Genomic DNA, 60,948 nt, shown 5'->3' on the forward strand with positions numbered 1-60,948 from the left:
TAAGTTACAACAAGCATTTTACCAAAGAATTTTAAAATTTTACCTATACAGATTCAAGCAGAGTCATGTACAAGATAGTAAGTATATTTAAAGTAATTCAAAGCAGTGTTGGTTGAATAGAATCAGAAAAAAAAAAAGTATTTGCCAAAAACTAAATTAGACTGAAGGGATGAGGTACATATGTGCTTCAAGTTAGACCATGGTTCCTTATAGATCTTGCCAAATTAGAAGCTTTAAATTTTGTTTGGACTGCTTAAATAAAAATAAAACCACATATACACCTGCCAGTTGTAACAGGATCAATCCCATCTCTCAATGCATTAGTGTCATGAGACAACAAGGAGTGGGCAATATGCCATGCTATTACCAGGCTATGTTTGTTAGTGTAAATTGCAATACCTGTCTAAGTGTTACACTGCTTTAAAATTTACATTTGTGAAGAGCAGTTAAGTGCTGCCTAGCATCAGAAGCATGTGAAGCTTCCCTTAAATAGAAAATGGTTCCTTGAAATATATAGAAGGATTAAGATATCCAGGTTGTAGCTGTATTGGTCTAGAGGATAAAAGGAATTAACAAGATACAATATCTGGAGAAAACAAACATGCATCACTTTTTTCTTGTCAATTTGACTTCAGAAGTTAAAATCCAGCAGACTCAACAATTAACACTTAACAAGTGATTAAAATATTAAACCATTATTTTAATCTTAAGAGCATACAAGTGGTTTAGTAGTTAATTCAGCTTTAAAAAAAACAAACAAACAAAAAAACAAAATCAGGGAGAGAGAGATAACTGGTGCTAACAAAATCATGCTGCTTATTTGCTTGTGTTGAGATAGCAGATAGAGCTTTTCACAAATAAAGAAAATAATTACAGGCTTGTTACAAAATATTCAGTAGCACTGTGGAGATGGCTTATGGTCACTGCCTGTATTTCCCTACATTGGGAACTGCAGGTCAAGGGCTTTGAGAGACAGATAAAGTAGATATTTCTAAAACTAAAAAGCAGATTCTGTGAACATCAATAGTTAGTAGTTCACTCTTAAGACTTTCAGACACAGGCTAAGCCTTCCATAAATACAGATCTTTGTTACTAGCCCCTTCATTATTGGGAGGCCTATATGCTAGAAATGCAGCTTTAGATGCAAATCCCGCAACTAGATCTGTACAAGTTCAGAGAAAGCTTGCTCCACCTGTGGACGCCAGCTGAGGCAGGGAGAAAGTAAGCCAGGCACATGAACATTTATAAACACCATTGGCAATGTGTAGGGAGTGCACATGCACCCCCTGAGATTGGCCATGCCCCCACTGAGACAAGCGCTGGCAGTACTTCTGGGTTTGCTGCTGGCAATTGGCCACTAGGGACACACCCAGTATTTAGGAGGCACCAGTCACCCATGATAAACACTATATCCTATGTTCTCAGTTCTCTTCCTGCCCCACCATTCCTCCCTCAAGTCTGATAAGCTCCTATAGAAAGCTGGCCTCTTATCCAAATCAGGGGAAGGACTGATTTTTATTAGAATTAAGATGGAGGAGGAAGTAATATAGCCTTTTGCCTCTTAATCTTGGGTTCCAAGGCTGTCTGACAAGGTAACAAGCAGGTATTTTGCCACAAAGAAATTAAGATATTGAGTGACTTCACATGGGGTCTGGGATCAAAACAACTCAGCAGCCTAGGTTCTCAGTTCTTGTGCCCTAGCGGCTCAGGCTCACGGCCACCTTCTTGCTCAGTTTCTGGGCTACTGTCCCCGATCTGCAATTTCTGAGCTGCTGACCTCCCTGTCCTCAAGGCTGGGCCAGAGAAGTCATACTCCAGGGTATCATCCAAATTATCCTCACCAAGACGGAAGTGCAGCTCTTTCTTAGTGGAGATCTGGAGACAGAGAGATAAACAGAAGAATTGAACTCATCCAATCCCTGTGGCCACAAGAAGGCTCCACAACATGTTAGCCTTTTAGGTGAAAGGAACTAGGAAAACTAAGAAGCTGTAAGTGCTGTACAAAGTAAACTCTTTAGAAGTCTGTGGCATTATCCCTTATTGAGGGAGGGAAGAAAAAGCCAGAAAGAATTTAGGAAGTAGCAGTTTTGACACCCCGAACTACCATGTTCACTGCATGAAGTATAGGGAGCACTAGCTCCAGCTCTCATCAAGGCAAGCAAAAACAGACCAGGTTTGCCTACCATAGGAGACAGAGCAGTAATTTAAAACACATTAAAATAAATTGGCTCCCTCCACCTTGTTAAGGGTATAATTGTATATTTAATAGTATGCCCAACATAAGTTGAACTAGTCTTAACGTTCCTCTGGGAAGTGAACTTTTTTAGGCATCTTACTATGCAACCTTGGACAAAGTTTGGGTCAGAAGAACCAAGAGGAAATCTCTGGCAGGTCAGCTGTTGAGCATCAAGTACTACAGATACCATAGTAACACAAGATGATCTAAATTGGTTTTTAACATGCAATTTCTCTTTCACACCTTGATTTAAAAAACAAAACACCATCTCCTCACAGATCTAGGAATTGAAGAGTGTGTGGTGGGGGCAGGGGGAAGAGGGCTGTTATCCATGGACAAAATGGTGTTTTTACCTCATCATCAGATGAGTAGTCAGAATCCCACATTTCAACACCAGCAGGTGGCATATCCTGAGGAAGAAGGGAGACTCAGTAATAGATTTGTTGGGTGGAAAAATAAGAGATTTTTTGAGTATAGGGGTAAGGAATTTAGACAGAAGACAAAACATACCCAGATCAGATCTGAATGATACTGATGATAATACCAACATGCCAATGCTAGAACCCAGCATTGCAACAAGTAGCAAGAGATGAGAGTCAGAACTGAGACAGGAGAAGAAGTCCAGAATTGGGGTACTGATAGGAAGCTGTAGATCATGACTGAGGACCATCAATCAAGCTGGATGAGATGAAGAGACCCTTGGGGCAGGACAGAGAGACACTAGCAGAACTGTTGTATAAGCTTATGAACCTAAAAATAGCAGAAAAGTTAGTGCAGGGTCAGACTCAGAGACATCAGTAGAATTATATAGGTAATGAGGAAAACTTGTGAGCAGAAGAACCAGAAGATACAAAACAAGGAAGAGACATTCACAGAGCTGTATGAGACAAGGAATCTTCAAAGATAATTAAGCACACTCACCTCTTCCATTTCTTCTTAGCTTAAGGGCTAGACCAGGAAAATCTCCAACTCTTTACTCCCACATAAAAAAAAAACCCAAAAATAAGAATCTAGCAGCAATAAGCATAAACAAGCAATGGCTAGCTAACACCTCTTTATTACTGAGCATGCCTGAAGGTTACTAGCTCCTATTGGCTATCATCCTGACTTACTGAATATAAGTTCCCTCCTTTCCTCAAATTCCCTAAGGCTAATATAGGGAAAAAAAGATGGTGTGTTTTTCTGTTTTAAACTTGGAAGTTTTTTGGTTCCTGTTGTTGTTATAGAACAATAATGCTAAACTCAAAACTATCAAAATCAGAGGCCATTAATCATACTTCATAGATGCACACTCTGATACAAAAACCCATCTGTTAACTACCTGTCCTATTCAACCATTGTTGTCATGGTTTTTAAGTGTAGGTATTACAGAAAAGAGAACCTCAGTCTGAAAATCTGAAGAAGTGTGGGGTTTTTTTTTTTTACAGTACTGTAGCTTAATTTCATAATCTGGCAACCCAAGGGGCTCTAGAAAATGGAAATATGCTGAAACTTAAAATGTGTATACAGAATGATAGAAGATACTAGAGGATTCTAAAAGGCACATTAAAAAGGAAAAGCCTGATGAAGCCATCACTTGGTACTGCTAAGACCCATATAATTTTAAATCAGAATGCAGTAGTGTCTCAGGAAGTAGACCTGAAACAGAACCAAGGGTCTATAATGTAAAATGCTGAACCACAAAGTAAAAAAATGGTTATGTACTGAGTGGATTCATTAATGCGCCATAATTATGGTACATTAAGTTTAGTATCTGTAATAACAGGTACTAGCTTAATGCGCTGTAATATGCACTACTGCACATTAGTACAGATGAATGCTTTTTTGTGACACTTAATGCACATTAGACTAAGTCTACTGTGTATTAGTATGCTGTTTTGCATGATGTGCTAATGCCAGTAGAATTAGTCTAATTCACATTTAACATCTTGTGTAAATGCACCGAGTGTGATGTATATGTGTTGTTCATTCCTGTCAATGGGTGGCATTATTCCACATTGTTTTTATCTCCTGTTAATGCCCGCTGTTTTGTTTGAAAAGCATTCATTTGAGCCAGGGTGGTCCAGCTGGTGGCCTGCAGGCGGTGCGGCCCCTGGGCTCCTATCCTGTTTCTCTGTAGTAGCAACAACTGAGATTTCTGGGCCAGGACAGCATGGCAAGGCCTGGTGAGCTCACTGCCCATGTGCCAGCACCAGCCAATGGGATTTAGGTGGGTGTCTTGAAGTACTCATAAGGCAGTGGCAGAGGGAGAGGGGAAAATTGCTTATGTGATGGTGGTGTGGTGTGACAGGCTTGCATGGCAAGGGGTGGTGGGGAGTGAGAAAGGGGGCCTGATCAGCAGTGGCAGTGGGGGGCTTACAGTAGAGGCTGCATGTGGTGGGGGACCTGGGGTGTCCACATAGCCCCCATGACATGCAGCCCTAAGTTGGGCCCTTTTCTTTGTACAATAAAGGTGGTTGCTCTTCCCCTATACCCCTATGTGGGCTATCCAGAGGCACACCTAGGCAGTTCTGTGCCCTGGATAGCGCAATGTAAAGAGCAGCATCAATGGTGGTGGTTCTGGAAGTGGCAGCAGCTGGGCCAACATCAAGGTGCAGCAGCTGCTGGCTTTAAATCCTCCCTAACTTGGCACCCAGAGCTGGTACCGTCTCTTTAGCTACCCTGCTGGTGCTACATTGACCTTGAGTGTACATATACATGCAGGTTTCAGTAGGTGCTATGCACTTGCCTGCCAGCAGTATCCTGCCCAGGAAAAGAACATGGTACTTGCACCTAATCCCTCCGTGCTTCCTTCACTTGCTTATTGTAACTCTGGCATTGACTTCTGGTGTGCCCTGACTTCAACACTGACTCCTTGTGTTCCCCAAATTTGTCACTGGCTCTGGCTTCTTCTGAACCCAATTCCTGGACTTCACCTGAATATCACTTAATCCTGATTCCTAACAGTATGAGGACTTGTTACAGGGCTTGACCAGGGATACAAGTCAGTGAACAATGTCAAAAGCCTTTGAGGCAATGACTCTCAGTAGCACAGTGCATTTCTTGTTAGACTCAGTCATCTATTATCTTCCAGGTAGTTAGAAGTTCTGGTTGCTGTAGAAATCCCAGAACAATGGCTTGGCCATGTCATATGTGTCCTGAAATTGCCATCATGGAAAGCAGCTGCAAAGAATACTCCATTGGAAAGAAGGAACCTTTTGGACTGGGCTCTGAGCAACCTTGTAGCACTCGGTACATATTCAGGATGGGACTCTGGAAGCATCCTGCTCACTGGGATCCCATCCCATTAGCCAGTTTTGTGTATTGCAGGGATTGTTTGTCCCACTGAGATCAGACAGGGCCACCATCTTTATTGTGGGCCACCATCTTAATTGTACAAAACAAAAGGTTTATCTGAATGCTCTTCAAGCATAACAGCAGGCAGAAACAGGAGACTAAAACAATGATGAATAACCCACCTATACTGGGAGTGCCAACACACACACACACAAACTCCCGAGTTTATTCTTGTGCATTAATTACAAGTGTAGACGTGCCCACTAAGAATAACTCTGATTTGGATGAAAAACCCTTAACTTTTAATGAATTAGAATTACTGGTGTTTTAAGCACTGGCTTCTTGAAATATATATTGGCTTTTTTTATCTGAGTGTAAATCTCACCACCTAGCAAATTTCTGGGCTACTGAGAGATTTGACAGCAATACTGCTCGATAGGTTCTTAATCATTCAGAGATAGGATCAGGTTAGGCACAAAATTACAACAACACAGAGCAAGTATTCTGTGAAGCAATAACCATGACTCTTGGGGAAAAAAAATCAGCTGTTCATCATCATTTGCCTGTTCATCATCATCATCATCCAGTTGCCTTAGCTGGATATTTACTAACCTATAAAGTTGCTAGATTTGAAAAGATCCTAATGGATAACAATTTTCTTTCACTGGTACTGGAATCACTGATCCCTAGAAACAGGGATGTGCCTGTATGATGAAAAAGGTAGATGTATTAATAATTGGTAGATCCTCAGATCGCAGTATCAAAGTGCTGTCTGCTCCCTTTTTTGCAGAGTGCAGAAGAGCTAGACAGTTTGTGCAGAAGGGAAATAAAGAAACATAAGTGTCTCATACTATAGCCACCAACAGTTTTCCTCCCAAAATGGTTGTGAGAAGCTTTTCACTATAAAAAAGTGTGTGGCCAGCCAGATTGAGGAAGTCAAGGAGCAACATTATAGATGGCAGATTCACCTAATTTACAAGTGGGAAGCCTATCAAATAATCAATATGTTCTGTGTTAGTTAATAGTGACAATGTCTCCTTTAAACTTTGCTCTGCACCCTGTGAACCCAGTTGAAAGGGTCATAGTGGGAACTTAGGGGACAGGTTGAGGGACAGTGATAATGATATTATCCAGGCTGTCAATGCTGGGAGAGATCCCTGAGCAGTACAAATGAAGCATACACAATTCCAGTTCAGTGCATTGGGCCTTCAGTGCATTGACTTGGTAAACTATGTAAGTGTTGCCACAGCATAAGAAAAAATAAATTAAATTCTTCTGGTATCTGTGGCTAGTACAACCTAACCTGGATGTAATCTCACCCAGCCTCACTCATCCCTTTCCTTTTTTGAGCCAATTCTCTGATGACAGAAACAGGATTGGGAAATATCCTTCTGACACCATCATATTTGGTACATTGGGGTAGAAGGTTACACATATATGAGACATCTCCAAAGCCACAGGATACTGACTCCCACTGTAACACATATAGGCAAAATACAGCCATAATTTTTTGACTGTGCCCATTCTTTCCAAAATAGACCGAGTTTCAGAAAAGGAAATTGTGGCATTTCAGGCCCCATGGACATTTCTCAGTAAGTTCTCCCCTTCTGTGTTTGCACTGTAAAAAAGATGCATTACCCAATGTAAATGTTTTGAGTCTGATACTCTGTGGAATGCACATCTTGACTATAAACCAAGAAAGGATTAATGATTGATCTGGCAACTTGAGATACACATGTAAAAAAGCCCACATAATTCAAATGGACAAAGAACTCCACCATTAATGAATGAGAAGTTAGGGAGCATACTACTACTACAGTATTTCAAATAATTTTCCATTACAACTTACAGCCTAACACAGCATTTTTCAGTATGAAGCTAGTGTAATATCTCTGAAGTAGCTAGGAAATCCATCAAATTTTTGAAAAGCCATTTTAATCTGCAACTTACTATCCATAAAATTGGTTGTAACCAGTATAGAAAAAAAATGAGTTAAAATGTGTCATGTAGCCAATACCCAGAATTATTTTTTTTTTTAAAGGATGGCTGGCACATCCTCAAAGAACTTCCATAGACAATATTGATAAAACATGGTGATCTATAATGTTCTTTCATTATAAAATAATAGACCACTTACAAATATATAAAATAGCAGATCATTTTAAGGAGAACAAAAATATTGTTTAAGATGCCACGAGCAAACACAGCACTCATTTCACTCAGAGAACATTATTCCAAAAAACAAAGCATTTGTGACATTTCTTTAAACTGTGTGTGTATATTGTAAAATAATAGTGTGTGTGTTATATATCTAATAAAACACACACTCACAGACATGGCCTTGTTACACAGTGATTTTTGTCAGCTCCTGAAGCTCTTAACCCCTGAACTGTTTGCATATTAACACCTGAAACTGGTTTTAAGCACTCATTAAGTGGTTCAAAGTTACATCACTCCAGGGAAAGATTATCTCTGATTCATTCTACCAAGCTCCTGTTATATGAAGGTGCAGCCACTCTAAACTACACTTTAGTGTAAACACCCCACCCTCCCCTCTCCCCTGCTGGCCAGGATTGGGACCACTGCCCCCCCGCCCCAGCATTCTTGGTCCCCACTCACTCCCTCCCACGCCACCCCTTGCTTACTTATGGCTGCCAGTGCCATCTGCCCTACCGAGCAAGCAAGGAAGGGGTAAACTGCTTGCCTAGCTGTTGCTCTCAGGGCTAGTGGTGCAGGGCAGGAAGCTTAACCCTTCCCTCCTGCTCCTCTGGGACCAACAGCACAGGTAGCCACAAGTAAGAAATGCCCGGAGGAAGCCAAGAGACAGGGGGCAGAGGAAAAGCTGGAAGTGGGGTGGGGGGAAGGGGGATGGAGGAGGAGATTCTTATCTTTCAGTCCTCCAAGCCCCTGCTGGCCTGAAGTATGACTACTCCAAACTTGAGCTAGTAGTATCATCAACATCTGTACAGCTTACAGTGTAAGGTGTAACAAGGCCCGCACAAGTGTATAAATATACATATATACACACATTCATACACACACATGCACATATACATATGTGTACATATATGTCTATGTATGTATATATATGTGTGTCTATATATATAGAGAGAGAGAGACACACACACACACACACACATATTTACATATATATGCATACATATATATATGCAGGCACATACACTGTAGCTTCAATAGGCTATTATAACCTTCCATGGGGGAGGAAGGGATGGGGGGAGAGAGAGAGAGAGAGAGAAATGTGCTTTACAAAAAAATAAGTGGGAAAGATACATTTACCTTAATTTTTGTAAAAAAACAATGTATAGCCTTTAATAGGGATAAAAACCACAGGGTGATCCTGCACAGGGAGAAGACAGTAGCAATAATCATTGACAAGAACAGTGCAAGATCAGATTCCCAGGTCTTCCTAGAAATGAGTCTAAATGTGCCTAGACTTTGGACATGCCTGGTGTCCAATCTGGTAGCACGGACTTGTTCCTCCTGGATATTTTCCATGGGGATAAAGTGTGTAGGCTGACGGAAGCTGGTGCTTGGAGAATGGCCTGGCTGAAACACCTGCTATCTGAAGCCACTCTTTGAATCTGGAGGGCTGTGCAGCATTGGGGGCTTGTAGCACTCCCTTAGCACCGTGGAGAGTGCTCCTAGGGAGAGCTCCATGTGAGCGCAGGTTGGGGAGCATCTTTACGTAGGAAGAAAACAGAAAGCCCACCCTGCCACACTAGAGTACCCCTGCAGCCTGTTCCCTCATCTTAGAGTCATAGAGGGTTGGAAGGGACCTCAGAAGGTCTAGTCCAGTGTTTCTCAACCCATGGGTTGGAACCCAAAAGCGGGTCACAAGAATATATGAAAGGGTCACGAACAAAGGTTTCAAATGGATTCTCTTTTAAAGGAAAGGAAAACAACGTGGGCTTTTCCCTGGCTGCTTGGACCCCCCGCCCCACACACCAGAGGGTTGGATATTAGGGGCAGTGGGTTGGGAGTGGGGGGCACTAGGTCGGGACTGGCCTTCGATGTTTACAAATGGGTCCTGGTACAAAAAACGTTGAAAACCACTGGTGTAGTCCAACCCCTGCTCCAAGCAGGACCATGCCAACTAAACCACCCCATACAAGGCTTGGCCTACCTCCGTGGATGGAGAGTCCACCGCCTCACCCAGGAGCCTCCGCGGGTGCTTTACTACCCTCCTAGTGACAGTCTGTCCTAATATCTACGCCCACCCCCCAAATAGGTTGCAAGCCCGTTGCAGTGCTGGAGGCATCCTCACACTGGAAAGCACCCAAGGGTGTGAAGCCCCAGTTAGGTGATGCTGTGTGTGGGGGGGGGGGGGGGATGCCCCTCCACAGCTGCCTCATGCGGTGGTGGCAGGGCTGGAGGGGCGGCTGGCGCAGGGAAGGAGCTGCGGAGAGGCGGGGGTGCGAGGGGAGGGGGCTGCGCTCCGCGCCAGCACGAAGCGATAGGCTGGGGCTGCTCCTGGCCGAGCACAGCCGCCCGGGCGGGCTATATAAGCAGCCGTCGCCGCCGCAGCCTCTCTGTGGCAGAGTGGAGCCGAGCCGAGGCGCAGCGGGACTGGACGGGACGGGCCGGGCCGGGCCAGGAGGGGGTGCGGGCCAGCGAGTCGCCGTCCCCGGTAGCAGCACCGGGACATGTGCGCGGGCCAGGGCGCGGCGCGGCTGCTGTGAGGGGGCGCCGCCGCCATGGGCGCGGGACCGCTGCCGCTCGTGCTGGGCGCCGCGCTGCTCTGCGCGCCCGCCGGCCTCTGCCTCCGCGTGCTCAGCGGTGAGTGTGGCGCGGGGGGCTGCGGGGGCCCCGGCAGGGAGCTGGAGGGGGTCCTCATGGCATGCGAGGGGGGCACCATAGCGGGCTGGAGGGGAGGGGCCCATGAGGGGCTGGAGGGGTGTCCCCATGGGTAGCTCGTGGGGATCTCCACGAGGGACTGGAGGGGGCTCCTCATGGGAAGCTCAGGGGGGGATCCCCATGAGGGGCTGGGGGGGTCCTCATGTGGAGCAAGAGGAGGTCCCCATGGCATACTAGGGGATGCTCATGGGGAGCTGGAGGGGGTCCCCATGGCATGCTAAGAGGGTCCCCATGAGGGGCTGGGGGGGATGGGAATCCCCCTTCCAGCTCCCCATGGGGACCCCATGAGGGGCTCCTCCCCATGGGGAGCTGGAGGGGGAGGGTCCCCATGGGGGGATCCGCCCTACAGCTTCCCAAGAGCCCCTCATGGGGTCCCTATAGGGAGCTGGAGGAGGGGATCCCCCAGCCCCTCATGGGGACCCCTCCTCCAGCTCCCTGTGGGAAGGAGCCCCTCATGGGGGTCCCATGAGGGGGCTGGTGGGGCCGAGCCCTCCAGTGCACTTGAGAAGCGACCACCTTCCCCTGCATAGTAGGGATGTGGGGGGCAGGATGGGCACTCAGTGCCTCTTCCTGGGGAGAGGAGGTGCCCTTAGCTGGCTCCTGGCACCCATCCTGACCCTTGCTTGTCCCCATTGCCTTATGCAGGGTTTAGTTGATGGTTTGGATAGGGATGGAGCTGCCTTGGGTGCAGGGCCTGGATTAGATGGCCTGTGGAGGTTCCTCTTTTTTGTAACTGTGCAGTGAGGGAAGTTTAGGTTGGATGTTAGGAAAAACTTTCTCACTAGCAAAGTGCCAGAACAGGCTGCCCGGTCAGGCTGTGGCATCTCCATCCTTGGAGGTTTTTAAGACCCAGCTAGCCAAATGGGATGATCTAGTTGGGGATGGTCCTGCTTGGAGCAGGGGGATAGACTAGATGCTCTCCTGAGGTCCTTTCCAACCCTCGTTGCTAGGAGTTTATGACTCTTGCTAAAGCACCGTGATGGCCAAGTGAGAGGACCTGGCTGCTTGGGTCAATTCCCACCCAGTGCCTTGTAACTAGAACCCACCCCTCCACCCCCTTTTCAGGGGGCAAAGAGACCTATATTTGGCCGTCCATGCTTCTGTGCTTTGGCCTATCTAACAGCAGCTCTAGGGAACGGTGGGACAGGCTGAGAGGTTAGGGAATGGGCAATGGGAAATTTAACCCCAACCCCTGTGGTGGGTCACTGTTCGCACTTGGCTACAGCTGGAGGAATGCTGGCACCCAAACAATTTGTTGTGGCTTACAGCTGCCTCATTCTCTTTTTTTGGTTGGGTCCCCCGCCTTTTGACCTATGGCAGTCAGTTCCTCCTCCTCCTTGAGGTTTATTTGCCCCTCTCATTTGCTGAGTTTCAAGTGCAGAGAGAGAGAGAGTTGGCAGTGTTGGTCTGAGTGTTGGTCTGAAGTCAGGCAGAAGGCATGGTAGAGTGTACCTTATAGATCAAGAGCACCTTTATAGTTTAAGATTTAAGACCCAGGTAGACAGAGCCTTGGTGGGGCTGATCCAGTTGCTTTGAGCAAGGGTTTGGATTAGATGACCTCCTGAGATCCCTTCGAACCCTCATGATTCTATACACAGAGAAAGAAGAAGCTTTTGGGAATCTGAGTTCGCTTTATCAGATACTGTGAAAAGACACAATCCGATGAAGTGAACTCAAATCAGCAAAAGCTTTTGCGTGCTCTCTCTCTCTTTCACTAGTCTGTAAGGTGCATCGCTTCCTTGCTTTTTGAGTGGCAAGTTACCCAGTAAGACTTTTTTTTTTTTTTAAGTCCTATTGTTTTAAGTGAAATAGTCACCTTTAAAATGTAAATCTCTAAAACTGAGACAATGGCATAACAGCAGAAAAACTTATTTTTTAAGTGAAAAGTGTGCTAATATGTCTGTTACCTGGTATTCTACTGGCAGAACTGCTAAAAGATGGACCGTTTTTGTTAAAGGAAAAACAGGAGAAGTTAATCAGTGATAAGACCGGCTACAGAAACAGAATAATATCTCTTGAAGTTTTTTATTTAGTTAGTCTGGAAGATTTTGTGATAATTGTGTCTGTTTTTACTATGGAGGAAGAGAATGGAAGTGTGCATTTAAGGATTAGTTTTCATTTGCCCAAAAACATGAGACTGTTAGAACTACTACAGTTGGATGTATTGTATGGAATGTGTACAATTTTCTCCTCTGTCTGAAATTCACCTCTTATATCTGCTGTGTATCTTCTGATCAAAAAAATATTGTTTATTTTAACTATATTTTCCTCATGTGTATAATGGTCAGGTAGCACTAAATCTAAACTGGCAAACTCATTACAATTACAGTCACAAAAATTCAATTTCTTATCTTCAGAAATGAAAACTTAGATCACCAAACCACTATCATGTCTTAACTTGGCATTTCTTAAGACTTCTTTCAGTGCAACATGAGGACAAGCTATTTCTTTCGAGTTGAGGCTAACCTACAGAACATTTCTAAGTTTGTATGTTAGAGTAAATGATTTTAAAAGGATAATAAGTACCTGTCGCCACACTTTTTATGACTAATATTTAAGCACTGTTAACTATGGAGAATTTTTTCTTCTTGTCATAATACAATAAAGTAATACAACTTTAATGTCATATATCTTAATTATACAGGCTATACAGCTCCATTTTCATTTATCTGATATGCTGCTTCATGACAAATATCTAAAAAGCAAGAGGGAGACAGTCCTAATTGAAATGTGGGTTTAGTTTTAGGATCCCCTCTTGCATTCCTCACAGACCCAGTGTCTGATCCAGAAGTCGCTGAATTTGCAGGAAAATATGCCATTAATTCCAGTTGGCTTCAGATTAGGTCCTCAAAGTTGAAGTCAATGGAATACACAAGGAATACAAAACCTAGCTCACAGGTTCCCTTTGCTTCAAAAGTATATGCATACTTGCCTACACTTCTTTGTTACAGTAGTTATATACATAATGCTTTGTGCAAGCAGATAAGATGGTGTGTTTATACAACAATTCCAGAGCATTAAAAATGACTTCCCTCGGCTATTGCAGTGATGGCATATGTATTGAGAACCTTGACTCAAACTGTTCTTTTATGTTATTTGTTTCAAGAAACAAGACATACACTGACATGCTTTGTATATTTGGAAAGACACCTTCATCTAAAGTGCATACTGAACTGCACCATCTAACTTTGTATCTTAGACACAGAGCTGGGCTAAGAACCTCTATGTGTTTTTATAACTAAATGTCTGTGTGCGCTTATTATAGGTGCCATTGGGAAATGAATAACTGTCATTCTGTTTAACGTTTGCAAGTCTCCATTTTGTGTTGAACTTCTAACAGTGAGTTTCTCATACTTGATTTAAGGAGATTTGAACACAGTTTTCACTCATTTAATGATATTTGTGACTTCAGTTTATAAAGGCCTATCTGCATGAATATCAGTTTTTAAGTCAATCTAGGGTACGTATGTATTTGGATTGTGGCTCAAACTTTGTTAGATTCCAAGTAAGACTTTAATTTTTCGAAGCCACAGATGCTAGACATCATTTTTTAAGCACACAATTAGTCTCTTATTGGCCTTATCATGGTACACTAGGGTGTATTTGGCTAACAAGTACAGAACAGTTTTTGAAGCAGAAAAGAAGCTCATTCAGGGATGTTTTGGGGCTTCATTGGCTACAGCTTGGTTGGACTGTTGAATATATAACCAAGAAACTGTACAAAACAGCAGTGATCAGTACAGAGAGGCACAGAGTGCTTCTTTTTTGATGAAAAAGAAGTGTCTTTGGAAGAGGCCGCATTCTTACCATACTGCAAAGACTTGGAAGTGCCTGGTACTACTGGTAATGCCAAAACACCCTCGTCAACAGAACCACTGATAAAGGTGGGTGTAGGGCTCTCTCTGCCATTCTTTGCCTTCTTACCTGGTACATTTATCCATGAACAGCAACAGTTTGGCTTAAAACTTTAGTTAGAGGTGAGAAAAGGAAAGAAGAAAGTTTCTCATTTACATTTTTAATGAACCTGTATTCTTAAAAAATTGTGAATACCTCATCTACCCACCCCTTTCCTAAACTGGCTACATCTTCTTAAAACTAAAATAGAGCATATTCCTCATTATGGACTTGACCCATTATACCCAGAAGACAGTAGGAAGATCCCATTGACTCCTATCATTACACAATTTCAGCAAAGTAGCTGAAATAAATGGCAAAGACAGAAAGATACAGTTACCCTTACCATTTTGGTGCAAGTGATAGAAGATCATAGAAAAGACTGCTCAGCTTTTAAAAATGTCTTGCAAGTTATTTTTTGGGCTAGATATTAGGAAAAACTCTCTCATTAGGAGGGTAGTAAAACACTGGAACAGGTTACCCAGAGAAGCTGTGGAGTCTCCTTCCTTGGAGGTTTTTAAGACCTGGCTAGACAAAGCTTTGGCTGGGTTGATGTAGTTGGGGGTCATCCTGTTTGGAACAGAGGCTTAGACTAGAAGACCTCCTCAGGTCCCTTCCAACCTTAATTTTCTATGATTCTACTTAGTTTAGGCTTTTCAGTTTTGTTTAGCTTTTCCTTTTCCATTTAACTTCCCTTATTTTCTTGCCAACAGATCAATTTGTGAATAAGATCCAGTTAGATAAAGAATATCAATTGGCTTATTTTTAAGCAGATATTTGACACTTTGGTGACATTATCAGCCATCATTATTTTTGATTTCTGAATTATTGAAAAAAAATACTGCAAATGAACCTCACTTTTTAATGCAGATGTATAGAAATTTTTGTGAGCTATGATTACAGGAGCTAATGTCAGAATGTCTAGCATTGACAGAGAAGATATTCTTAAAGAAAATAACGAAGTAGGGCCAGGAAAAAAAAACTGCTGAGTATTACATAGTCTGCATTGCTATCTCATGACATCATAAAGAACATGAAGTGATGATAATGCAGTTTGCAGAGATGCAATTACTTTAAGTATCTATTGGGCAGGAAAGAAACAGGCTAATCTTATTACTAACCATTTAGCAACCTATGTATTAATCATAGCCATTATACCTTAATGACTGCTGTTTGCTGTCATTTTATGTTTGCTTTTTAATAGCGATATTTTTCTTGATTATGGCAGTGTGTGTTTTAGTAGATTTTATACTATTACAGTATTTTAAAGCAATAGATATATCTATTTAGATGGGAAATAATTGGCTATATTAAAGCATTTACTAAGTGAAGAAAAAACTAACATCCAGCAGAGGCTGAAACAACATAGCTGCTCTTAAATTCTAGGGTCATTTAAGTATCTTTATGACTGTGTAGTTTTTATTCGTTTGTGTAGTTTATGACCTGTTCATCTGAAACACAGTATTTTATAGATGGTGCTTAGAGAAGCTAGTTACTTTAAACTGCATATTCTTATACTGAATAATGGAATGAATCGATGTAAGGCTAGTGCTTACAGAGTTCAATCAATTTTACTTATTTCAGTGGCCTAATTATATCAGATTTGAATTTGGTCTGCTTAGGTTTTATGCAAGATATTTATATAAATGCTGATACCCATTGGTTGTTTTGTCAAGATTTCAAGATGAGAGAGAAATTTTGAAACAATATATAGACTCGTTAAAAAGGCTAATATCCTAGCTTAGAAAAGATCTTACATGCCTTTGATGTAAATATCTATGATACATAAGTGAAACTATGGTAGCTTCAGGCTACCATAATACTAGCAATACTAAAATCTCCTGTTTTGGATAGTTGAGTGTCAGATCTAGTGGAAGTACCCATTATACCTTATAATACAGTGCCTTGGCTGTTGCCAGGGGAACTTTAGTCCATCTGTACTTTGCAAATTCATTAACTAAATTGTCTTTTCATTCCATCCAGGAAGAGCACACACCAACTGCTGAAGCTTCCTTAGCCTGACGAAGGGTTTTTGAACCCGAAAGCTTGCTTAATGACTATTCTCCAACCATTTGGGTTGGTCTAATAAAAGATATCAAATTCACCCAAGGAACCTTGTCTGCCTATGTCCTTAGACCAACACGGCTACAACCCAAACCCCTTAACTAAATTGTAGCTTTCTTGCTATATATCTGTATTTAGTTTATCACGGAAGCTGGAATTTTCTAAAAGGTGTGGAGGAAGCTGGGTATCTTACTACCTTAGCAAATCTTAGCATTATAACTTATTTTAAATGTTGAGTTTAGGGACAGTGGCAGCAAAGGGCAGGTTCTTCCTCTGTACCCAGTCCTCACAACTTGAGAGCAGGCATGGGAGAATGGAACCTCTGGTGCTGCTGTTATTTCTAGCTACCTCTGTGTGTGGCTGGAGTGGGGCAGGTGTGGCTCTGGACCCCCGCTCTTTCTCCAGGTCAGCCATGAAGGAGAGAGAAAGGGAGGAAACCTACAACAGAGCACAGGGTGGAGGGAGAGGGAAGGAAGGTTCTTACCTGCTCGAAGGACTTTAAAAAAGTCCCCCATGGCATGCCTGCCCTGGTATGTGAGGGGTGGGGTAGAGGACACAAAAGTGGGTGAAGCAGCTACCCCTGCAGCACACAGGTCACTGCTCCCACACCTGGTTTATGAAATCCTTGATTTGGCCATGCTTATTCTCTTTTTTATCTGAGTTACTCAGAGTTTCAGATTCATATTTTCTTCTGTATGCTTTCTGGATGAACCAAACATGACTCTGATTACATGCACATGCAGTGGGGAGTTGACAGGCATTTGAATTTTACACAGCATTCAGATTACACAAAGATACAAAAGCAAGTACTAGGGAATTCATGCCAGTTTATGTTATGCCCTGGAGAATTTTAGGTCCATAAACCAGTATAAAATGATTATAACAGTCTATACTATTTTGATTTGAATCCATGACAGAGAAAAATAATCTTCATTTACTAAGTACCAATTACTAAGAGTCTAAGTAATTCAGAAGTCATTCAGTACAAGTTGCCACTAAGTGGAAAGAATCAATGTAAAACTGTCAAGTAATGCAAAAGAACGGATGGGTGGGTCTCGTGAAATATGAGATATATTGAAGAATGATTGATCACTCTCAATAAGTTTATTGACTGAAGAGTTACATACAATTTGCTTAAAAGATCAGAAATAAGGAATGAGAAATTGTCCTTGATATTGGACAATATAGTTATGTTTATGTAGGTGAGAAGTCCCAGTGAGGAAGACTACAGTACTTCTGTCTATAAAATTAAGTCTGTGTGTCTCTCTGCAGGAGAGGGGCACTAGTATATTCCCTTTTCCTTCTGCCTGTCACATATTATTTAAACTATATGGATTCTGAAGTTTCTGTCAAAGGTTTCCCACATAATAACAAACACAACTTATTATACAGGCATATTATGTCTGATTGAAAGCATCTAGAATGTCTGTTCCATAATTAAGTCACACTAAGGTAGATAGATGGGAAAAGACCTGTTTTGTCAGTCTCCCCGCTATAACAAGAAATTCCTATCCTAATATGTGCAGGTGTTTTCTTGTTAACCAGCTCAGATAATGAGATTTGTATCCTTTGTTATAGGAATTTATATCATGACTTGAGTCAGCACTTCCCAAATTTTGACAACCAAAATCCTTTCATAAAAAATAAGTCACATCTCTGTGAAGATATGCCATGAGCCACCATTCAGAGCAGATTGAGTGGATGTTTGTATCATATTATACTTCCTCTTATTTCTTACATGCTTTAATAAACAGTGTTGACATTTAATGTATTACCACTGACATCTACACTGAGAACCACTGAAATAACAGTTCATGTATCAGAGGCAGTGTCAAGCTTTCTGCAGACTTAGACATCTTTCCATTGGGTACATTTGGGTCATGCTTTTCAAGAGTTTATTCACAAATCTTATTTTCCAAGAAAAAAATTGAGATTTTTGAGAATGATTAACATAGTGAGATGTTTCCATTTTACCCTCCCACACCCTGTTTAGTCCTTCACATCACCCTCAATGTAGAACATGACCTATGCTTAGTCAAATACTGGTCTAAATTATCTCATTTTAGGAAGTTATTCCTTCAAATGGAAAAGGACATACATAGGGGACTTTTACTCCCTGAGCATCAACAGAGCATGTGTATCAGTTTGCAAGAGGCTGGTGGTATCAGAACTGTGCTCCCAGGCTTTCAGAAAGTATTTGCCTGTTACTGTATCCCCCTACCATGGAATAGCCACACAACAGCCCTTAAATAGAGCAATGACTATCTGTACAATCAGTCCTGTGATTTATAACCACAAAGTCCAGCTGGTGACTCCAGCTGGTAAGAAATATTCAGTTATTACCGAAAGAGCTGAATGGGTTTCAGTTTCTTAATTTATGGAATATTAAACATATGAAGCATAGCTAATGCCCAAACTAGACATTTTCCACTTAGAAGAAAAACTGCCATGCTTTTAGTAGTTTGGGAGAAAAAAAAACAAGGAGAGAGAAAGAGGAATATTATCTGTATTAGTTTGAAGTCAGGCAGAAGGCAGGGTAGGTATGAACCTTATAGACCAACTAGATCAGAGATGCATAAGCTTTCCTAAGCATCAGATGCTTATACAAGCATACACATCTTTAATTTAGTTTATAAAATACAAATCTACATTGCCTGCTGCAAGAAAAGAAGCAATTAGGAAAAAACCAGATCTATTTCTCTTGATAAAGGCTTAACAGTTTAACCAGTGACTCCAGCTGTTTAATTGGTTCATACAAAATGGATAGCTATTTCCTAGTTAACAAAGCAATGACTTTATACTGATTCAAGCAATCATAATGGTATGTTTTCCAATGGGTGTAATTATGAACATCAAATTGTTGATTAGCCCATCCCTTAATTCAACACTAAGCTACTTATCTCCATCTCCCCTAAATGTTGGTTTAGATTTGTCCCAATCTACAACTCTACTGAGGATCTAATTGTAGCAAACAAAGTGGTCTACTTTTTCATTTATTCTGAGGGCATAGTTTCTGTTATATAGGGTGATCATATGTCCTGTTTTAGCTGGGACAGTCCTGGATTTCAGAGGCTGGTTCCATCTGGCTGTTGAGAATTATAATGGGCATCCCAGAAACACAGGGTCATGAGGTAGAGTTTGGCTGGGAGTCAGAGCAGTGCAGAGCACCTTGGAATTGGGCAGGCAGACACCGCTGCCTGCCTGGCATGCCACCCCATCCCCATTGCCTTGTAAGAGCATGGGGGAGGAAAGGAGGACAGTGTCTTGGATTATGTCCTGATTTCCAGGATTTCCATATGGTCACCCTACTGGTAATGCTTGTGGAAGACTAGTGGCCTTTACAAGATTTACACCTTCTAATATGGGATGTGTGTTCAATGCCCAGAATCTTGGAAAACTAGCTACTTGTGATCATACACAATGGCAGGCCAGTGCTATAATAAGCAACACCCCCAAATTCTAGAAATGTGCTAAGTGGAATCTGAACTGGTCAGTACAAAGGTCCCCTGGCTTGTGTTCTGCAAAAAAAACCCCAGCCCAGTGCAGTTTTGCAAAACCAATAAACCTTTGATAGCTCTTTTCTAAGGTGCCCAGTAAATGGGTTCCAATATCTAGAAGAATACACATTTGAGGAGAGACTTATTTTGGTTGAATACAACACAGAAAATGCATTCTCTTTAGTATTCTTCAATAACATTCAGACTTTCCTTGCTAGATTTATCCTGTTAGCTTGTCATTGCGTGCAATGATTCTATTCAGTCTTTGAGCTGGTTATATGATGCTGTTATGGGGATGGCAAAATCTCTGGAACAGTTGGGTATTGCAGAAAATGGTACTGGTGGTGCAATAGTACAGATTCCAATATGAGTCAGTATAGGCTGAGTGCCATAGGCAGTAAGCACTGGCATTAGAAGATCCCATATAATGAGAACAGCTGTCTTTCAGATTCTTACATTTTTCTTCTTCATTCCTAACATAATATAAAAATGAGTCAAAAAAGCTCGATCTCTCTCTCTCTTTCCAAAAGAGCACTGGACAAAGCAAAGGGATGTTATAGAAATAAAGAGACGGGATAAAGCATTTGGTTGAAGCCTAGATGTGGGAAATCTGTATTATATAAAACTGAAATCTCAGCCAATTGTTGTCATTAAAAATTCTATTTCACATTCCATAAAGGATGTGTTGATGTGAACTCAGAGCCAAATTTAATTCTGTACAACTATATATTTTGCCAATCTGGATTCAGTTCTCCCTGTTGCTTCAACAGGGAACAGCATTGTTTTCCCACTTTTTGTCTTCATCTTTTAAATGATATTGTGTCTTTATACCATGATTACCATACATTACAAGTCAATCTACATGCTGAAGGGCCTTAAGTATGAGCTGCTCAAATGTTGGTTGTTGTTGGTGTTAGCTCAAGTTTAGAGCAGTCACACGTTCAGGCCAACAGGATTCTGGAGGACTGAAAAGTAAGAATCCCTTATCTACTCCCACTCCAGGTTTCTTCCATGCCTCACATGGCTCCATCAGTTTCCGCCCCATGGCTCCTGGGGCTTCCCTCCTGCCCCTCCCTGTTCACTTACTTTGTACCTGCCAGTGCTGTTTGTCTTGGGGAAGCAGGCAGGGAAGAATTAACCTGCCTGCCCAGTCCCTGCTGCTGTTCTCTGGCTGAGCCTGGCCCAGAGAGCAGCAGCAGTCCCAGCAGTGGCTGGTCAGGCAGGTTAACCCTTCCCTGTCTACTGCCCTAGGACAGACAGTGCTGGCAGCCACAAATAAGGCATTGGAAGGAGGGGTGGGGAGCAGTGAGCAGGGATCTGGGGTATGGGGGGGCGGGGCAGTGAACCTGATCCAAGCCAGTGGGGGAGGAGTGGTGGGTGTGCTGTTCACCCTAACATATAGCTGATGTGGCTACGCATCAATGTAAGGGCCTTGGTACACATCAATTTTAGGCAGCTCCTGAGCTCTTGGAGCTCTTAACCCCTGGATTGTTCACACTTTAACACCAGAAACTAGTTTTAAGCATACTTTAGGTGGCTTAAAGTTATATCACTCTAGGGCAGATTTCTCTCTGGTTTATGTTATCCAGCTCATGTTGGGCCCTGTTACACATTGCACTTTGAGCACTCAAATGTTGATCTGTGTTAGTGCTAGCTCAAGTTTGGAGCAGTCACACCTTATGGTTAAAAATCTTCTCTGTCTTCCACTTGTACAGCTGTGACTTACCAGTAGGGCCAGGGACAGAAGTTACACATCAACAGGTATAAGTGATTGGAAACCGGACAGAAATTCAGTGTACATAAACCAATTTCAAAACAGCCAAAACCAATTTAAGATAAACCTGCAGTGAATGTAGTATCAGACCTGACTGATTTTAGGTTAAACCAGTCTATCATACTTTTGTCTTAGTTCCCCTTTCAAGTTAACTCAGTCTCCCAGCATCCCAGGATGCTTTGCACTGCCCCTGCAACGCCCCCTCCCAAGACAGGCAGGCTAGCTTTGGCTGCTGCTGTCTGCTCTAGCTGAGCAGGGCTGGACCCACCCCCAGGCAGTCACTGAGTTGAAACAGCAACGCCTCTTCTCCCTAGCCTGCAGTCCTGCCTGTATCACCAGCCCAATGAGGGGTGGAGGATGAGGCAGGGGAATAGAGTCCCCCACCAGCTCTGGACCCCAAAATGGTCTGTGAGGGTTTCTCCCTCCTGCAGCTGGGCCAGTGCTAGTCACTGATATGCTGAGGGGAGGCAAGGGAAGCACTTGTCCTGGGGCCAGCACCCTGGACCAGGGTCTGCCCATGTGTGGGGAGCCCCATGCCTGTGGGGGATTCCCCTGCCCCACTGCAGCCTGGCCCAGGTCCCTCTTACCCCCATCCCTGCATGGGCCTGGCTAGCTGTGGGAGCACTGGACTGGCTGCCCCCTTGCCAGTCTCTGACCCTCAGGGGGAGGAGGAAGGAGCTTCCATCCCAGTGCTGAGCCAGGGTCTGCCCCCTCTCTTGTTGGACCAGATTGGGCCCTCTACTCCCCTGCTCCACCCTCCCCAGCACCCCTGATTCCCCACTCACTTTCCCCCTACCCCCTGATTACCTGGGGCTGCCTGGCACTGCTCCCAGGGAGCAGGCAGGGAAGAGTTAAACTGCTTGCTCAGCTTGACTGAACATCTTCCCTGCCTGCTCCCTGGGAGAGAGCCCCACAGCTACAAATCATCTTGAGGTGGAGAGGTGAGGAGTGGGGTGTGAGCAGGGATCTGGGGTGCTGGGGAGGGTGGGGGTCAGCCCCCAACTTGGCTCCCAGACTGGGGCTACTTCCCCTCCCTGCAGCAGGGGGAAGCAGGGAGATGGGGACATGCTAACCTCAGCATGGCCTCAGGCCTGGAGGTATGTTTCAGTGCCCTCTATCTTCTGGCCTGGGTCAGTGCAGGCCTCTGCCTGCTTTGAACTGACATCCAGTTTTCAGTTTGGAAATTCCTTATCAATTCAAGATGCACAGTTTAAAAAAAAAACTTGTGCAAATTGTATCGATTCTGCCTCCAGCTTCTTAACTGTCTGTACTTAGTCTACAGAGCTGGCAAGCAGGGGCTAGAGTAGGAGCTATAGCAGTGAGTAGCTACTAAAGGGCTAGAGAGCCAGGACAGGGGTTAAGAGCTTTAGAAGACGTTTAAAATTAACATATAAGAAGGCCCTCAGAGAGGTTGAGTGGTAGCTAGGCTTCCAAATAACTTTGGGAACCAGTGTGTCTCCTTCAGACTCAATGCCTCCCAGTGGTTTTCTTCACTGGGTAAACTTGTCCAGGCCTATGCATAATAGTCAGTCTTTAGTTCCCCAAATACATGGAAAATACCTTTTGATGACATGTAATTACAGATATACCAAGTAATATAACAGTATTATTTTAGAGACACTTTACTGAGATCAACAGGATGACAAATAGTTTTAATTCTTATCACACATGTAAGTTGAGTAGTGTTTAAAAAGAATAATAAAAGAAATATATTTTAAAGCTACAAACCTTGGCCATGAACATGACTTTAATCTCCGTTTGTTTCCTTCACATATGAAGACCAAATGTAATTATGAAATCTTATCACAGTAGTATTTCTTTTTAAAAGGAATAATGTAACATGATTAATCAAAAATACAGATTACATTCAGTAGACTGGACAGACAGGCGTATGATACAGTAAAACATCAACAATAATAATATAATATTTCAAATCATGGCCAACAGCTGAACCCAAGCACAGTTTGACAGGATGATACAAAGATCAGTTAACATATGATGCTTTAAAGTTGAATCAAAATGTGATTAGGAAGATATATTGCCTTTTATCTACTTACTGGCCACATTTTACAATGGATCATTAGAGCTCTGTTTGGAACACTGTGAGACACACCAATAGATAGAAAAAATTGAAAGTCAGATCCTCAACTGGTGTAAATAAATAGGCACACTGTCATTGAAATCAGTTAAGTTCTGCTGATTTGCACAAGCTGTTGGCCTGGCCAAGCAGTAAGGACTGCATATGGTGAGGACAGTGTAGTAAATTGTGCCCTACATAGATTTTTGTTTGTTTCGCCTGATTTATCTTGAGGTCTGCCTCTAGATTTGGTTTTCATTTTGGTCCTTCATAGGTATATCAAGTTGCTCTCTCCCAGGTCCTTATGTATGTCTCTACATTATTTTAAAACATCATGTGCTTCATTCTGCTTCATGTTGTGCTTCATTCTGGCCTTCAAAAAGATGAAGAGAGCGAGAGCTATAGCATGGTTCTTTGTCATGCTCAAAAAGACTAATAAACTGTTCCACAACCCACCAATGAAGGAATATGGGATTAAGTGCAGTATTCACAGCTTGAAGCATTGAAAAATTAAAGTCAAGCCCCAACAAAAATCCAGAACTTATAAAAGAAAATAAAGAAAAGACAGAATTTGGTTTATTTTCTTGGCCATCCAATTGTTTCAACTTTAAATTAAACTCAGGTCACATTTGCCTAGATTTCCTCTAACACCATTAGAAATTTCCTTGAAAAAAAAAATGAAAGTAGAGGTTTTCACAAATCTAGGAACTCTCAGGCTTCATCCAAAACATCAAATATTCTGGTGTTGGAAACACTGAGTGTAGCAGGACAATTTTAAAGTAATTCTGTGTGTGCATGTACATTTGTGCATGTGTGTGAGATTGAGGCCACAGACAGGTGTTTCTCCCAGCACAAGAAGAGAATCAAGGGGTTTATTAAGGAAGAGAACTGGCTCTTTTCCAAGAAAGGTCTCCCTCTTCAAACCAAGAAGATTTTGCCCTTCTCACACTAACTTGAACTGCTGTATACTCCTCTCAGGTGTAAGGATACCCAGTATTTCAGAGTCCTCTGTTTTCACTCCCTCCCTCCTGTGGCGGGCCAATAGGGGGCACTCCTGCGTTGAGCCACCCACCTCACTGCACCCAACCACCTTCCAGGCTAGTGCCCCCCTGGGGGCGCCTCACGTCTGGCCGACCCCCTTCCTGGAGCCCACCCGCTAGCCTGGGGGTTCCACTGCCACCACCCAGGGCTGGGCTTGATTCTGGCTTTGTGCACCCTGGGAAACACAGGTCTAGTAGCCCTCGAGGGTACTTGATTCACTTCAAGAACTTGGGATGCTTCCCTCAGTCAGAAGCACAAGTAGTGGTCTCCCTTAGTCAGCCGAACCAAGGGGACCCCAAGGCATAATCTAGACCCACTCCCAATAAGTCTCCCACAATAGGTACAAAGGAGAACTTTATTGATTACAGAGGGTAGGGTTAGAACAGGGTAGAGCAATATCAGAGAAATCCCATAGAGCAAACTCCTCTGGCTGGGTAGCCTTTTGATCACGCATCTGAGTTACTGCAAGCTATGTATCTAGTTAGATCTCAGGTAGCTTACTCACAAGTATCATCCAGATGCAGTTGGAGATTCCGTCTGGAGGCAGGCAGTTCCTTGATCATGAGTTTTGAGAGAGAGAGCAAGTTTCAGATGGTACAGCTCTTCTCTGTCTCTGAGTCTCCCTCATGGCTGCTGCCCCCTCCTCCTGGGCAGTCCTTAACTTATATAGCCCTTGTGACCTCATTTACCTGGTCCAATGGAGGCAGGTATCTGTTGGCTGTCAGCCAACCAATTTGAAATACATCACTAGTTGCAGGGCAGACTGGCAGTCTCTAGCCCACCAGGGAGGAAGCCCCTCACCCAGGGATGTGATACTAGTCATGTAGGCAGAGGGAGCGGGTTTCCCCCCTCCCTCAGGAATGTACCCAGCTCAGGTTACCTAAAGAGATAGGGTAAAGATGTGTCTCCTCTGCTGGGCCCATCCTAATCAAATTGTCACAGCGCAGAGTTTTTGGGGGAGAGACAAAGGTGGCTTTCTGCCACACTCCCGGGGTGAACCATCCGGCAGTCCTGTGGAGACCCAGGCATGGGTGCCAGTGTCCCCATCTACTGAACAAACTTGGGTCACTGGGTCACCAGCAACCAGTCTATGCAAAGAAGGGACATTTCCTGCAGTTGGATCTGTTGTAGGGTCTAGGCACACTGCTTCCAACTCCTGTCTTGCATACTCCTCCTGGGTGATGTGGAGGGGTGCACAGAGCCAGGGCATTTTCCAGTGGCTGGAAACTACTTGGGTCTCCAGAGGGGCTCCAGTCACAGGCACATCTGCCTCCCACTCCATTCATTCCCTCAGCATTACCTGGAGTGGTCCACAACACTGGGGAGTGGGAGTGCATTCTCCAATGGAGGGAACGCTTCCAGAGCCCTGGGAGAATTCCTCCTTTTCCCCTGCAAAAAACACATACCTCTACCCTACCAATCAGAAGATTGGTGGGGCAGACCGGGGGGAGAGGAACAGGGAGACAGTGTTGGGGGCGAGTTGAGAAGGGGGAATTCTCCCGGGACTGGAACCCACCTGGGGCTCTGGGAGAGCTCTAGCCCCAGGCATATCTGCTTCCCATCCCGTGCACTCCTGTCCATGACCCGGGGGGTGCATGCAGTGGGGCCTGTCCTCCTGGAGCTGGAACCTTCCTAAGGTTCAGGGAGGATTCCCACCATGAGAGAATGGCCCCAGCTCTGTGCATCTATCTAGGTCACCCATAAGTGACCCTGGCCAGGGCAGGGAGTGGAAGGAGTGAGGAGTGCAGTTTTGGTTCTTCTCAGCCCTATAGGCCTAAGGGCTGTCCATGGCATCTTCTGCTTTTCAGCAGCTTCCAACTGCCTATTGATAGCCTGCCCTCTTTCCCAGGGGAGTAGACAGGCTATTAATCAAGGAGATCCCTTAAGAGTGGGGGTAACCCAAAGAATGCCCGCAGGCTAGAGAACTAGCCTGTGCACTTCATGGCATGGCATGCACGGTACCTAGTAACTCTTGTAAGGAAGTAACATTGGTACCAAAAATGAGTTTGGTTCTCAAGAGAGGTGCGAGTCTAACTCCCAAGACAAAGGAATTATACTGCACATGAAGAGACTGAATGGCCAAAGGGGTTTCATAAAGTAAGAGCTGTCCTGATCTCCTGGACAAATTTAATCTTGTGTAACTAAACATTCTTCCCTAAACTACAGTTCTCATGTGATCTCAGCAAAGTAGATTGTTTTTCCACTCCATGCTTTTATCTATTTTACAGATTCTTTGCTAGATTTAACTGGTGGCTAGTAATTTCGACCACATATACATCTCTTCCTAATTCACAGGGATATTATGAAGATTGATTAAAGCCAAATTGTGACTTGCCCTTGTATAAGGGAGAACCACAAGGATACTCCCTCCCCCCAACCTCTGCTTGTTTATGACATTTAATATGGTGGCACCTAGTGACTAATCAGGAATAGGGTCCCACTATCCTAGATACATACAGACAGAGAATAGTAATCCAGTTCTGCTTTGAAGAGCTCACAATCATTACTTTAGGGTCCATCTACCATAGCCTCTGTATTCTCCTATGTTTAGTGATGGCTCCTTCATATTGACTGGTAAGATGCAAACCACTAGAGCCCTTGACCACCAGCATTGATCTAGAGTACCAAGAGAGGGTTCTTTGGTGAGGAGGAAGCAGGCCTTCCTTTCTAAACCATACGCTCTCTGGATGATTTGGGCTCATGTATTTAGGTCATTATAACAGAGAGAATACTTCACATATATTCAGCAGATTTACCTTTTTTTGGTTACAAAATGTCTGGGAACATTTCCCCATACTGCAGTTTCTGCTGGTCTATGGGTTTTTTTCAGCCTCCTTTTAATTAACACTCTTTTCCATTTCACCCTTTTCCTCTTGACTCTTTTCTCCCTTGTTCTTCCAGATAGCTTGTCTCATCTGAGTCTTCACTACCTAGATTCTTTTTCCTGCCCCCTATTCTTTGGGTGCTTTTCTGCTCAGTTTCCTCTCCTTCTTTCACCAGCTACTTTACTGATAGACTGGGCTGCTTTTAAATGGCTTATTATGGGAACAAGAAACAAGAATATAATTGAAGAGACATAGTGGTTGACTGAACTCTGGACTCAAGTATAGAAAAAGTGACTGTGCCACTTCTTTGTTACTCCAGTCCCTTGGGCTGGTTCAGCCCTCAGAAAAAACATTTTTTTGCAATAATATTTGAGTTTTATTCCTTAGAGGCCCAGCCATCTCCTGAAGGCATATTACATGAGAATATCAGCTTCTATTTTTAAAGTAATTTTCCAACCCTTATATTTGGCAGAGAAAAGCTTAAAGATGTGACTCTCTAAAAGTCTCAAAAAACAGAAGGGAAAAAAGGAACATAACAAAATCCCATTATTTTTTAACCAATCCATATTTAAACCATGAAGCTTGACTCATGACTTTTCAATGCTTGAGGTTAACTGTCCTGAGTATCTTATGGACTACTTTAATTTATGCTCAACCATGACAGCTGCAAATGATTTGCGGTGACTGCAGAGCCCAGCAGCAAACAGTGCTCAAGCCATGTTCTTCATCCCCACATTTCCTGCATAAGGTATTTTAGGATAGTACAGTATACAGATTACTCTTCTAGATGCATCCCCCAGGGATTCATTTATACGAAAGCAATTCTCAGCTGTCAACTTTTAGGAACTTTAGAACTGTTTTGCAACACAAGAACGTTGCAAAGCAGTTTTACTTACCAAGGGTGAGGTAAAGTTTGTGCCTTATATGTTAAACTTTTCTTTAGGATACATCATATACTTATGTCTCTATTTTTTAAAATCTTTCATAATTGCTGCTTAGTACAGATATACTTTCAGAAATTCAATTTCATATGTTTACTCATTGCCCAAATTAAATCTTTCCTACTAAAAGCCAAATCTATTAAATGACATGAACTGATGGACTACATAGATAGTATTGCTTATTTTTGTAAGGTGGGGAAAAACTGACCAATTTTAAATTTAGATTTTTGTGCTTAGTTTTGGCCAAGGGGAGCCTTGATGATTATATTATAAATGATTAAGAGGGGAAAAAAAAAAAGCTTGTTACAGAAGCAGTTGCATAATTTCAACTCCATTCACAACAATGGATGCAAGTTTTCTGTTGGGCATGTTGCAACAACTCTTAAAAAAATAATGATTCTAAAGGATCCAGTACTGTGGAACACAGAATGCAATGGGGCCCTTCTACAGCGGCATCTTTGAATTGATAAATCCTTGGATTACAGTCTGATACCACTTCCAGGATCTGTGGCACTGAGGTACATGTCCAGGTGAACCCCCACCCCCCACCAGAACAGGGCTTCCAAAATTCCTGGGGTCTGGGCTGTGGAACACGCTTCTGGGCAGACTGCAGACTTATTCACAGATGGGAACTTGATTCTGGTACAGACTCCACATCTCACCAAGAAAATCCATCAGGTTACCTCAGAGTCAGGGATTCTGGGGTATCAAGGTCATTCGGTTATAACTAAACCTAAATTTCAGAATTTCTGCTATGGAGCTGGAAGCTGTTAGCCATGGCTCCAACTAGAACCATAGATCCTTGGATGCCAGGCAGCTGCTCAGAAAAACTGACATTCTTGCAAACCCAAACCAATAAATATATTCCAAATATATACACTTGAAATATATTAAATATACAATATATACATTTATGCACTTAAAGTCGGGACTGCACAAGTATTTATTCTGTTTTGACAAATTTGTTTTAACTTTGAAATTAAAACCTACTGCTTATATATTTTAGTGGAATCTGTTAAAGTTCATATATTTATTTGTATTAGCAGTCAATTTGTGGACAAAGCAGAAGTACTTGTTGGAGTTGATTATGTATAATTGAAACAGATTTTGTGAAAGTTGCCTTTACAAAGCTCTGAATTATTTTTAAAAACCTGTATTACCCATAAGTTAGCAATAAAGGCTAGTGCGTTAATCCACTGTAGCAGTAGAATCAGCACTTTAGTTGATACCACACCTAGAATTCTTCAATTCTTCTTAAGATTATATTGCATTAAACTGTAATATCTTAGATATAAATAGTACTTCTGTTTGTTGGGTACCTAGCATAGATGAGGCTACAATGATATAGATATTATATATTCAGGCTAACGAGGATTTTTTGTCTAAACTGTTCTTGGTGGAAAATGCCTGACACAGAGTGGTCTGTTCCTTTAAGAGGGAACAGTCATCCCTGTTGAAGGAGCTCAGTTGCATGGTATTTGGATAGGCAGGAAGTATCCCATTAGGAGCTTTAAAGGGTCCCAGAAGAGTAAGCAAGGGAAGTGGAAGCAAGCTGTGAGCAGAACAACTTGATACAAGGAAGGTCCATACTGCTGTACTGAAGCCAGAGCCAAAGACCTCCCCTCTACTGCCTTGACAGCACAGAAGTGTTTGGTTTGGTTTGTTTGTTTGTTGATTAAAGACTGGTTTTGTATTTAGTAAGACTGGCTGACGAGCGTCTCAGGGAGCAAACCCCACTTGTAGAAGTGCCTGCTTACAATGCTGATTTCTCAAAATTAAAATGTCCCATTTGAATATTTTAAAAGGTTTCAGTAGTTTTAGAATGCAGTGGTTTGACATATCCAAAGTGAATATTTCCAATATTTTTTGGTTCCAATTGATATTTCCTTTAAAAAAATTAAGCTACTTTATCATAAATAAAAAGGTTTTTTTAAAGCATGATAAAATTGTAATATTTTGATTTCTTTTAAAATTTGATTGAGTCAGTCTTGCTCCTCCTCCCCCGGTTCATGAGACTGTTCAAGATTTTAACTTTTCCTTTGATTCAGAGGGGGAAATATTTTGGTAGCTCAGAAAATTCTAACAGAATGGGCAGGGTAGGGGGAAAGAAGAAGGGGAAATCCTCACCATCTCTAGGGACTAACAAATGTCTGTGTTTCCAGGAAAAGACTTTTTCTTTGTACCTTCTATATACATTGCCGTATGTTTAAAAGTCAGCTCCTAGATTTCTTGTGAAGTGTAGCTTTACTAGTAAGTTTAGAAAACATTTTCCTTTGTTATTGGCAGGTTTTGATATTATTAATGAAGTCATCTAATCAGTGTTGATCAGAGACTAATCATGTTATAAAGACAGTGGCCTCCTTGATTAGTCATAGGTTAACACTTGACATCCTTAATAGAATGGTACTATGCCATGTATTTTTAAAATGTGTGAAAAAAGAGGTCCTGCATATGAGAGAGAAAAAAAATCCACCATTCCTAATAGATTCTAGTTCTAAAGAGTAAGATACATACAACATTCAAATAGTTTATGAAAAAGGCACAAATGTGGGTACATTGTTTTCAAGAATCTCAGATATTTTGTGACATGGGACTGAATTAAGGGGGAAAAAAGTCAAAAGGTCCACCTGAGTCTTAGCAGCCTATTATCTCAGTTTGCTAAAGCAGGGAAAGTAGGTAAAACCAATGGCATACAAGAGAGTAATATGGCTTTCACATTTGGCTACTATTAACTCCCCAGCCCAAATAACTTAGTCCCCAGTGATAGCTGGATTGACTGGGGCAGCCTTTTGCATGAGCCCAGAACCATATTCAAGCTCATACCTTTGGAATCATAGCAGGTAACCTGAACTTCTCTGCCACCACTTCTCTCTGGGACTGAGTGGGCTATTCATTCAGTATGCATTGGACATCAAGAGACACAATTTACATTAGAATTCAGTGAAATCATATTGTTATTTGTATTGCATTAGAATGTGCAAGTAGCAAACCAAGATGAGAGTTCCATTATCTACAAACATGTATTAAGCCCAGTCCATGCCCCAAAGAGTTTCTAATCAACATAAATGAAATAGAATGGGAGAAGGAAACATTATTTTACAGATGGATTTCTGGGACACAGCAAATTTAAATATCCCATGTCTTATTAGAAGTCTTTGGCAAAAACAGGAACTGAATGCAGAAAAACTGAGATCTGGTCCAGTTCCTTAACCACAGACCACACTGCTTTTTAGCATTTTTTTCCCATGAAAATATTAATTAAAAACAAAGACATTTTGCCAGCTCATTTAAGTGTGAAATATCAGAAAATGCCATTTCCATAGACATGCAATATGAGATGGGGAACAGAGACATGCATGTGTCATACTGTGTTTCTTTTTACTTAATCAAATAGTTTATTAAATTTCAATTTATAAAATGTAACAACACTAAAGTGATAAGATGAATTAATGTGATACTTTCTCATGTAGCTTTCACAGGCTGTTCCTTTTCTACTGACATGTGAAACCTTATTTTAGTGTCGTGTTGTTGAGAAACGTAGAATTACTAATATATTGTGCATCAAACAAAGGCTGTCCACTAGTAGGTATTATGAAACACTAAATAATTTAAAGGGGAATTGTTAATTTAGGAAATAAACATCTTAGGAGGCCAGTAAAGGATTCATCTGGGACGTAAGGTGCCGTATGCCTGACATTGTGCACAGAAGTAAATTTTGCAGACCAGTCCTATAAACGCTGTAACATGACAAATCCCATTGGTCCTAAGCAAGCACTTGGTCCTTGCGGGGAAGTCCCTTTGGTGGGTCTATCCTATAATCAAGGAGCCTGAAACTGTGGGATTCCTAACCTTGGGAATCCAAGCTAGGAATCCAGGCAGAATTTCATTGGAGTCCTGCTTTAGATTGAACTAAGTCCATCAGCTCCCTGCATGAAATGTTCTGGGCTTAATAGAATGGCATTTTTTAGTGAAACAATGTTTTTTTTTTAAACAAAATTTTCAACTGGCTCCAGTTGAAATATGAAGGTCACACTTGACTATGAGAAGACTTACAGCATTGAGGTAACGATACTGAAATGGGACTCAAGATGTCAAGGTTTATCCAACAGGTTTGCCACTGACATTTTATCTAATGTTAAACAGGTTACTTGATCTTCCTTTTAGTCCCCCAAATGCTAAGACATGGGAAATGATTCTGCCGTGTTGATTTAGAGTGTAAATTCTTTGCAGTAGGATTATGGACACACACTGCTTGGGACAGTGAGGCCTTGTTCTCAGTTGGTACTTTCATTGGAACCAGATATTTATCCTGGTGATGCAGAGTTGAAGTGTGGCTGTTTTGAACCTCTTCATATGTATCAATTTGAGGCTCCTAAATAAGGCCTAATATTAGCTTCCCCTTTCTCTGGATTCCTTCACCAAATCTCTTTCCTCAGCTCTTTCAACAGCTGCTTCTGGCTCCTTCTCTTCTAATCTTGATTAAAGACCCCTCCATGTCTCAGCTTAACCCAGATCTTTTTAAAGAGAGCATATCAAATCAGGCTTTACACATACCTTACCTAAACACTATAGATACACGGTCCCTAGAATTTGGGTTGCATTCTGTATAGTTAGGAGGATGAAGAAGTTGATGATTGGCAGAGCAGGGTGCCTGCCTGAAGACAACTAAGAGAGCCTGATGTACAGAAAATGCTGTGCCTCCTCCTCTGGAATCTAGCCACCAAGGTGTGTCTTGACAGTCGGGCATTTACCAATAAAGGTGCAAAATGAGCATACACATCTAAAAAATCTTGAATACTCTTTTTAAAGTTGTGCAGGTCTTATCAATAATGAGTCTCCTATGTTATCATTTGGAATCAGTTACTTGTGAGTACAAACATAAAAGTAATTCCATGTAATAATGCATCACTACAGAAACAAAGAAAATTGATCCACAGGAAAACTAAATATATAAATGCACTGCTGATTTTATTTCCTGTTTGATCATGAAGAAAATAAAATTCTTAACTCGATATTAGTAGACATTTTAAATGAAATTTCAAACATTCAAATGAAAATTTTGCTGCTCTTGTGATTAATATTTGTCATCAAAACATCCCATCATTGGACTGTGGCATCAGAACCAAAAAGGGAATCTGGGATTGGCTTTTTTTCTAGTTGTTCATTCTGAATGAAATTCAAAAAACTGAATCAGGTACAGAAATTTAATTTGGAATATTTTCAGAACGCTCCAGTTATAATGGTGGAAGGTGTTAACAACAGGCCTAAGTGAATTTGGTTCGTACATTAATTTTTAATCAGAAAATGTTTGTTTTAGAAAAAAAGGGATAAAATGATTTTTTGAAGGGGGGAGGGGGAAGTTTGGATAACATCCTACAATTACTTCTGTTAGGTATATACCTAACACTGTTAGGTATATGACCTAAATCAGCAACCTAATGATTGGAGGGAAGCTGGGTGACAGTGATCACCAGCTGATCACCTTCACCATCCACCGTAAAGCTGGCAAGTCAGTCAGTAATACAGAAGTCCTTGACTTCAGGAAAGCTGACTTTGACAAGCTCAGGAGGCTTGTCAGTGAGGCCCTAAAGGGCCACAACCCAAAGGGGAGGGGAGTTCAGGATGAGTGGTTGCTCCTCAAGGGAGCGATCCTGGATGTGCAAGCAAAGTCTATCCCATCTCGGAGGAAAGGCACCATAAGGGCACAACAGCCCCCTTGGCTCTCCAGGGAACTAGCGGACCTCCTGCATCTTAAAAGGAAGACCTACAAAGGATGGAAGACTGGAGCCACCACAAAGGAGGAATACTCTGCTCTGGTCTGGCCCTGCAGAGGGCAAACCAGCTAGCTACAAATATTAAAGACAATAAAAAGTCCTTTTTTTTAGATATGTGGGGAGCTGGAGGAAAAGCAAGGGCAACATTGGACCCCTGCTAAACCAGATGGAACAACTGACAACTGATGCCCAGGAAAAAGCAAATTTGCTAAATGGGTACTTTGCATCAGTTTTTCACCAGTCCCATGGGATGCCGCTGCCCACTGCGGGACAGGGAGGCCCGGGTGAGGGAGATTCCTTACCATCCATCAAAGCTGACCTCATGAAGGAGGAACACCTTGACAGACTGGATACCTTCAAGTCAGCCGGCCCTGACTGTTTACACCCAAGTGTACTCAAAGAGCTGGCTAGCATCATAGCTCAGCCCCTGGCATGGATCTTTGAGAACTCCAGGCGCTCTGGTGAAGTGCCCGACAATTGGAAGAAGGCCAATGTGGTGCCTATCTTCAAGAAAGGGAGGAAAGTAGATCCGGCAAACTACAGGCCCATCAGCCTGACCTCTATCCTGGGGAAGGTCTTGGAAAAGAGTATCAAAGAAGCCAACCTATACAGGCTAGCTGACGGCAGTATCCTGAGGGATACTCAGCACGAGTTTGTTGCAAGTAGGTCTTGCCTGACCAATCTCATTTCCTTTTATGACCAGGTGACCTATCACCTGGACAAGGGGGAAGAGATTGATGTCATATATCTTGACTTTAAAAAAGCCTTCGATCTGGTATCCCATGATCACCCCTTGGCAAAACTGGCTAACTGCGGCCTCGACCTTACCACAATCCTCTGGCTGGGGAATTGGCTCCGCAGCAGGACCCAGAGGGTGGTGGTTGATGGAAGTCAATCGTTGTGGTGCATTGTGACCAGTGGGGTCCCTCAAGGCTCTGTTGTAGGGCCTTTACTTTTTAACATCTTCATCAATGATGTAGACATTGGTGTCAGAAGTGGACTGGCCAAGTTTGCCGATGACACCAATCTCTGGGGTAAAGCATTTACACCCGAGGACAGAAGTGTGATCCAGGCAGATCGACAGGCTCATGAAATGGGCGGATGAGAACCTGATGGTGTTCAACACTGAAAAATGCAAGGTTCTCCACCTTGGGAGGAAAAACCTGCAGCATGCTTATAGGCTCGGCAGTGCTATGCTGGCTAGCACTACAGATGAAAGGGACTTGGGGGTCATGATTGACCACAAGATGAACATGAGCCTTCAATATGATGCTGTGGCTAGTAAAGCGAGCAAAACGCTGGCTTGCATCCATCTATGCTTATCAAGCAAATCCCAGGATGTCATTCACCCATTGTATTCGGCCTTGGTGAGGGTGCAGCTGGAGTACTGCATCCAGTTTTGGACCCCACAGTTCAAAAAGGATGTGGAGAAGCCTGAGAGAGTGCAGAGGAGAGCCATGCGCATGGTCAGAGGTCAGGAAAACAGACTTTATGATGAGAGGCTGAGAGCCATGGGACTCTTCAGCCTGGAAAAGTGTAGGCTCAGGGGTGATCTGGTGGCTACCTGTAAGTTTATTAGGGGTGTTTCACCAGGATCTGGGGGAAAGTCTGTTCATCAGAGCACCCAAGGGGTGACAAGATTGAGTGGTCACAAACTCCTCTGCAACCATTTCAGGCTGGACATAAGGAAGAACTTCTTTACTGTCCGAGCCGCCAAGGTTTGGAATAGACTGCTGCCGGAGGTGGTTCAAGCACCCACTTTAAACACCTTCAAGACACTTTTGGATGTTTATCTTGCTGGGATCCTATGATCCTTGCTGACTTTCTGCCCCTGGGCAGGTGGCTGGACTCGATGATCCTCTAGGGTCCCTTCCAGCCTGAATGTCTATGAATCTATTAAAATCACTTTTAGATGTATATACTTTTAGGTATAGATACAACTGCTTCTTTTAGGTTGGTGAGACTGAAGAGGTCAGAACCACTGTCTAACTAAAGCAGAATGGTTCACACAGCTGGTTGGACAGTTGCAACACATTTCCAAAAAGAACTGTATTAATCTCCTCCTCACTAGATATGCTGCCTAGTGGTACCCTCAGCTTGTCTGAAGATATTATGAAATAATAACAACTCAACATGCATCTCTTATGATGCATTAGTTGGATCCCATCCTAGGTAATATTAGACCCTTCTCCAGCCCTGTTTTTGCCCAGGTGCTCAGTGATGAAAGGAAGAGGTGTCTTATGCTTTCTTGCATCACTTACATAATGTAGGTCATAATTGTGCCTTAATATTCTACCACTCTTACTCCTGTTGATTAGAACATTCTCTGCAAAATAGCTCTATTCCTTCCATTAGACTTGGCTGCAAAAAAATCAAGTTATTTCAGGTCTGTAAATCAAGTTATATTTTGTCTGATAAATGAATTTATGGGTTGTTATCTGTTTTAAAGGTCTTGGTAGGAAAAAAACTTGAGCAGCTTGCTATGAACATTTTTACCCATTTGTCTGCAATATAGTAGTGGTACATTCTTCCATTTTTCACAGATAGAAAATTTCTGCTTTGTAGTTGATAAAGTAGCAGGGAGACAAAGCTGTTAAAAATGAACCTCAAGCAGCTGACATCTCAGTGTGTTCAGAAAAGGGCATTAAAATGTCAACTGATTTACCAGCCATTAATACACAACTCCAAATTTCCATTAACACATTGAACAACTTCTGCTGAAGCAGATAAGATAAAACTGTGCTTCAGAAGTAAAAAAGAAAAAGAAAACCCTCAAAACAGTTATCTGTTTAAACACCAGGAACTAAATTAGCTTGAACAAACAAATCTTCAAAACCTTTTTCAGAAGATCTTAACATTATTTTGGTCTCTCTCCGCGCTCCCCCCCCCCCCCCCCTCCTTTGCTTAGGATAGGGCCATGACCCAAATCAATTCTACCTAGAGCTGTTCAGTTTCCTGTACAGTGTGTTATAGGAACCATATTTTGGAAATAGCCATCTTATTTTAAGGAGCAAATCCCTTCTGCTCTAACTGTGGATGGCACCAGGTGAAACTTCCTAGATAAAGAGGTGGCATTAGTTTACTTAATTCAGTTTAAAAACTGATTTTATTTGAACTGGTGAACACCAGTATTGGCTAAGGTGATACAAAACAAGTTTTAAACAAATACAAGAATGATCTGACATGCATCTACAAAGATTTAATTAATCACGAATTTTAGATAAATTTTTACAACTGCATGTATAGACTGGGCTTTAGAGTCTTTTCAGTCTAGAAGCTAATTCCAATAAGACATTTGCAATTCTGTACAGACAATTCTGTAACCCATTCTGTTTCTGTAAACAGTGTGGAGCAGATGGTTTATTAGGTACTGAGCATCGGGCTCAACAAAATGTTGGTAGCATCAGGAGCAATAATATCCTCTATAGAATTATTTCCATTGCTGTTCAGTGTTCTGTGATGACCCTTCTCCAAACCCCAGTCCCCACAAAACCTCGTATATGTGCCAGTATTAGCTATTGTAGCTCGATGAGACAGACATTTATTTCTGGGCTTCAATGGAAGCCTAGTATAATCATGATCATTGTAATTTTAGGAGTCTTCTTTCCTCAGTGCATGCATACAATTTACTTTTTAGATCAGAAGGAGTTTTGCACCCCAAATAAGAGAACACATCCCTAAAATTTGACTGGAAAATTGGAAGATTAATTTACTAGGCAGAGAATTTCCATCAGTCTATAAATACTTTTAAACTCAAATTTAGCAATTATATAGAAGGTAGATGGTGAGCTTGATATTTAGGTAACCTTATACTTCTTTTCATTATAAGGGAGTCTTGTGACCTACATAATTCACTGGGTTTTTGCATTAGAGGAGGGAACAATCATTGAAGAATGGGGATAAAAACCAATGACTAGCTGCATTATTCCCTGTGCCTCAACCCATCCTGTACACAGGATGAATCAAGAATCTTGCTAAAAAGCAGTGCACACAGTTATGCAATTAAAAACTGTATCATATCGCACACGCAGGATGAGGCTGAAGTGAATGAACTTTATTTCTGACATTAGCTAAATTTGAAATTCAGTTAAAAAATATATAGTCTGTTGGTAGGATTTTATAATTTTCTAGATTTTTCTTAAAAAGAAAATAGGTAAAAACAGGGCCAGACCTAGAGGGATTGCAGTGGCACTGTTAAACCCTGCTTTCCACAGTTCCCTGCAGCCCTGTTCCCTGGGTCCCTTGAGGAGTTCAGACCACACTATGGAAGCAGCAGCCAGGAACTTTTTAAAGTCCCTGAATCAAGTAAGAATCCCCCCTTTTTAGCACCCCCTGCCGTCCTTTCTGTGGTCAGTAGCACCTTCCCCCTCCCCACATTTTCCCCTTACCCTCTCTACCTATGCCTCTGAGCACAGGAAGGGAAGACCTGTCTGCTACTGTTATTGTCCCCAGCTGACCTAGGGACAGAGGGAATCCAAGAGCTATTTCGGCCTGCTCCAGCTGGGACTGCTGCACAGGGAGCCAGGCTCAGCTGGGTATAGTGGTGGCTGCAGGTGGGTTTCCCTTCCCTGCTCAGTCCCCCTGGGTATTCCCTGCTAGTTTGGGAGTAGGTGCAGGGAGGGGAAACTCACCACTGCTGCTGTCTGTCCCTGACTTAGCCTGGCTCTGTGCAGCCACTCCCTGCAGCCCCTGCTGGAGCAAGGCAGGAGCAGCTGGGACAGTGGTGGCAGTGTGGGGACTCACCTTCCTGCACCCAGAAACATAAGTAGAGAGGGCAAGGGAGGAATAACAGGCAGAAACAATTATGCTGTATACAATTGCAACCTGCAACAAAGGAATCGTATTAGACCTGATTCTTTACTTAGGTTTATAGGAGTTAAGTAAAACTTAATGGAATGACAGCAATGTATGCAAAAGGAGAATTAAAATCCACTAGATGCTTTCTGTTTCACAGGGAACTTATAGCTGAACAAGACAAAAAAAAAAAAGAACAAAAGTAGGGTTAAACTTTGTATATGGAAAATATTATGAAATAGCATGTACTGATATGTTTGTGCTGATGTTTATTAATGCTAAATGGGAGAAAACGTGTTAAAAAGTAGTTTCAGCATGTTTACCTGAGTATGCTACTCTGTAGTTTCCATTTATTTTACTGACTGTTTGGAACCAGGATTTCCAGATCCTTAGAAATCCAATCCAGTGTTAGATAACAAAACTGAGAAACTCATCACTGCCTTTTGCTTATGAAATTTTAGAGCCTGATTCTGTTTCCATTGAAGTTAAAGTGGAATGGGTTTATGTTTTTGACCTTAATGGAAATATAACTCTTCTTCTATAAAATAGGTTTTAGAAACATCTTTAAAAGAAAAGCCCCCCATTTTACAATCCTTAAGCAGAGGGGGGGGAAAAAAAAGAAAAAAAAAATCGCAAAAATGTTAATGGGTCCACTCAGTGACTTTGTTGGCAGTTTTGTCTGCCAAGGGTTTGTAGGACTGGGACATACTACCCCAGTAGATACATAGGAGACCTGCAGTGTTAAAACATCAACTCTCCCAGTACAAAATGGTTACTTTTATTCAGTGGCTAGAAAAAAAAATGTTCATTTTCTTTGTCACTGCAATTATGCTGAATTGTATTTTAGAAGTGATGTGCATTGTATTCTCTAAACAATCCTGTACGTGTATTTTTAGGTCAAAAGGTGTGTTATGGTGATTTCAAGCATCCCTGTTACAAGATAGCATATTTCCAGGATGTGTCTAGACGCGTGGGCTTTCCGGAGGCCCGTCAAGCCTGTAAAATTGATGGTGGAGCTCTTCTGAGCCTGGAAAGTGAAGTGGAACAGAAACTAATAGAAAACATGTTACAAAATCTCACTAAATCAGGCTCTGGAATTTCTGATGGTGATTTTTGGATTGGACTGTGGAGAAGTGGAGAGGGGCAAGCTACATCAAACGCTTGCCCTGACCTCTATCAATGGGCTGATGGAAGCACTTCACCATTCAGGTAAAAGTCTGTTTTATCTGTCTTTTGTGAAGGCACTATAGAGGGAAATGCAGTGTAAAGTACCCACTGGGATGAATGATTTGTAAGCAGAAGTAGAAAGATATGTCCAATAACATGCCCCAGGCATTGTGTCAGCCAAAATGAACTTACATTAACAGATTTGGATTTGGAGTTGTGGAAGGTGTGATGTACCCCAGCCCCAGATGCAGCCTGGGTGTGCCTTTGAGAGAGAGTTCTGGGATGCTTTCACACCTCTGGAGTGGCCTTCTGTCCCAATCCCTTCCTTGCCATTGGCTGCTTGGCCACTGAGAATCAAATTAAATATGCCAGAGACCAGATCCTTGTCCTGTGGTACCTCAACCCTACCTGTCTGTTTCACTCGGGTCTTGCCAACACTTAAAGATGGAATTTTGCCAGCCAGAAGGATCATACCCTTGTCTGGTCATACACTCCAAAAATATGGATTCTGTTTCCATAGAATGGGCAAGCCTGTATGATTAAATATTCTGGAATCGCAAGTATCCCTGACAACAAGTGGTTGGTAAGAAGATAGCAGAAAGATGTATTATGAAAAACATGGAAAAAGCAAAATAAATGTGTAATCATATGGTTGAGATACAGACAAAAATATGAGAAGAAACAGCTAAAAGAAAATATCAGAACAATAATCCATTCTCACCCTGAACCTTAAAACCAACCAGAGACCCTAACCAGCTTTAACAGGTTAAGGAGACCCTGCCTCTGACCTTTCTATCAGGGCCTCCTGCAAGTTTTCCTGTCAGCTTCTTTACTCAGCCTCAGGGCTGAGGGACTTCATCCTCTCCTGTACCCATGGAGACTAAGAAAAGCCATGCTCTTAAAGCAAGTACATTTTCCTCTCTGGCTATCCACATACATCACCCATTGGGTTGTAAGGAGGTTCTACTCCAGTAATTCCCTGCTCCCCAAAGATGCATATTTTACAACGACAAGATTTTCCTAGTCTCAAAACCAGGAGAATATGTGCATCCTTTCAGACATGGAGACTTGCTAATCAAATACACAGGCCATCTTTCTTCACTGGAAAATGTTCTTCCTATTTCATGGTGTTACTTCATACCTGAGTTTGTCCTTTTAAAATTTCTGGTCATAATCTGGCTACTATACATTAGAGCACATATACCGGGGGGGGGGGGGGGTGATGAATTAATAAACCCCTGTCAAATGACAGTTCTCAGCGATTACCTCCTCTAAGGGTGAATAGGTAAGGACCAGTTAAGTTAATCACTGCCTTACAAAAAACAGTCTTGGCTATAATATCAAGATATATCAACATTACATTTATGTCAAATACTACAATTTATATAGGTATAAAAACAGTAAGGCTGATGATACCTATATATAGAAAGTGCACATGTTATATCAATAAAACAAATTCAGGAAATCATGCAAGACTTCCCACGACTACCCCCCCCCCAGTTGTGGACAGAAGAATGAGGCGCTGTCTCTGTGGCTGTTTGTATTTTCAGTGGAGTCTCACAGAAACTCTTTTGTAAGGCCTCCACAGGTTTCCACCCTTGTGAAGCTAGAGTTCAGTAAGGTTAGGGTTGGATGTGGCAAACAAATTCTGGCCTTCCAAACCAGAAGATTAACAGAAGAGTAAGTAATTGCAGACTGTTCACAACGACTCTCACTTTATAACCCATACCATGTTTGGGAAGAGAAGGCCAGTTGGTAGTTGGGGGGAGTAGAAGGGTGGAGAAAGCAAGCAGTATTGTGGAGAGAGGTCACTTCTACTTAGATGTTCCTTGACCTACAGTTTGGGGATCAAAGATTTTTTAAAGTTACTTACAGCCTATACTAGCTGATGGCATTTCTCCATACATATGAATGATAGTATAGACAAATTTATCTTATAACTATGTTTAAAGCAGGGCAGGAGCTGCCACTTGGGAGCCAGCATCAGCTGTTATGATGTAACTATTAGATCTGCATGAACCTGTAATAGTACAATACAAAATTAGCTTAATCACTGTAACACTAATCCTGAATGAAACAGGATGAAAGTTGCAGCCATTTTACTACACATGTATCACTACAGAACTGGGATCACTACAAAACCATGCAAACATAACGATTACGTTGTAACTGTTACATTGTATACCAGTTGTTATACCAATATAACAACTTATACTGGTATCAATTGATATTGATACAATTGTTATTTCTGTCTATATCCATGTTTACTTGTGCCTTTTACCTGCAAGATTTGAACATTGTTATCTGTATTTACTTCTAGAAATTGGTACACAGATGAGCCTTCCTGTGGAAGTGAAGCTTGTGTTGTGATGTATCATCAACCAACTGCCATCCCTGGCCTGGGGGGGCTTTATCTTTATCAGTGGAATGATGACAGATGCAACATGAAGCACAATTATATCTGCAAGTATGGTCCAGGTAGGTAGAACTGAAGCCAAATTTCACAGGTGCTGCATGTTAGCAGAAAAGTGACGGTCTTGGCATTCCTCCATTGAAGGACTGCTGCCATTGTATAGCTCTGTACTCAGTCTTTGCTAATATAGTGCCATATTTAGCATGTGAGCCCCTAAAGCCATCTTAATTGTGTGAATAATATGGGAAACTGAGTAATGGCCTTAAGAAGATCATACACTGCATATTTTTTATAAGCTGAAACTTTGTTTAAGTAAATAATTGTGCCAAAGCTTTGTTTTGCTTAAATTTTATGTGGATTTATAAATTATGTTACAAATGTGATTAGTTCTCTTGACTTTCCTGTACATAAGTTTACATACTGATATAAAACTGCAATAATGCAGTGGAATACTGGGTCAAAAATATTCCTTATCAAAAATACTTGCTGCTGTAAAAGCTTTAAGATTTGCTGTACTTAGATATAAATTTAGTGATGTTATTAGAGTCAATTCTCTTAACAGTTATGCTGAAGAATTACAGTACAGAATTGCAGTTCTTTGGTTCTGTTTATAGCCACATTTTCTTTGTACATGGTGCTTTTGATCCACAAATCTCAAGCATTTATATGACTCAATTAGGTTCATAACTCCACTTAATAATAGTCACTTTATATATGGGCAGAAAGTGAGATTGGCACCTTTATATATGGGAGAACTAAAAGCACACATACGATATTTATCCAAATCCATGACACCCCCAAAAGTTAGAGTTTATACATGAAGAGTTTTTATATATAAGGGATTAGTCCATCTGTCTGTGTCTGTGTGTCTGTCCATAACACTCTTAGAGCACTCCGGTTGTTTCGGCAGCTAATCACAATGATTACTGAAACAACTAATCAGAATGCTCTGCACAGACGCACAAGGTGGAGCACCACCATGACAGCGGGGATGGGGCAGGGTGCCCCAAGGTCAGCACTGCTGGCTTTGCACCCCCTCCACCCCATCCCTGCTCCTTGGAGGCGGTGGCGGCACTGACCAGCTCCATCCCTGCCATCTCTTCTGTCATAGTGGAACTCTGTCCCCAGCGGAGGGGGACAGAGAGGATGGCAGGGATGGACTGGCATGGTGGAGCACTGTCATGACAGTGGGGATGGAGGGGACAGAGGGGGCAAGGGGCAGCGCTGCATCTCCCTGCCCAGTCCCCTCCATCCCCATTGTCATGGCAGTGTTTTGCCACTCTGTCCCTGCCATCCCCTCCAGCCCTGGAGGTGGAGGCAGTGCTGGCAGAGGGGACCAGCTGTGGAGTGCTGGCAGAGCGGGATGGAGGGGATGGCAGGGCATGCCTCTCCCTGCACCCCCCTGGCTCCTGGGAACCCTGCACCCCCATCCCTGTCATTCTTGACAGGCAATTCACTAGTAAATGTAAATTTTCCCTGTATAGAATCTAATTAGTGGAAGATCATCTTATATTCATCCCCCGCAGCTGTGGAGTGGAAAGCAGTGGTGGGAGAGAGAGGCTAGATCCCTGACCCTTTCCCACCCCATGCCCTTTGCTCTCCCTGCTTCTTTCTCTCCCCACCTGTTCCTGTCCCCCCTGCCATTTGCCCCTCTGTGCTTTCCCCTCTCCTCCCCGCAAACCATGCCTGTGCCTGCCCCCCACCATTTGCCCTTTCCCTATGCCTGTGCCATATTCCTGCTGCCTATCTCCCTCACTCCTTGGCCTCCTGTGCCTTCCCTCCTTCCTGCCCCCACCCCATGCTCTCCACTGCTGCCTACTTCCCACCCTTTGGCTCATCAGTGGCAGTGGCCTTGTCCTGGCCTCAGCCCTAACTGACCAGACAGAAGGAGCCGTGGCAACTCTAGGCCTCTGCAAGTTGGGGCTGGAGCAGAGCAAGAGGTAAATGGAGGGCAGGAGAGGAAGGTGGGAGGCAAGCTGTGCAGTCTTACCTTGAACTGCACAGGCAGGTCTCTCCTGTATTCTCCCTTGTACCCCACCACAATCTCCCCCAAATGCGAGCCTCCTCCCTCATTTCACGAACCACTCTGGCCCAGAGTCGGAGGTGGCTCAGCTCCTGCTTTGGCTCCAAGCCTAGGGATGAAGCTGGAGTTGAGCCTCCAGCCCCCAAGGCACTTGAATCTTCTCCCATGTTGTTTGGGGAGGAAAAAAACTCTCATCTTGAATTTGAGTAAATACAGTACCCTAAGTGACTTTTGCAAAGCACACAAAATTAGTGACAGAGCCAGAACTAGCTTGTCTTGAAAATGATCATGTGAACTTTCACCTGAAAATGCTGGCCAATTCATTTTGCAATGGTTTTAAGTCCATTAAATATTATTTCTCACAGAACATTATACAAAAGAGAATACATCATATTTTTTGCAGTTATTCTAGTTGCAACATCATTCACCCAAGTTTTGCCTTGAGAAAATAAAAGTTTGACTAAAATGGTTCCCATTTCATTCATAGTGTGTATCCTCAAAAATAATTTTTAAAAAGAGTATTAACTGTGAACTCTTCACCTGCAGCTGATAGAGTAGAACCTAGGATTATTAATTCCTAGTCCTCTGCTTTAATTGCCAGATAATTTACCTCCTCTTTAGGCTGAAAATATAAAAAGTTCATTTACATTTTTTTTTTCTGTGGAAGGTAAATTAGAGAACTGCACAGGTAAATACCACTTCAGAAAAAGTTAATAGTTTACTGCCAAAGTGGTATTAGGTTTCAGACTAGGTTAGCTTGTGAATGCAACACTACTCGAACATATTATATGTCCATTTGCCTGCCAAAACTCAAAAGCTAATGGAAGCATTACCCTTTAAATTATATATATTGGTCTTTTATATATATCTATATCTATCTATCAGGCCATTTTGCAAAGCTTTTTTTTAACATCAGAAGCATTTGTATTTGTTCCTTCATCAACTCTCTGCAGCACCATGTTATTCTAAATATTGGGACCAGTTTGTCAAAAATTAGGCAGTGGGGAAATATGTATTATAAACTTCTTCTCACACTGCTCATGTATTAAGGTACAACACAGTTATGCATATGGGTGGCGTTTATTGTTTAGATATTAAATGTGCAAATTATGCCAAATTGCTTAGAAAGAGCAGTGCAAGAACAAGCAGTGCAATCTATGACTTCAATTACTTGTAGAAACAATGCTTCCATCTATGCAAAAGTTTGTATTTTTATTCCCTAAATATTGAATTAGGCATTGTCATGTAGTCATACTGTTTTTTATCTTCTTTTCATATCATTTGTTTATTCTGAGCATAAGGTCTACTCCATTTTCTAGAAACCAAATGCATGCAGCTGTGGGAGCAACTCCATTACAAGTAATGGAACGGCATCCATTTTTGCCAGCAGTGAATCCAGTACTTAGATTCTTTAGGGAACTGTATACAGCCAGATTCTATGATTATAGTAGGTGTTTTCACTGACTATTTTGTCCACTTTCTAACTTGTTTTTGCATCTCAAAATACTAAACTCTATCCCTTGAGTGCCACATCACTAGCTCCAAGTTTGAATTATGTTTGCTATGGAAGCATATTGAACTTACATGCACATTTAGTTCCCAAACTAGCTCATATAGGATTGATTTTTCATCTAAAATTAAAAATTAATCCCCTATCTTCTATTCTCTAAAATAAGCTTCTCCAAATAGCAGTTGTGTGTGGCTTTTTGGTATTTTTCCCTAACCAATGGCCCAATGTAACCAACTTCTCTTGGAGTAGCAGAAGCAACTGTTCTGTTGGGTTTTGTTTCCTCCTTGCTCTCTGTATTTACCATTACTGTTCAGAACTTCAAATTAATAGTACAATCTCATTTTTATATTTGTATTCTTATGATATGAAATTGGTGTTCAAGTAACCATACATATTCTACTTCCATGTCCATCCCTTTCTTTTGAAATAATTTATATCTATAGTCTGTGGAATCATCTGGATAGAAAACTAGTCCCACATTTCAACAGGCTAATCATTCTTTACTGTATAGCTACCAACCATGAATTATGGTTTCTCATTTGTCATTTATCCTAAGAAATTAAACGTCTTCTTTTCCTGCAGTGATTTCATTTCCTTACTTTATAATTTAGAATACCTAACTGATGAACACTGTTGGTTTTTGGGCTGCCTCCTGCCAAAATAAGAACCAAAAGACTTGATATGTGGACTCAAAACTTCTATTCTATATTTCTCTTCTCTGCTCCCTAGAGAATTTATGTTTATTAACATCTTGAAAATATAAATAACCTTCCTTTAATTCCTGCTATAAATAAAAAGCAGTCCTTCTTTCAGCATTATATAGGATCCTTAAAATTACACAAGACTTCTGAGATGTTAAGACGAGCTACATCCAAAAATCTTTGGTATCAGAAAAAGTGTTTAATTTTGCAATTCCATACAGTAAGCTATCAAATTCCACCAGAAAAAAAGTTGATTGAGGGCTAGACTACAATGCTACTGTCTATCTACATTTAATAGAAAACTAGAAGTAGAGTGATACTAACTTTAATAGTCAAAAATCACCAGAAAAGGGTGCTTATCAAATATAGATATATCAAATGGAAGGAGTCTGCAATAACTTGTTTTGCTTTTTTTAATTACCATGAGGATATATGCTACTCTATGGTACTGCCTACAAAACCGTACCAAAATCTGTTTGATCACTTTCTGTCTTTTATTGTTAAACTATTGATTTAACAGATTATGTCCTAGAGAAAGAATTAGGAGACAGAGCAGAACCAGATTATGGTAAGAAATTTTCAAATTTTGCAATGGTAAAGACATAATCTTAGGGCATTCTTATACATTGTACTTTTAGCTACTCAAATGTTGATTGGTGTTAGCACTAGCTTGAGTTTAGAGCAGTTGCACCCTTAGGTTAATAACCTTCCCTGACTGCCCCCCACCTGCACAGCTGTGACTTGCCACTAGAGGGCTGGTGAGCCAGGACAGGCTTCTATATCTGCTCTAGGTGGAGGTGCAAGAGATGGGTTGGAAGGGTAGAGGGTAGGAACATGAAGCTGAGAGGTGGTAACAAAATGGGAGGTGGAAAGGAAATGAGGGTGGGGGAAGGGTGGTAAAATGAAGAAAGTCAGCTATTGAAGAATAAAATAAAAAGTAAAAAAAGTTTTTAAAAAATCAATAAAGAAAAAGTAAATTAAAGAAGGTTTCATGTTTTAATAAATTGGGATTAGTATTGAGGTGTGTAGGGTGCTGGTTGTGCATCCTGGGATGGTCAGGAGGTGGGAAGTGGTAAAGGATGGTGCTTTTGGGAGAGCTACTGCCCCTGCCTTGGGAAGGAGGCCACAGTTTATGGGGACCTGATCCAGTCCCCTATGTTGTTCCCACCTCCCCCTCCTTAGACTCCACTCTGGACCTGTCCATGTCCTGCAGGCTGGCTAGTCAGCATGTGTTCTGCAGGCTGTTTGCATGGAGTTACCCCCCCTGGGGATGGGAAGGGGGAGTTGTCTTGGTGCTAGAAGTGCCCCCCCTGGACAGTAGAGTTCTGGGGGAGGGGTGGAAAAATTTGCCCACACAAAACAGGTTGTGGGGGGAGAGGGGAGAGACACTGCATCCTTGAATTTTGGAGGACAGCAACTTGGGTGGCTCATCTGTGGGGAGTTGCCTCATATTAATGGAGCACTAACTGAGTAACACAGATCAGAGTGTGCTTAAAAGTAGTTTCCGGTGTTAATGTGCAGACAATCCAGGGCTGAAGACCTCCAGGAGCTGCCTAAAATTAATGTCTAGCAAGGCCCTTAGAGATTCTTTACAAGTTGCAGAAAGTTACATATATGAAATGAACAGAGTTTTGTTACCCCTGGGACATGAACAAAGAATCCCTGAAGAGAGAAATATTTATAAGTGTAGTTGCAAATGTAAAAAAATGCTGCTGCTTATAATTCTTATTTCAGATGCAATCCCAATATTACAGTAACAAACCAAAATCAAGTCATTTCTAACAATTTATTTAATCTTCAAACTATTTAATTATCAAATCTGAACTATTGTAAAGTGCCATAAATGTGGGTTTCATAGAACACCACCATTTTGTACTGTTACTGTTTGTCTAAAACATTTAACTCATTTTTTTCAGAGGTTTTTCCACCAGTGACATCAGGAAGCCCTTCTGATGCAAGCAAACCGGAAGATCACTATCATGTTGTTGTTACTGAAACAGGTAATTTATATGGCTTTAAAGTTTGAGCTACAATATTATCAGCAGGCACAGGAAGTTAGAATTAGACATACAGGTTCTAATGCATGTGTATTCTCTTTTAATAACAGCATATTCATGCTTAGGAAAGGTGCCAGATTAGCTAATTTGAGGGAAATTAAATGATCTGTTTTCTGCAGAATGGCCACACTAATGCAGCAAACTTCACATGACCCAGGCTTGATCCAAATAGATTTTTGGGGGGTGAACAGGACCTAGAACTGCCCAGCAAAGTGCCAGTGCTTGTTTTTGAGATTGGAAGATCTTCTTGCTGTGCCCCATAGCTCATTTAATTTATTCTCTAATTTTCTTCATGGTTCCAATCAGTTCTTGAAAGATTCTGAATGCCCTGACTTCTGAGTGACTTCAGTAGGCACTGAAGGCACTTTAGATCTAAGAAGAACAGGTGATCATCTTGCAGCATTTTGGCCATTAGAAAACTGGATAGCTGAGGAGGCGGTAATAACTTTCAATTACTGTCCTCCGTGATTGGATTTGAACCAGTTTCCTAGAGGTGAAGGCCACCACATATTCCATTCCAGAGGCAACTTTTATATGGGTCAGGAAAACCTTGTTGTAGTTGTCCTTTAAGAGCAACTTTTTACTTTTAAAATGTTACACTTTCTGTGCTTCTTTTGGAATATATAAGCAAATGCTAATAAGCTTGAGTAGCAGAAAACTAGTACTGAAAAAAATCAGAGACAAGCAAGGATTATAAGGATGCTTCAGTACACCCATATCCATACATGTAAACAAATGGCTTATATTAGCAACATTATCTAGAAGTAGCCTCAGATAAATTAATAGGCTGAGACTTCTGTATTGAAATAGTAAAGTTATGTTGCTACTTGTTAAAAATCATAACATGCAAAAAGTCTCCAGTTAGCACTAGTACTACAATATATGAAAGTCAAGTTATAATTAATACAAATGGTTACATTTGTTCTTTAAGTGAAAACATACTTTAAAAAACCCCTTAATTCATGAAAAACATAGTATCCACATTAAGATTTAAGATCCACATTAAATTTAGAAAACTACAGGTCCTTATATTGCATGTGCTAACAAAAACAACAAGGAATTGAAAAAAATAATTCCAGTTTTCTCAACTCAAATTGAAAGCCAATCTACTTGTAGATATGTAGAGGTCAGTTTATAACTACACTAAGTGTATAGTAGTATATTAATGCAGGTATAAAGAACAATTGCTGCATTATATTCAAAATAGTTGCCTATTGAACCCAAGTACCCCTTTGTTTTAAGATCATAAAAAGCATTTTGGTTTTTAAGGTCTCACCTTTCTTGCTATGCACATATAGCAAAGAGGGAAGAGTCACTTATGAAGTATTTTGTTCAAATGCACTAGAGAGAGACTGTAACACGATAGTCTATCTTAAGTAAGGAGCAACACATAGCTGTGCATAATGGGGGAGCATAATGAAGGAGGAAAATCCATGACATGTGACCTGGCATTGAGCAAGAGCAAGAAAAAGCAACAGCTGCAGTGCTGGCAGCCCAGAAGCTGACACTGCCCTGTGTGCTGCCCAGGGCACTCCAGTATTCTGTTATATCTCTGCAGTGAACAGACTTAGGTCAAGTCTACGATACATTCTTCTGCCAACAGAGCTATGTAAGTTAATAGAGTTACGAGAAGCGATCAAACTGACAGCTGTGCTGGCAGCGGCCAGATTGTACATGTAGTTATACCAGTAAACAGAGCTTCTCATGGGAGGTAGTTCTGCTACAATGGGAGGTAGTTTTGCTAGAATGATACAAAGCACAGCTATGCTGATATAAAATGTGTCTACTGTAGAAATGTTGCAGAAGTATAGGATCTGTTCAGAATACTTCTCAGAGAGGATGGACACATCAGCTTTTCTGACCTATGTGTAGTGGGGAAGAATTGAAGACTTCTGCACTACTACCCTTTCTCTTTTTGTAGGCAGTGTCAGGCAAGTAGTCCTTGCTCTCCACACACCTTAGCCTGTGATAGTTCAAGAAAGGGACTGGGGTGGTGTGGCACTTGAGGATGCATACAAGCATTCAAATAAACCAGTAGAAGTTAAAACAATTTAGATAAAGAAGTTGAAAACCTTACCAGTTCTTGGTTGTGCTAGTGTTCATTAGCTGGTTGCCTACTCTACAGACAAACTGCGGGGACTCAGAGCATGCATCCCAGCATGCTTTGCAGGCTCTATAGTCTGCCTGGAAGTGAAAATGTGGAGGTAACAGGTCAGGGCTGATGAATGGCTGGTGGCCACAAGGAACCACAGCTGCCTCCTCATAGCACCCTACCCCGCTACCTCACAGCTATCAGCCTGTCAGACTGTAGTCTTTGCAGGCTGTTGTCATGGGAAGCCTTGCTGCCATGGCTGGAGATCAGGGTTCTCAAGCTGGGGGGGGGCAGGAGGTGGGGAGTGTAGTAGATTTCAGGGCTTTTGCTAGTTCAAACACGATACAGTCCATATTCCCAGGGTATGCCTGTCACACAAGCACCCTCCTATATCAGTCAGTTCTCAACATTCAACCTAAACACAGTCCATAAAGGGGTAGCTCACAGGTCTGGGTCTTCTTCAGCCCCTGAAAAGGTGTCTCTGGTTTACTGCTGCTCCTTCCTTGCTGAAGTCTTCCCTCTGAAGTTGTCTGTGACCTGTGTTCCCAGTCTTGCATCCCCTGGGTCTCTTCTCAGGCCCTGAAAGTCCTTGATCTGGCAGACCAGGCTACTCTCTCGCACTTTCTGTCTGTCTGACTCCCTGGTTTGACTCGCCTCCATGCCCTGCTGGAACCTTTCACCTCCTGTGACCTGACCACTAATTAGCTCCCTTAGCTGGCCCAGTCCTCCTGAGCAGCCTGCAATTAGCCTTACCACTTGCAGCTAGGCTGGAGCCTCTGGTCCTGCACTCTGCTACAGCCTGCCACAGGGAACTTTTCCTCCCTGTGCAGCACGTAAAAACTGGCACCTGCTGCTCCCCCTGGGGGTAAGAACTCCTAACCTATTCCCACAGACCAAGAACTTTACCCTTGCTCCCCTCACACACTGATCCTAGAGGGGATGGGGGCAGCAAGAAAAGCAGAAAAGAAACATGGGGAATGCAGTCTGGGGAGTGGGCACTTGAGTCTGGCCAAGTCACAGCATGTCTTTGGAGGGGAGGAGAGGGTGGGGTTGGGTGATGCAGGCTGGGATGCTAGAGGACAGCTATGGAACTTCTGTCAGTACACATGTTCATTAAACCTGTTTAACCCATATTAGCCTGGATTTTGACCTCATCGGATGTGGTCTATCTTTACACCGCACCAGCAATTTTTAGACCAGATTGTGTTGTGAATGCTTGTATACCAAATGTTTCTATCAGACTAGAAAGGATTGTACCTATATAAATGTAATGCTTGTATGCACCCAAAGAGACTTGTGCTCTTACAGCCTTCATGACTGAGAAAGAAATGTGACAATCTAACCCATAGCGTTCAGTTAGTATGTACTTTATCTTCATTGTAAGCAAAGCGGTTAGTGAAACTTGCTGTTAACTAGTTTTATTTTTGGTCACAGAACAAACAGTTAGAAGTCATTATGACTTGATACACAAAGGCAACTATATTATGAGTATATTTTTACATTTTTCAAACAGTATTGGGGGCTTATCCTTATATTCATGGTACATTCTGAACTTTCTTTAAGATTAATAAGAGGTGTTTCTGTAAAAGGTATGTAAGATTGGATCATTTTTTGTGCATATTCTTTTGATTGAGATGAGCTATTTGTAGGGGGAAGATTTACCCCAACTCTTTTAATGTGAGGGGATAGCACATTTCAATACAGTAAGCATTAATTAAATACATTTTTTTCCTTTTAGGTTTAATTCCAAATCTAATTTATGTTGTTATACCAACTATACCACTGCTGCTATTGATATTAGTGGCTTTTGGGACTTGCTGTTTCCAGATGCTACATAAAAGGTAAAATCACTGGGCACTGGTTAAAACAGTATTTTTTGTTTCTGTTTCATGTTTCCATTGCCAAGCTATTTCCATTGAAAGAACACTTACATCCCTGCCTCTTCACCCTCAAAATGTGCAATCATGTCATCCCATAAAACCCAAGCAATTTGCACACACCTGAATTAGCTACATAGTCATGTCCATGGCTTTTCAGCTGTGGGAATGCTCTGTCCTAGTGTAGATTGGCAGATCCTTTAAATTATACTACAATGGTGAATTCTGCTGCTTCTAAGTGGGTGACTTCTTTCTTGCCACTGCAGCATGTTGACTTAGTCAGCCCTTTCACCTTCCTTATGCCCATCTATATAGTAGCTGTGCTTTAGGGAGTAGCGATGGGGACTTCACTGACATGGAACATGCTTAAGGACTCTCATGAGAAATTCCCATAAGTAGCTAGCACACAAGAAAAGAGAGCTTGATCAGTAAATGGTCAAGTCTGTTCAAAAGAGAAGAGGATAGTTATCACCTGTGGTATGAAGAAAGAATTGCTGGAATAATGTAGATTATAGAGAGTCATTAAGTCAATATCTTCATTCAGTGTTTAGTTCTTATTGTGTAGACAACTTATGAATTTTTGCCCAGCTTTTGAATGTGTTTTTTTAAATTTCCTTTGAGCACAAGGATAGTGAGGTTAAGAAAGTGAGTGGCTGTTCTATGAAAAGTGTTCTCCTGCATGCTTGTGTGTCTCTGTCCCTAATTATTCTCCTGTTATCTTTTATTCTGGTACATAGTTTCCATCTAGCTTCACCCACATAGTTTCCATGAGGGAGTCTGGTACACTGGATGAGATGTATGGCATTTTGGGATAGGGATGTATAGGATTCTTGGATTCTGATGGGTTCATTGTGCAGGGAGCTGATTGTTGTAGCAGAAGTCTGTAGACAGGTTTTGCCTTTATTATTAAGGCAAGGCTGCATCCCATTTGGTGTCTGTTCACCAGTAGGGAGCTTGTTTCTGATGTGTTGGGCAAGGTTAGGGGATTGTTTGAAAGCTAGGAGTGGGGAACGAAGGAGAATGGGGAGCAGGGGGAGGGGGAAGAAGAAAGGGAGCAGCGGGGCAGAGGAGAACCTGAGAATGTGTCCCTGAAAGTCTGATCTTTCTTGAGTATAGGCTATAATTGTTTGATGATTCTTCTTAATGATCCAAGTGTGGAATTGTAGGTGACCACTAGAGGTGTGCAGTCCCCTAGGGTGGGGTTCTGTTTGTATTGTATCAGGTTATTGTGGAGTACTTGGTGTGTGTAGCTGAAACAGGGGCCCTAAATTGAAGCAGTGGTTTTTAAGAACACCACTTCAGTTTAGGGCCTTTTAAACCCTGTGTCGTGCACACTCTGACTTACCTGCCTCTCTGGCAGCAGGGGGGGAGGGAGAGCTTGGTGAGAGGGCAGCAGGACAGGCCCTATGAGGAGAGACTGAAGGACCTGAACCTATTCAGCCTCGGCAAGAGGAGGCTGAGGGGGGACCTGGTGGCTGCCTACAAACTTATCAGGGGAGATCATCAGCAAATAGGAAGACCCCTTTTCTCCCCAGCACCACCTGGGGTGATGAGAACAATGGTAATAAGCTGATGGAGAATAGGTTTAGGTTAGAGATCAGGAGGCAATATTTTACAGTTAGGGTGGCCAGAATCTGGAACCAACTTGCTAGGGAAGTGCTCCTCACCCCTACCTTGGGCATATTGAAGAGGAGGTTGGATGATCACCTGTCTGGGGTTTTGTGAACCCAGCATTCATTCCTGCCTGTGGCAGGGGGTCAGGCTAGATGATCTGATCATGTCCCTCCTGACCCTAGCTACTATGAAGCTGGCGGTGGGTGGAGCGGTCCTTGGACTGCGGGGGGGCCTGGTGCTTCCCTCCATTGCAGCAGCAGCGGTCCCCCCCAGGCAGCACCCACCTGCAGGCACCCGTCTCAGGCGGTCCCAGGGGGCTCTGCAGCCATGGAGGGAAGCACTGGGCCCCCGCGCAGCTCATGCATGCAGGCAAGCTTGGGGGGTGCTCAGGCTTGCCACTTTTTTGGGGTGGAGCCTGCCTTCCCGGGCTGCTGCAGGGCTTCCTGCAGAGCCCCCAAACTGCCCGGAGCCCAGTGCTTCACTCCGCAGCTGTAGGGGCAGCAAACTAAAACTCCTCGGAGAAGTTTTAGTTTGCTGTGCTCCAAGTCATTTAAGGCACATTACACCGCTGAATTTCCTTCGTTTTGATTGACAAGTAGTTTTAGGCTGGTTTCTATGGATCTTGATAGCTCTTCAGTGAGGGTGCTGCCAGGGTTAGCTTTTGGTCAAAATCATTACTGTGTCCCAGAGCTCAGTATTGGGTCCATAGGAGATGCACATTATAATGTATCATTTTTTACTGCAGTGACAAACTTTTTCATACTAGTAGTTTCAAATAGAAACTGGATATGTTTTGATACAGAAAATAGTTTCAAGGTGTACCAAATGTTTCAATGCATATCAAATAACAACTGCACACTTTTTAAAACAAAAAGTATATTTTTACCTGCCATTATGCATGATATAAGATGTTAAACTATGCATTTTTACTTCTACTGACATATCAGTAAATCATGAAAAATGCTATAAATATTATAAAAATTTAAAAAAGAACAGAATTAATGGAACTATAATTTTAAAATAAAGTTTTGCATTTTTTATAAACTGTTTTTATAAATTTTTCAAAAAAGGTTTTCATTTTGAGAAAATTTGTTTTTGTAGGGTTTTTTTTCAAAATTGATACATTTTGCTAAAATTATTTGGTCTAATTAAAACTGTTTCCTGATGGTACACTGTTGTGACAAAAACAATTCTGATCAGTGCTATCAGCATTTTTGAGTAGGCATTAGGAGACTGAAGCAATAGGATACTAGACTTCTGTTAAGTATTGTGGCACTTTGTGTTTAGTATATTTAGGCACTTCGTAAAAAAAGAAAATATGAGCGTGGGCAGGCAATCCAAGGGCATGTTTATATGATCAAAGGACAGCTGCAGCAATGCAAGCCTCACTGAGTCTGTTCCTTCTGTGCCCTGAAATGAATGTGAGGTAGCTGCCTTAGTGTGACACTGGGCACATTTGAATAAATGTGCTGACTTAAGATCATTTGCTGGCCTGTGTCCTGTACGGCAGCTATATTCCATTTGTTTGGAGGGATGCTCATGTGAGCAGTCAAGGCATGCTTCATTCCAGTACTTCCTTGCGTGATTCTTTGATGGTGCTTTCATAATCCCAAACAACCAAAGGGCTGTCTGAACTGAAAGCATGTGATTATAGCTATTCCATTCAAAAAAGCAAGAACAGGATCCATAAGCTCATTGGTGTCAATGGAAAGAGTCTCACTGACTTCAGTGGGTCTAAGTCAGGGTCTTGTAATTCATCCATGAAAAGGAATTTTCACTTTCCTAGACACTGAAAAGGCAAAGCTCAAGGAACTGGAAATAGAGGTGAAAAATAAATGTAAACAAATCTGTTTTTATGACAGGGGGATTTTTCCTCTGAAAAGTTAGTTTGCTGTGGAGCTACAAACAAAGGGCAAGCAGAGCCCCTTGGAAAGTCTAAGAAGTTGCACACAGTTTTGGCTAGTTTATTATGTTAAAAGGTGGTAGTGAAGTGAAGCAAAGCAGGTCCCCTGCAATTAGTAGCAACAGTCAGCTTATTCATGCTTAGATGCTCTCCCTTTCCTTTCTTCCAGGGGAGCAAGGAGAAACTGCTTCAAAGACCCATCTCCATTATCATCTGAATGTCTTGCAGAAAGTTTAAATTCCAACCTGGTATATTTCTTAGTTTCTATGATTGTATTTCACAGTCAAAACAACAATAAAACACAATGTCCTCAAAATATTTATTGCCATTTTACTTACCTATCTTTCCAGAGCCAGAACTTCAGCTGGTAAAAATCACCATAGTATAACTGAAGATATGGTGTTTACCACCACTGAGGATCTGATTCTTGGTACTTAGTCTTATTTTAAACCATACATCATTTTTTTGATATTGCTTAGATGATTGTTCATTCAAGGCACTTCAGACATAAATGCAGAAAATGGGCCTGATTCATGAGTGTAGAACTGGAAAAAGGCAATAATGAACCACACACAGTTCTTCTACAAGACACAGTTCTTCTTTGATCCAGTGGCTCATTTGGTAGATCCGGGGCTTGATCCAAAGACCATTTAAATCTGTTGGGGTCTTAAATAGCTCAGTGTTCTCTGGATCAACCCATTTTTCATTACCTTGCAGGACTTCAGAGGTAAGTCCAAAGAGTCTGGAGGGAGTCAAAATATGTGCCAATTCCATGTGCTTCTAGGTATCTTAAGGTTTATAAGAAGTCAGCTTAGATTCCTTTTCACTTACAGATTGGTAAGTGAGTCAAAGTTAGTATAAAGCAGACTAACAGTTCTAACTTACAAAACGTTAGGCATTAGGGCTAGAGCTGGTTAGAAAAATGTATCCCCCTCCACAGACAATTTCAAAGAAAAACATTGGGAAAATGACAAAAAAAAAAACCTATTTATTATTACAACCAAAACCTTTCGATTCTGGAATATTGCTGTGGTGGTTCAGGAGACTAGTTTGCCCCCATCCTCGTCTCTGAGCTTTGATTCCTGGTTGGAAGATGTTGACTAGTTTGGTGAGGGAAGGGTAGCATAGCTACCATGTATGTTGAAAATCCCTAATCATTATAAGATCCCTAACCAAAATATAAGAAAGTCCAGTCCATAAAAGAAAATGGGAGCATGATTTACCCAAACTGCAGTTCCTGTGAGGCAATGCAGTAACATTACAGAATCAAAGTATTAGTTTGGAGCCTACATTTTCTTGATGGAAAAAAAATTCTTCAGGAGCAATCCCCTTTAAACAACTTTGTATTGTAAAAAATACAACTATCCATGAAAATACAGTTTTGATAGAAAATGTTATACCAGCCCTAATAAGGACTTTCTGTTACAGTCGTTCCTCACTACACTCCATCAACAACAAAGACGATCTGAATTAATGGATAGGTGTATGTCTGAAAGCCCCATACCCCACCACATCCTGGATTTGGGCCATGGAAGGATCAAATTTGCTGAAAATAGTTTACATTTTTATTTTTCAGTAAAGGAAGAACAAAAACCAGTCCAAACCAGTCCACACTATGGATTTCAAAGAACACCAGGAAGGACAGTAGCATGGAGGTATAAAGATTTAATGACTGAAAATGAAGCAAAAACTAACATTTTACAGTCAGGCTCTATTGCAGTGTCATCTCAGAACATTAGCTTGGAATGGCTTGAAATGCAAAGGATCAGCAAGATGAACTGTAAGCTCCCCCTTGAGGCAACTCTTCAGATCATTTTTATATGTAACGTTTGATTATTAATTCAGTAAGACAACATGCCATGCTAAATAAGGAAAGAGTATGTGTTTATTTTGCTAAGAGGAGCAACTCAGCTACAAGTGAATGATGAAATGAACAATGCAATTTAAGTTTATATGGGGAAATCTCTACAGTAGGTGTCAGTTTTAAAGATTTGTTTGTAGTTAACCACATTTTTGTTTTAGTCCTTCGTACAGTGTATCTTAGCTCATTACTGTAAACTGAACTGACAAATTTAGTGTATCAAAATTATTTATCTTTGCATAAACATTTGATAAAAAATGGATTGTTCATTTATTTATTTGCAGATTTTAAAAAGAGTTCTTGCTTCTGTAGGCACAGACTTTATTTTTATCCTATATGTCCTACACATCAGCAGACATTTATTAATGCTGTAACACTGATTTACAGTAGCAAAATTCAGGAAAATCACTTGATGCTGCATGTTCACTTTTTCTACAAATAACAATATCTGTATACCTTGTTTTTCCAAGACTGGCATATAGCATTCTGCCAGTGCTACAACACTAATTAGATTCAATTTAAATCCAGACTTTATTTGCAATACTTTAACTATGCCTATTTTTATATCTTTTGAAACAAAAGAAAAGGATAAATTAATACTGTATAAAGCATTACCTCCTTTTCCTAAGATGTCAATGAATCTTTTAGTTAAAACTCTGCTTAAAGTGGCAATCAGAAGATTCTAAAGATTGTAATTAATCACTTACAAGCTAGCAATGATGAACTTTAGAATCAAAACACATTTTAAGTAAATTCAATCAATTAATCTTGTAACCTGGGTGGTACTCAGACAAGGTACCCCCTCTCCAATTGAAGGGATTTAGCAAGTGCTAGTATGCTGTTGGAGGGATAGGCACTCCCCTCCTATCCCCTATACAGTAGAGCCAAGACCAGTGGGAATTTAACCATATACAGGTTTAATAGGAAAAGAACCAGGTTAAGATATGACACACAGATTGGGGGGGAAGATGGGAAAATGGGTGTGGCAGAACAAGACGGGATTCAGTAAAGGTAAGGCACACATATACATCTAGCAGAGGCAAATTAACAACAAGGTTGGGGCTCAGAGGTTCACAGCATATAAGGTGCAGATTCACCAAATATAAGGCACAAGTTTCACAAAATTTGAGGCATGATGGGGAGAAAAAGGTAAGGAACCCCTTCTACACAGTGAAAATTCCCTTTTCCCAGGAACTCATGCCTCGGCCAGGAATCAAACCCAGGTTTTCTACAGGCCAAACAGGAACTCTACCACTGAACTGTCAATGCCTAGGCTGCAGCCTGCAGCTCCAGTCCCTCCAGGATCCTCTGCATGCTGTCTGCATGCCAAACCAGGTGCCCAGCCTCATACCAGGGAAGGGAAAGCCCAAACCCAAGCTGCTATCCACAGCTCAGGGTAGGCTCTCTCTCACACCATAGAGCTCCTGCCTTCTCCCTGGGGAGTTTGGGGACCAGGCTGCCTACTGCAGGCCCAGGATCCTCCACGTACTGACCTGCACACTGGTGCTGGCCATGTGCCGGGGAAGGGAAGATGGTGGCCGTGTCCCTGCAGCTGGAGTCCCCGCACACTGCCCTGCATGCCGAGCCCAAGGATTCCCTGCACGCCGCCCTGTGTGCCAGGGAGAGCTGCCCTCTGCTGCTCCTACCAGCATCCTAGGGTAGAGAGGCGGTGCCCTGCCTACTGCCCTACATGCCGAGCTCCCGGCCTCCCTGCTGGGGGTCGGATACCCGAGCCTCTGCCTGCGGCTTGGGGCTTTGCTCCCAGCAGGGGATCTGCCACACACACCAGCCCAAGCACTGCTGCCGCCGAGCTGAGCCACCGCCTGCAGTTTGGACCCTGCGCCGGCTTCAGGGCTCTTCTGGGGCAAGCGCTCTGCATCCCGCTGGTCAGCTCACCAGCTCTTCAGGCCCCTCTTCTTTGTCCCTCAGTGATCTCTCCACTCCTGGGGCCAAGTGCTCTGCCCCTTTTATCCCCCTCCAGATGGCTGGCAGGACCAATCAGGTGACACGAGAGGTAAGTCTACTCCCAGATTTGGTTTCCCTACCTGGCCCCTGGGTGATGGGGGGTAAGCCTTCTCCTTTTCCTGATTGGTGGAGAAAAGGAAATCCCCCTGCCCCAATCTTTTTTGAACTTTTCAAAACCTCTGGGCCAAGCTGCCACTGGCTAGCCCATCACAATCTCAATAGCAACGTAACCCTTCTGCCAGATGCTTTTGGGCACCAAAAAGGGTGGATTCAGGTTCTACTAATGAAATTAAATAACACAGGTTGAAGCCCATATCTAGATGTGCAACTAACAGATATGCAAACAACACACAGATAACACCCAGCACAAGGGTCTGGCTTACATAAACAATAACAATATTTCCCCTTAATATGCTATGCTGATGCATAATCAGGGTTGATGGTTTAACTTTAAGCAATTTTCTTTTATACAATTCTATTGCCATGAATGTCTGTTCCATCTCATTGTTCTTGATTTCATATTACTGATTTTTGTCTTACAAAAAATTATTTTTAATTTTAATTAGAATTGGAATTCAGGGTGGATGGTCACCTGTTAAGTTTTTTTGAAGTTCAGAGATAAATTTGCCTCTGCTGCTTTAATAGAAGAGAAACATATTAAACCCATAACACACAATAACCTAGCAACACTATTGCT

The 60,948-nt window shown here is 42.1% G+C and overlaps 1 protein-coding gene across 3 annotated transcripts; it reads left to right on the forward strand.

Annotated features, from left to right (window-relative positions):
- Nucleotides 1-10,053: 10,053 nt before the first annotated feature.
- Nucleotides 10,054-58,559, forward strand: CHODL (chondrolectin). Of its 3 annotated transcripts, XM_059720655.1 has the most exons (8): nucleotides 10,054-10,309; nucleotides 39,965-40,277; nucleotides 42,556-42,712; nucleotides 47,393-47,450; nucleotides 48,799-48,882; nucleotides 52,770-52,872; nucleotides 56,595-56,673; nucleotides 58,002-58,091. In XM_059720655.1, exons 1-8 carry the CDS (start codon nucleotides 10,228-10,230, stop codon nucleotides 58,002-58,004), a joined length of 879 nt encoding a protein of 292 aa, XP_059576638.1. In that variant the 5' UTR covers nucleotides 10,054-10,227; the 3' UTR covers nucleotides 58,005-58,091. The 3 variants fall into 3 exon arrangements, with proteins under 3 accessions (XP_059576638.1, XP_059576637.1, XP_019332078.1); XM_059720654.1 differs by lacking the exon at nucleotides 56,595-56,673 and having other exon boundaries at nucleotides 10,056-10,309; nucleotides 58,002-58,559; XM_019476533.2 differs by lacking the exon at nucleotides 56,595-56,673 and having other exon boundaries at nucleotides 10,058-10,309; nucleotides 42,556-42,713; nucleotides 47,403-47,450; nucleotides 58,002-58,559.
- The last annotated feature ends 2,389 nt before the right edge of the window (nucleotides 58,560-60,948 follow it).

Source organism: Alligator mississippiensis, chromosome 1 (assembly GCF_030867095.1).
Source record: "Alligator mississippiensis isolate rAllMis1 chromosome 1, rAllMis1, whole genome shotgun sequence".
Lineage (NCBI taxonomy): Eukaryota > Metazoa > Chordata > Crocodylia > Alligatoridae > Alligator > Alligator mississippiensis.

What these genes read in the sequence shown, in the direction of transcription:
- CHODL (XM_059720654.1), top strand. Translation starts at nt 10,228, where the DNA reads ATGGGCGCGGGACCGCTGCCGCTCGTGCTGGGCGCCGCGCTGCTCTGC. An exon ending in CTGCCTCCGCGTGCTCAGCG is followed by an intron (nt 10,310 to 39,964) that starts GTGAGTGTGGCG and finishes GTGTATTTTTAG; the next exon opens with GTCAAAAGGTGTGTTATGGT. An exon ending in TTCCAGATGCTACATAAAAG is followed by an intron (nt 52,873 to 58,001) that starts GTAAAATCACTG and finishes TTTATTTTTCAG; the next exon opens with TAAAGGAAGAACAAAAACCA.